The following is a 69,465-nucleotide window of genomic DNA, read 5'->3' on the forward strand; positions in this document are numbered from 1 at the left end:
GGCAGGCAGCCAAAGGACTTACTGAGTCTGCAGGAGATGCAGGCCTAGGGACAGGGATCTGGCAGGTGCCTAAGAGCCCCAGGGTTCACCCTCCCTTGTGCTCCATTCCTGAAACTTTAAAATGTCAGGGCTCTTTGGGAATCTGGATCCTCTGCCGACCTGCTTGCCTGTCTTTTAGTTCAGAACGAGTCCCAACCTCCGGTACCCTCACAGCCCTACCCCACAAGAAAGCAACAAAACCATCTTGGTGAACACATTTACTTAATATGGGGGGTGGGGTATTGCTGTCTCTGTCAGTGTGTACGGAGTGGTAGGGAGACAACCAGAGGGACTTCTGCCCTGGAGTAAGAGGCTGTTCTGGACCCAGGCTGGGGGTGGGTGGGGAGCAGACTGATGGGACAGGGCAAGTATGTAAAGGGTGGAGGGTAGGGTGAAGCTCTGCACACATCCTTGGGACCACAGTCCAGGCCCACCCAGTCACCAAAGCAAGAACCGAATAAATAAAGTGCAACCGTGGGGTTGGGAGAGAGGGAGAGGGAGGGCACTGGGCTCACCCACGCCCACAGCCCACATTCAGTGCTGCCAGGTCCAGCCCACCTCCTGGCCAGACCCTCTTGTCCAATCCCCCCATGTCTGTCCCTCCATGAGCCAGGCAGAGCCCCTGTGCAGCTACTGGAGGTAGCGATAAGCTTTAAAGCAGTGGTTGCCAGCATCGGCCACCACCACGTGTCCATCTGAGGTCAGTGCCAGGCCCTGGGGGCCATACAGTGGCTCTGCAGACGTGTTGATGTAGGACAGGAAGGAACCAGAGCTGTCGAATACCTGGAGAGTGAGTGGACAATGGAAGGAGAGGTGAGATCAGGCAGGTGGGAGGCATTTCCAGGGAGAGGGAGAGGGGTGCACAGAGCACAGCAGGAAGCCTCACCACCCTGCTTCCCAAAGCCTCACCTGGATACGACTGTTGCCCCAGTCAGCCACGATGATGTTCCCGTTGGAGTCCACCGCTACTCCCGTGGGGGCGTTGAACTGCCCATTGCCCTCGCCATGGGAGCCAAACTTGAAGAGGAACTCACCGTCGGCACTGTACACCTGGCAGGGGAAAGGGCTGGGGGCTGGGGAAGTGGCCTCAGGCAGAGGGCAGGGCATTAGAGGGGGCAGGGTGAAGCCCCAGGGCTGAGGACCCCCAGATCTGTAGCTCCAGCCCAGTTCCTCCCAGGCTTCACAGCCATGCTTACCACTGTCTACTGACTATCTCCAGGTATTGTCCCTCGGACAGATCAAATCCAACAGCTCAACTTCCCCCATACTCTCTTTCTCAGTCATTCTCAACTCCACCTTCTCCCCTGCTTGATAACCAGGGAATTCACACAACCTGCTGATTCGATCTCAAATCTGCACCCCACTGTATATATTGCCACTGCAGTGGTCCTCAACATTTCCCATCTCGATTACTACAGAAGACAGACCTCCCTGACACTAGTCTCACCACAGCCAGAGTGATCTTTCTAAGACACAGGACTGCATTGCCCTGCAGCCTGCAAGACTTCAGTGACTCCCCACGGCTCTTGGGAAGAGAACAAGCCCCTTCACAGGCACATGAGACTCATTGGCACTTGAACCACTCCCCTCTTCAAACTCAGTCTGAACTACTTGTGGTTTCTTGAACACACTAAAGTGTTCCTACCAGTTCTTTGCTCCTCCTGTCCCCTTTGCCTGAAGTCCTCTCCTCCTCCTCTCCCTTCTGGAGAATTCCCCTGCTGCTTTAGGGGGTTCTCCATCACACCTGAATCAAATGCTTATGCTATGCCCTCACACAGTTCCCTGCACTTCCCTACCACACAACTGTAACAAAATAATACACTGTGATATGCTACTTCACTTCTTCCCTGCTAGACCATTACCAAGAAGACAGACAGCATATTTGCCTTGTTCATCACTGTATCCCCAGCTTCCAGCATAGTGCCTGGGACAAAGTAGCCATGCCATAAATGTTTATTGTTCAAATGAATGATCTCAAGGTGGTGGCGGGGGAGGTGAGGCAGAGAGGGGTCTTGTAAAAGAGGAAAGGATGTTGGGACAGCAGTCATAGAAGGCAGGAGGACACTGACCTTCACCGAATGGTTATGGAAATCCGTCACTACAATTTCATTCTTGTTGTTCACAGCCACAAAATGGGGCCCTGAAAATACAAAGTGGTTTCTAAGGCAGTGAGCTGGGATACAGAGTGGGATGGAGAAGAGTATCCGGGATGACAAAGCTAGGCTGTTAGAAGAGGGGTGGGGCCTCAAAGGCTGACAGGTGCCTCTGGGATGATGGTACCAGGGTACAGTAAAGGGACAGGGTCCTCTAAGGCCAAAGTATAAGAGGAGGGGTGGTTAAATCTGGGGTAACCAGGATAGCTCTCTGGGGCTGGGATATCAGAATAGATCTCTGAATTGTTCCCCAATACCTGCAAAGTGACGGTCGGTGGCCCCACGGCCCCCAAAACGGCCAACCAGCTTCCCATTGGGCTGGAAGGTAAAGACGCAGCAAGACTTGTTGTCAACCACAATGATATGTCCGTTCCGGTCTACAGCCACGCCTTTGGGGCCCATGAGGCGGCCAGCTCCAATCTTGGTCTGGAAGAAGGGAATACCATTAGGTGCTTTATCCTGCCTTGTGGGGAGAGTAGTCCCAGCCTGACAATAAAGGAGAAGCTTGGGCTGGGGATGGACCATCCCAGACCCTAACCACTAAGCTCACCTCAGCTGGCCACCACTAATGCAGAACACCAAGACCGTAGGCCTCTTACCTTGAATTTGCCCTCAGGGGAGAAGATGCTGACCCAACGGTTGTCATAGTCTGCCACAATAATGTCTCCATTGGTGTCCACTGCCACACCTGTGGGGCGCTGCAGCTGCCCAGGTGAGCGCCCTCGGACCCCAAAGCGGAATTTGAACTGGCCTTCATTGGAGAAAACCTGGAGCAGAGGAGCAAGGGAAGGAGCGGGGAGGAGGGGAGAGACTGTGGGCACAGAGGGAAGGGAGCAAGATCCTGAGGGAGGAGACCCCCCGTAATCATTCAGCCATTCAACAAGCACTTACTGACACCATGCTGAGGGGTACAGAGAAGAATCAGACATAGCTGCAGACCTGAGGTGACATGCAGCACAGGCATGATGAGAGAGACTCTAGGAACATGATGTGAGGGGGGAGGGTGGATGCCAGGAAAGGCCCTGAGAAAGGACTATCTGGGTTCATAGCCTAATAAGGATGCCAAGAGACAAACCATGCTGGCCAGGAAAGGAAGAGGAAAGGCATTTTAAGCAGAGTGAACAGTATGTAAAAGGCACAGTGTCCAGGATGGGCACTGGTTGCCCAGGGTGGCTGGGAGTGCAGGGAGCACTCCCATGAATAGCAGGAGAAGTAGGGTTTTATCGTGGGTGTAGTGAGGATTTACTGAACATTTCTGGGCAGGGGAGTGACAAGATGAGATTCACTTTTGTGGTATAACAAGAAATATACTTGGTCTTTGTCCCCAGTGCCTGGTGCAGAGCTCCTCAAACCCTTTGAATTTTCTGATTAATAGGAGTGTCTTTTGTCATTCACAAGGAGCCCCTTTTGAGTTTATGCTAATGGGGTGACTTAGGATGGGGCCCCTACACAGCTTCAAGATGGGGCTGGTCACCAGAAAGACCAAATCATTAAAGGGTTGGAACTTTCAGCCCTATCCACCAACCTCTGGGAAGAAGAGGGGAAGGCAGAGATTTGATGTGCTCCCAGGTGGGTGCTGGGAGGGTGGCATGCCCCAGTTCTACAGGGACCAGAGTTCCCACACTAGAGACTCTTCTAGACCTCCCCCTATGTACTTCTCCATCTGGCTATTCATCTGTATCCTTTACAGTAAACTGGTAGACATAATTAAATGTTCCTCTGAATTCTATGAGGCACTATAGCAAATTAATTGAACCTGAAGAGGGGGTCGTATGACCCTCCAATTTATAGCTGGTCAGTCAGAAGCATAAGTAACAACTTGGACTTGAGACTGGCATCTGACATGGAGACTGTCTTATGGGAAGTGATACTATCTCTAGGTAGACAGAGTCAAAATCAGTTAAATTTGCAGGACACCTGCTCAGTGTCCACTGAGAGCTGCTTGCTGGTGTTGGAAAAAACACATGGGAACTTTTAAGAAACAGTACTCTGGCTGCAGAGAGGAGTCCAAACTGGGCACTAGCTGGGCAGTCAGAGGTGTTGCACTGGTCCAGGTGAAAAGGGATGATAGTTTGTTGCAGGGCACTTGCTGGAGCAAAGATGGACTCAAGAGATATGGGAGGAAGACAATAAGACTTGGTAGCGGACAAGAAAGGGTGGGGTGGCGAACAAGGATGAGCATATCCAGGCTAAGAGGCTGGCAAGGTAACCTTCTCCTGGACAGAGTGAACCTTCCAACCTTTCCCCCACTCCTACCTCCTCCCTTAGCCGCCCAACATGCTCAGGTCTCCCCATCCTAAGAGCACCTCCTTTAAAGTTCCTTTAAAGCTCCTTCCCTCTACAGCCAAACCTTCTTGTTTCTTCTTCACAGCCAAAACCACCCACTATACAAGCCTCACATGCTTTGCTCTGTTACATGCTCTAGGGACACAAGATGAGTCAGAGCCGGGAGCAGCCTTGGGGAACTCAAGTTCTGGGTCTTGCCCTGCTCTTCCATCTAGACCTGTTCCTTCCTTAGTGGACTAGGCCGCCTGCCCCATCCCCATCTCTTAGACCTGAAGGGATGTTTGAACTGGTCCCACCAGCAAACATCAACTCCTCCTGATGTGGACTTCCAGCATGCCCTCAGCTGGCTGGTCAGCCCAATGGCTGGAATCTGCCCTGGTCCCCTGTGGCAGGCTAGCCCTAGCCAGCATGAGAGGCAGGCACCCTGAGCAGAAGAGCTGATGTCAGAGGGACTAAAAGGACCTGACAGATTAACAGTGAGGCTGTGTGACTGCCCCCTGCTCACCTTCCCCACCAGTCTGAGCAGCTCAGTTTCCAGCTCAACACTGAGGCTTTGTGGTGGCGGGCGGTGGGGCGGGGGTGGGGGGTGTCTAGCTCTTCCCTTCCGCTCTTATCCCACCTCCGACAAATGGTCAACTCCTATTCATCTTGTGATTCTCAGAAATTTCCAGGTCACTTCCTCAGAGAAGTATTTCAGGACCAACTCCAGGCCTTGAATCAATACACACAGGTAAAGGCAGGCCTCCATGACCTACACTTTATAGTTTTCCTGTGAAAGACGGTCACTCCTGCAATGAACTGCTGAGTACCCTTATCTCCTAAGGAGGTAAGCCTCAGGTGAGACAGAGACTGGCTGCCTTTGCCGCTGCATTTGCACTCCTGGCACAGCAATGGGCACATGGAAGGCAGTCAACAAACGCATGAATTCCTTAGCTCGAGCTCACACAGAGCTGGGCATCTCCTCTCAGCTGCTGCACAGCCATCTCATGCTCAACATGTGCAGAAGGGAACTCACCAACTGATAGCCTGGCTTCCTCCTGAATGGCAGCACCTACGACCCATTGCCCCAGGTCCTGCCATTCTTGATCCCCTCTTCTCCCTTGACATCTGAAAGCTCACCAAAACCTGCCATATTTGCTTTCTTAACACCCCTAATCTGCTGGTGTCTTAGTTTGGTCCTTGAGCTATACCATGGTTGCCCTTAGTAACTTCAGGATCTGAGTCTAGTGGGGTGGGGGGAGCAGAGAGACTAAAAAAATAACACAACTAACCAGTGACTCTGATAAAGAATGGAAAGTGCTACAGCAAAGGCTGAGGAAACTCAGAGAAGAATGTGATTAATATTCTGCCTGAAGGAAATGAGGAAGTTTCCACAGAAGAGCTGATAAAAACTTTTTATAAAGACTATTTTTAAAAAGACTAAGACTATTACACAAGGATATAATATATACAAATCAAATTTTTCATTCAAAATCACAAAATGTTTTTTCTCTCCTGCCAGCTGATGCTGATTCGGCAAAACAAAGGGATCTGCCTCAGCTGTCACCATAGACAGTCCAAAGGAGGAAAAGTTCACAAGGTCATCAAACCTCATGAATGGGGAGGGGAGACAACATCTATCTGGGAGCCTAAAAGACCCCAAAATAAGAGAAGCAGAAACTCAGCTCTGGAATCCAAGAGCCCACCTCCTACCAGTTATGAAATTAGGAGGCAGGTGGAGTAGGATCGAGAAGGAGGGCTGCTGTAGGAGCAGCAGGTATCCGGAGAGGAGAGGGGGCTCCCCAAGGCCCTCCCTCTCAATTCCCCAGTCCCTCTTCAGGGAGACAAAGCAGCATACATCTTTGCATGCATGTGAGCACCCGTGTGTGCACACCAGGGACACTTTCCCAAATCTCAGTTTTTGGACCAAAAGCCATCCCTGGCATAAGGAGGAGAAAAGGAGTTGGAAGGTGGAGGGTGGGACTGAGTAGGGCCTCGGCACCACCCCCTTCCACCTGATCCCTCCCTGTCTAGGCTGGACTGAAATGTTTCCATGTGCTGCCCTGCACCTCTCCATTCCTCTGCCCTTAGGAATAGGGTAGGAGTAAAAGCAGACTGGACAGGACCAGGAATATGGCCATGGAAGAGTTCCTGGCACCTTCAGCCTGCTAACATGGAAAGCAGGGGGTGGGAGCAGCTGACATTGAGGTGACAGACCTGTGGCAGGGATACTCAGATAGGGTCAGGAATAATTTTAAATTTATAGGTGTTGTGAAGTAAGGATCTTCAAGAGAAGTTTTGCCACCTGATAAAATGTTTTCAAGAACTGAAGTGCATGGTAGTTAGAAACAATCCAGAACAGGATAAAATCAAAATTCCACAGCATCCTCTCTGAAACTGTTTACAACGTGACCTCAGCTACTCAGCTCCTAATAGTAATCTATGTCCAGCTGCCTGGGATACTTCCAGTTCCCTTAACAACCCCCTCCAGCACTCTCCTACCTTCTGGCTTTTGTTTACAGTCTCCACCTGGACAATGATATTTTTAACAATACCTAACATTAGAAGGTTCACCAGGTGTCAGACACTGTGCATTATGTCATTTTAATGCTCCCAGCAACTCCATGAGGTATTCTTTTCCTAATTTTACAAATGAGTTAACTGAAGCTCAGAGAGATCACGTGACTTGTCAGTAAGTGGTAGAGCTGGGATTCAAGCCCAGGTGTCCGGTTTCAGAGCCTGAGCTTTGAACTGCTGCTGTACCGTCTCCGAAGTGGGTGTCTGTCACTAGGCTCTGGGCTCAATACAAGGAAAAGAGAGAGAAAAACATGCTTCCTGGCTTTAAGGAGCTCAAAGTACAGTGAGGCCATGTGCATTTGTGTTGTGCAGCAGATGCTTTCATCAGGTATGTGAGGGACTGGGAGCACCAGGGACAGGACTACCTGTGAGGCTGCACTATAGTTTAGCCTCTAGAAGACACCTCTTTTCACAAGTTACCCCCATCTGACTGTCTAGCCAACCAGATGTTTGCAGACCAGCAGAGACAAGATACACTCGGGAGCCAAGCTGGTACGATGAAACGAAAGCAGGGAGCCTACATCCAGACCACGTGGTGACAGGGCAGAAAGGAAGCCCCTCAGGTGGAGGATCAAACAGATAGAAGTGTATGAAGAATGAACCAGATCTTTGGGGTCCAGGAGTTCGTGTGGCCTGAGGCCAGGCCTGGGAGGTAGAGGCTGCAAGCAAAGTAAAACCCCGTGCCTAACCATGAAGGGGCAGGATAGTGTTGCGACCGGTGGGAGTGGATAGCAAGTGGAGGGTGGGGGGCTGGTGAGGGATGGTGCTATGATTCACTGCTCTTAAAGTACTGGTACTATCTTCAAGGGCTGGTTCATCTTTCAAGAGGTAACCTGTACACTGTTTTTTCAGGAGGCTGTAGTTTGAGGACCTTTACTGGCATCACGGGAGAAGAGGAAAGGCGCTTACCTGGATACATTGGTTGTTACTGTCTGCTACCACTATCCGGCCGCTGCTAGCTGCCGACACTCCCTGTAAATTGGTGAATTCGCCCTTCTCCCTTCCTCGGCTGCCTGTGGGGAAGGCAGGGAAGGAAAACAAAACAGTTCGCTGAGGTCATTTAGAGTCGCCCTCCCAATCCGCCCTGCCCAATAGACTGAGCCCGCCCCATCTGGCCCCGCCCTCAGCCTTCTGTACCAACACGGAAGACAAGCTCGTCCTCAATGGGGTTGTCCTTCCGTTTGCCGCCCGTGCTGTACATGGAGCTGGGCCGACGCACAGCCTTCTGGCGCACGTGGCTGCCCGGGCCGCCGGGGGACTTGACGCGGCGCTTGACGTCGTCTGGGGAAGGTGGCAGGTCCCCAGGACGCAGGGCACGCACGCGGAAGGGGCTGCCGCGCACCGGCTGTCCGTAGAGCAGCACTGAGAGGAGCAGCTCGCCTTCGGCGCGCGCCGTGTACACTAGCTCGTATGTGCCATTCTTGTGGTCCACCACCGGCACAGGAAGGCGCGTGCCGTCGGGGCCGGTGATCTCGGCGCGCAGCTCCGCGCTGCCTGTGCGCACCAGCCTCCCATCCTTGTCTTTGGTAGTGACGGTGAGCGAGGCGGGCTGGCCCACCAGCGCCTGGCGCAGGCCCTCTCCCGTCGCCACCGTCTCGTGTGCGGTAGCGCTCGTGGTGAGCAGCGCGCCAAGATTGAGCACCGACCGCCGCAGCCCGTCGACCTCGAGGACCAGTTCCAGCTGCGCGTTCTCATGTGGCCGCTCCGGGAAGGCCTGGGCCGCCAATGCTGCCAGCCGCTCTCGCATGTGCTTGCGCACTAGCAACACCTCCGGGGCCGAGCCCAGGCGCAGTGCCTGCTCAGCGAAGCTGCAGCTGCTGCCGATGTGTTCTTGACCCTGGCGCAGTGTGTCTAACTGGGTCTGCAACACCTGAGGAGGGGTTGGGGGAGGGTTGGGTGCGCACACTGGCACCGAAAGGGTCTCTGTGATTCCTCATGACCTTACAGTACTATAGCATGAAAGAAATGCAAGAGGGTGAGTATGGACAAGGAACACAGATCCCGCGGTACCTATGGGGCCAAGTCAGGGAGCAGAAAGTATAGTCTGGGGCAAGGGGTGCCCAGGTATGGAAAGCATGGTGGCAGTAAGGCCATCTCACAACGGATGGTGGTAGGGAAGGGTGAACAGACGCACCTTCTGCTTGGCCCCACAGATGGCCTCCAGGTCGCTAACCAGAGCCTGCTTGCGCTGCTGCAGTGCTTGCTCCAGGTCCTCGAAGGCTGCGCTGATCTGGGCCAGGGCCTCTGCTTTGCGCTCCTGCAGCTGCTGGCTGATGCCCCCCACTAAGGCGATAGCTGCGGACAGCTGCGGCAGTCTAGGGAGGGGAAACATCTCTTAACCGGGGTTGCCTGAGGATGGCTTCACCAAACCATTCCTTCTCAGGGCAGAATCTACTGTGTTGTCCAGGAGATCCCCTCCCCAAGACCTCCCTGCCCTCCAGAACAGTTTTATTTCTAGCATCCCCAGGGTCCCGCAGCCCAGATTCCCCCCCCTCCCCCGCTCCTACCGGCCGCGCACCGCCTCGAGCTGGCGCTGCAGGGCCGCCTTGTGCTGCTCCACCACGTCTCGCAGCAGCACGGTGCCGTGCTCCCGGTGCTCCCCGGCGCGGCACTCGCCACACATGGCAGTTTCGCAGGCCTCACAGTAAAACTCCATCGTCTGGCGGCAAAAACGCTCCAGTCAGGCAATGGCTAGACACCAAACTGCTTTGCCTCCTCCCCTCCCGCTCTGCCCTTCTTGCCCTTCACCTTCCAGGTGTGCTCCCTACCTGGACCACTTATCCAGAGAGTCACCCTCTCACCCACAGCCACTTGGCCCCTCCCGCAACCGCTCCTCACCCTCCACCCCAAGTCCTGGCCTCACTGGGCCTGCTTGGGCCCACCTTGCCTTCATGGTTGGGGCAGGAGAGGGGGCGGCCAGCCACTGCGCTGAGGGGGTGGGGGTCCTCCGGGTCGTGGGCCCCATCAGGTGCCTGCTGCATCGCCTCCATGAGGCTGCTGATGAAGAAGTTGTTCTGCAGTGCTGAGACACCCTGCTCGGGGAGGATGGATGTCTGCCGACACACCGGACATGACAGCGTCAGGCTCTGGGCAGGTATGTAGTTCTGGAGGCATCTGGCCAGGGAGGAGGGGGAGTCAGAGGAAGGAGGAGTGGGCAAAATCAGTGCACCCCTCCTCATGCCTTCCAGGAATGCCAATTCTCCTCACAGATGTATACTTCATTCTGTAATCTCTCTTATTAGCACACACGTCTTGTTCTGCCAACAGGTGTGAAAGGCCTCACCTTTCACTACTGAGTAAAACATATCCCTGATCTCTCTCAGAAGAGCAGACAGATCTGCATTCCTCACACTGCACAAACACAGGCTCACCTTTCACAGGGGTTTACAAACCGGTCTCATAGAAAATGTACAACTAGCTCCTCCTCCCATCAACTCATTAAACATTTACTGACTGCCTACTCTTGCCAAATCTGGGCCAAGCTCTGGCGATAAACAGATAAACCACAGTGCCCATCTCTAAAATATTTCCAAGTTGATAGAGGAAAAAAAGTCACAGGAAGAGTTTATAGAAGTTAATAGTATAATGGTGAGGGCATGGCAACTCACAACTCACATGCCAACTCGCAGCCTGAAATTAGGCTGCTGGGTTCAACTCCTAGGTCGGTCATCTATGAGACCCCTGCTAAATGACATACCTTTTATGAGCCAAGGATCCTTCCTTTGTAAAATGGAGACAGCACAGACTTCACAGGGTACTGGAGGGAGGATTAAATTGAAGTGCTTACATGCCAACTCACAGCACTATGTATTGTAGGGTATTAGTATTATTTATTATTAACAGAATACTGTACATGCAATAATAAGGAAATGTGTAGAAGGGGCATCTGGCCCTGGGAGGGGTTGCTGTGGACAGAAAAGCCAGAAAAGCCTTCAGAGGATTTAAGCTAAATCGTCCTGGATAAGTCAATGTTAGCCTAACAAAAGAAAAGTGCAGGGAGAAGAGGAAGGGTGTCCAAGACCCAGAAGGTGGTGAGAAACTGCATCATGTAAGTAAGGAAGCAGTGTGAGGTGGCTGGAGATCGAGTTCGAGGCAAGAAATGGTAAAAGAAGTCTGGAGAGAGAAGCATAGAAGGTCACATGGGCCACATTAGGAGGTTAGAAATTATCCCAGGGACACCTGAGTGGTTCAGTTGGTTAAGCATCTACCTTCAGCTCAGGTCATGATCCCTGCATCCTGTTATTCTGGGATTGATCCCTACTTTGGGCTACCTGCTCAGAGGGGAGTCTGCTTCTCCCCTTCCCTCTGCCTCTGCCCCTTCCCCTGCTCATGCATACTCTTTATCTCTCACTATAATAAATAAAATATAAAGAAAAAAGAAAAAAAGAAAATATCCCAATAGCAATAGGGAACACCAGGAGCATGGTACAGCCAGGTTTATGTTCTATAATCTTCATTGCCTCTGAGGAGGTTGAATTTGAATGTGATGAGACAGCACACAGCATCATCATCATCGTCATCATCATCCAGTTACTGTTTATTAAGTACTATGTGACAGGTCCTGTGCTTTATGCTTTATGTTTATGTTAATGGACTCAAAAAGGGAAAGCTGTCCAAGGTAACAAAGCCAGTGAGCACTGGAGTCTGGATTCAAATCCAAGGCAAAACATGTGGTTAGCCAAGATACTCTCGCAATAGTCTTGTAAGAGATCTTGCAGTAGATGAGAAAAACCCGGAATTAGGCAGTAGCAATGTAGACTATGAGCTGGAACAAATTTGAGAAGTATTTAAGAAGTATAGAAGTAGGAGGTGTTAGGTCTGAGTAGATATAGGGAGTGAAAGATGAGTCTTGGTTGACTCCCAGATTCCTAGCTTAGATGACTGAGTGGATGGTGCTGACAGTCACTAAGATGAAAAACACAGAAAGAGGAGTGGTTTATAAAGGCATTCAGCTTTGACCTGGCTAAGTTTATTGGAACAGTGGGACATCCAAGTAGTAGGGGCCCAGGAGACAGCTGGGGAAAAGGCAAGGAGAGATGGGGATGGCACTGACATTGAGGTAGCTTCTGTAGCCATGGGAGAGGATGAGATCAGCCCAAAAGACATGTTCAGTGAGAAGAGCAGGATAGAGCAAATATGGAATGAGAGCAAAGAGGAACCAGCAGAGAGGTAGGAGGAGAGACACTGACAAGGCAGTAAAGTGGGTAGTGCGTTTCCTGAAGGAGGGAAGGATCAGTGATCAGTGTCAAAAGTGGCTGAGGAGTCAGGGAAGGTAAGGACTAGAAAAAGGCCCCCTGAATTTCGCCAATGTGAGAGTACTTTTGTTGGTACGGAAAACTGGGGGGCAGGGGGTAGGGAGTACCAGGAAAAGGAAAGCTTGACTGCTGCTGGTTGAAAAGTGAATGGGAGGATGGGAGTTTGAGACAAAAGGGGCTTGAGGGACTGCGTGGCAGCTATCAAGGAACGAGGAGCCTTGAGCACGTTTATCAGTTGCAGAGCCAGGAGAGAAGGAGACATAGAATCAAGAAGAAGCATGGACAGGGCTCTGGGAGGGGGTAATGGCTCTGAATGGCCTGAGGAGGAGAAGTGGACCCCATTCTCTGAGTGGGGAAAGGGGGAAAGAGAGAGCACAGGGGTGAAGTTACAGAGGATCCCTCGGTTGCTTCAGGCAAGATCAGATGCTAAGAGTGAAGGAGAGGTTCAGGAGACTGGTGAGGGCTGGGATTAGTCACTGAAGGGAGGAGGAGAAGAAGCTTTCTAGAAACACACAGCCCCTGGCTGTGTTTGGAGACCACAAATCTATGGAGGGAAGATCTGCATGGTGCACACTTTCCCATATCCCCAGTCTTTTAATGTTCTCTACACCTCTGGATCTGCATTAATTAATTTTTATTTATTTAACAAACACTATGTGCCAGGCACAATTCTAAGTGCTTTATAAATATTAACTTATTTGTGACCTAGTTTTCCCAGCAGTTGTCTCAAGTAGAAAGTGGTCTCATACTCCACATTCCTTAGGTCCAGAAGGTGGGGTTGAGTCCTCCCCACCCACCCTGCAGCTGGAACATTTCTGTTCTTCTTCAGCTCTTTGGAAGCTCATGCCTTCTGTCTATACCACTCTCCTGTTACTATCTTCAGTTGCTATCATGGTTACTTCCCCAGTGGCTGAAGACTTTCTTCTGGCTCACTCTCTTCTGTCACTGCTGACCCCCAACACAGTCCCTCCCCCACGTATACATACACTCCTGCCATCACTCTCAGGGGCTCTGACATCCATGAGGTGATCCATCCAGCATCAAGATCTCAATTCCTTGACCTCCTCAAACCCAGTGATCTCTTCCTCCACTTCACCTCAGCTGTCTCTTCTCATGCTCTGCAGACCTCCCATTTCTCATCGCCAGTCACTGCATCAACCCTGAAATCTGAATTTCAGCCATTAAAATCTGTCCCCCTGCAGTTCTGCCCAGCTCACTGAATCTGGGGTTTCCCCAGCAAAATACCTTCGAACTCATCAAGACCTCATTCCTACGTGTTCAGCACACCTGGCTTCCACTACCTTCCTAACTGGTTTCCTCTTTCCATTCTTGCTCCTCTGTAATCCATTCTCCAACACAGCAGCCAGAGGGAGCTTTAAAATCTAATTTATGTCACGTTAATCCCTTGCCCAAAACAAAAGCAAAAGCCCTCCTCCAATGGTTTCCCATTGCGTTTAGAATAAAATCTAAACAGTTTTCTAAAACCACCAAGTTCCTCCATGAAGTGTCCTGGCGCTTTTAGATTTTACTTCATCCTCCTCAGTCAGCCACACTCATTTCTTTTGATCTCTGAACATGCCCAGACTACCCCTTCCTGAAGGCCTTGGCATGGGTTTTTCCCATTGCCTGGAACAATCAGCAAGTCTGTCTCCTCATCCTCAGGCCTCAGGTCAAATATCACCTCCTCAGGGAAGCCTTCCCTGATGACTCTATGCAGAATAGCCCCTGGCCCAACCACCTCCACTCAATCCTTGCTTATTTCCTACAAAGCACTTAGCACAGGCTACAACTCTCCTGTTCAGTTATTAGCTTGCTTACTGTCAGTCACTCCCCCCACTAAGGCATAAACTCTTAGAGAGCAGGGACCAAGAGATAAATGAGTAGTAGTTAACAGGGAACGCCCTGTAGTCAAAACTGGATCCAGACCTCAGCTGTCTACTTACTGTGGAGCCTCAGAAACAATTCTTACTCACTGACTCTGAAGCCTAGTTTACTCCCCTCTAAAATGGGGATAATAAAGTATCTATTGTGAGGATTAAGGGATTCAGCACATGTCTATCACTTAGCCAGAGCCCCGCAAATAGTAAGCAATGGATACACTGTTGCTACTGGTATCATCATTTCTCAGGCACTGATTTTTTCCAGGACTGCTCAGTGATCTGGGCCTGAGGAGGAGGAGGTGCAGAGATGTCCAATTACAGTTGTGATCCGGGGTTGAGCATCTGCTGCAGGGGTTCAGAAAAGAACAAAGACCTGAGGGAACTGTGGCATGGTCACATAGGTCACAGAGATGGTCAGCCATAGGGCCTGGCACGGGTAGGAAAGGATGGAGCTGGCAGCTGGGAGAAGGAGCAGTTGAGGTGGCGGGACGTCTATATCTAGTCAAAGCTGGTATAGTGGGACTGGGGTAATGGGAGCCAGGAGTGGGATACCAGAGTTTATGACCACAGAGGCGATATTGTTCTGGATGATGGCAAGATCCAGGCATCTGGAAGTGGTATGGAGGATGCTTCTGGAGAAACAGTTGAGAACCAAGAGGCCTAAATGAGAAGTGAAATCACCCAGGTTGATGGAAGAGCCTGGAAGAAGCCAGAAGGCTGGAACTGCTTCCAGTTGATGACAGGGGGAGAGCAGCAGAGCTGACATTTTAAAGAGCAGTGGGGCTGGAAAGGAAGTGTGTCCCTGTGGCAGAGGCAGCTTTCCGTGAAGGCAGAAGGCAGCAAGAAGGCCTGGGTGGAGGCAATGGTGAGAAGACCCCGGGACCAGAGGCTTCCTGGGGCCCTCAGAGTAAAGGCAAAATTCTCTGACAGGTCTACAAAGCCCCCTGTGGTGTGGGCCTCACGTCCCGCTCCAGCTTCACCCCCACCATGTCAGTCACACTGCTCTGCTCCCACCTCACCAGGTTTCCTCCAGGCCCCCTTACCTGACACATTCCCTCAGGCCACATACCTGTCCCATGTTCTTCCTTCTGCGTAGAAGGCTCCTACCACTCCCTTCACTAGTTAAGTCACCAACTTCATTTAGTGCATACTCCAGGTCGCCCCTCAGGGAAGCCTTCCCTCCTTCTCCGAACTGTGACAGACCCTAGCTAAACTCTCATAGCTTAGCACTTTATTTGCAGCCTTATGAAGGGGGTGATATTTATCTATAGTCTGGCTATATGATCATTTGATTACTATCTTTCCCCTTTACCTACACTGAAAGCTCTTTAAGAGCAAGTATTACATCTGTCTGCTTATCATACCCCATGCCTGGGATAGTCTGGCACATAGTAGATGCTCAATAAATAAATACTGGCTAAAAGCCTAAAGGTGGGAAGTGGCTGCCTTTCAACAGTGTCTCAGGACAACCATGAAGACAAGCAGGGAAGGACAGACTGTCAACCATCCTCCCACTGCTGACAAACTCTTCAGGTGCTGCCACTCATGGATGACGTCTCTGTCTGATATCTCTGGCAGTGTTGAAAGCTGCTTGAGGTTTGGGAAGGGGCAGGGACCGTGGCCCAGTGTTAGCAGCTTCTGGTCCTCTCATACATTCTTGCACCAAAAGTTCATCTCCAGCAGGTTGGAGTACATCTGCTGCCCTATATGTGCCTATGTTTCCCTCCCCACCTACAATTTTACATGTGCCACCCCCATCTCAGGCGGGCCTGCAAGGACTTCATACCTCCCCCATACACACACCCCCTCACCTCTCACAAAAGGTATGCAGGCAAGGCAGAACCTTGGGGCATCGGTAGCGATCCAGGCAGATGCTGCACACCAGGAACTGCTTGTCCATTGGCTGGACCTCTGGGCCAGGGCTGTCCTCCCTCTTTGCCATGGTGCCCACAGATGGTTCCCGCCACTCACACCAGCCTGTGTACAGAGAGATGGTCAGTCCCAGGGAGGCCCACACGTCCTCTCCCCACCTGAGCCCCACCACTCAAATCCCCTGCAGAGAACCAACTCCATTTCTTCCCTGCCAGAGGCAGGACGGGCAGTGACCAGAAAGGAACAGGGTGAAGTAGGTGGGCTGAGGGGCTTCTGAGCATGGTGCTCTGGTTAAAACCACAGACGTAGGCTTAGATTGGGTTTCAAACCCAGCTCAGCCTCTAACAAGGTATGTGACCTCAGATAATCCATATAACCTCTCTGAGCCTCAGTTTCCTCATTTGCAATTTCAAACGGATGTTTTGAGAATTTGCAATAGTGTATGTTGAGTGCACAGTACAGGGATGCCCACTTTCAGTGACATACCCATCCTTCACTTCCTCTGCCCTCCCCAAATCCTCCTCCAGGAGACCCTCTTCCTGGAGGATCTCTCCTAACTACCTGTGGCTCTTCTACTTATGCTCCAACCCACCTCCCAGCACACCTGTCTGGGATCATATTCAATCAGAATTCACATCTAGTCAGTATCAGGTCTGGCGGAGTCTGCCTCTGGAATATCTTCTCCCCTTTTCTCCAAGCACATAGCTACTACCCTCAGTTCAGGTTGCCACCAAATCTCTCCTGCTATACATCAGCAGCCTCCTAATTGGTATCCTTGTCTCCTTGCTTGTGCCTCTCATCCAAGCCCCTGGCAGCTGGACTGATGCTCCTAAAACACAGGTTCCACCTTGTCGCCAACCCCTGTTAAAACCCTTCAGTGGTTCTCCACTGTCCAGAAGACAAAGTTCAAACTCCTCAGAGTGGCCAACAAGACTTAGCTTTGTCTGGCCCATACCTCCCTCCACTACCTCATGTCTCATTATTCTGTGATCAGTCACATTGGCTTCTCTTTAGTTCCTGGAAAACTTGTTCCCTTTTGCTTCTGGGAAGTCACATATTCTGTTCTCTTTGCCTGAGATCTTCTTCCAAGTCCCCATTTACCTGGCTGACTCCCACTCATCTTTCAGGTCCCCACATAAATGTCACTTCCTCCAGAAGGTCCTCCCTGATTTCCTGAAGTCTGGGTTAGGTATTCCACTTTTAGGTCCCTCCATACTCTGTAATTCCTCTATTCTAGCCTGGATATGCTATACTGTAATTTTCTCGTTACTTCTCTTCTTCCTTCACTGCAGGCAGAGTTCTTTTTTTTTTTTTAAGCTTTTTTTTTTTTTTTTTTTTTTTTTTTTTTTACAGAGAGAGAGATAAGCAGGCAGAGAGGCAGATAGAGGGAGGGGGGAAGCAGGCTCCCTACCGAGCAGAGAGCCAGATGCAGGGCTCGATCCCAGGACCCTGGGATCATGACCTGAGCCAAAGGCAGAGGCTTATCCCACTGAGCCACCCAGGTGCCCTGAAGGCAGAGTTCTTAAAGGCAGGCATTATATCTTATTTTTTAATTCCTAACACTTAGCATGGAGCCTGACATAAGGACTGATCCATATTTATTGAATTGATTCCATAATTCAACAAATATTTAATTAAGTGTCTACTTTGTGTAGGTGATGGGGATAGAGTGATAAACAAAACAGATATGGTTACTGTCCTTGTGGTGGGGAGTGGTAAGATATATTTTATTTTATTGTTTATTTATTTTTTTAAAGATTTATTTATCTTAGAGAAAGAGCATGTGTACCAGCAGGAGGGACAGAGGCAGACGGAGAGAGAGAATCCCAAGCAGACTCCATTCTGAGTAAGGAGCCAGATGTGGGGCTCGATCCCACAACCATGAGATCATGACCTGAGCTGAAACCAAGTGTCAGACACTTAACTGACTATGCCACCCAGGTGTCCTGACATATATTTTAAAAGCAAATAAACAAATACATACTTATACATTGTGGGGGAGGAGAGTGCTAAAAAGAAGAAAGGCTCCTATGAGAAACAACACTTTTTTGTTTGGGTGATCAGAGAGGGCCTCTCCAACCAGGTAAGTTGAGGTAAGTTTTAAGTTGAGCTCTGAAGAATGGAAGGAAAATGGTAGAGATGAGGGTGGGGGCATCAAGGAGTGAGGTGGGGGAAATCATTCTGGGCTGAAGGAACAGCAGGAATGGAAGTTCTTAGGCAGAAGGCTCACTGAGAACCTGAAAGGACCATGCGGTCAGTGCAAAGTGAATAAAAGGCAAGAGGTGAGTCTGGGAAGGTAGGATAAAATTAGGTCATCAAGAACCTTAATGTTAAGAATTGGGACTTTATACTAATTGGGGGTGGGGGGGGTGGCATGGTGTAATTTACAAAAAAATAAAAATAAATTAAAAAGCTCCTCTGGTAGCTGTGGGGATTAGGAGGAACCAGAGTGGAGGCAGGGAGACCAGTTAGGAAGCTGCCTCAGTTCTTCCTGTCAGATGATCCTGGGTATTAGCAGAGATATAGGCAAAAGGGTAGACTTATTCGAAAAATATTCATGAGGCTGAATCAAAAAGACATCATGATGGATTGGGTGTGAAAAGAAAAAAGGTAATGCCGATCATGACTCCCAGATTCCTCACTTGAGCACGTGGTGGGCCATGCCCAGAGACCATGAAAGGTGAGGAACTGATGTGGGGCATTCTGTTTTCAGCAAGCAAAGTTTGAGGCACTGTATGATATCCAGGTAGAGATGTCAAGCAAGGAATAGAATATAAGCTGGGTAGAATAGAATCTGGCTGGCTACCGATTTGGAAGCATTGGCATATTAATGGCATTAAAGCAATGAGAATGGATGAGTCTGCCTAGGGACAGAGAGTGCAGGGCAAAGGAGAACCCAAAGGGGTGGAAGAAAACCAAGAGACCATGGACCCAAATAAATCCAAGGAAGAGAGTGATTCAAGAAATAAGGGATGATGGAGGCAAATAAAGACAGGAATGCCCACCAGGTCTGGCTGTGGTGGCCCAGCAGGGGCAGCAGCGGGGCTGGAGGGGCTGAGTGATGAATGGAGACCAAGACATTAACAATAGTGGCTGTAGACAGTTCATGAGAGAAATGTGGCCATGAAGGGAGGCAGAAAGACAGCTGGACTCCTTCAAAACAGGCCATGGTTAGAATAACCACTATCTGTGCCCAGCTAGATGCACCATAGGCTCTGTAAAGACAATGAGTGAATGAACGAACAAACGTGTGGGGGCCAGTCCAGAACCCTCACCAGGTTTGGGGAGGAGCAGAAGAAGAGTTGAACTGCATATGTCTTATGTTTGTGTAAGGGTGGGCATGAGTAGAAATAGGATAGGAAGGGCATCCCTGAGAGAATCCTCTCCTGATGCAGGCACTGGCATTCTGAGGTTCTCCAGGTAGACCTAACAGGAGAACAACACAGCAGGAGGAGGACAGACTGAGGGTTGGTGGAAGGAACAGGAGGCGGGAGCTAAGCGGAAGCTCCTATCTGGTGAAGGGGAGGGCTTGGGAGGAAGAGTAGGAGTGGTCTACCGGGCCCTACTGGGGCAGCTGGATACCAGGCTCCGCCTCACTCCAAACCCAAGGGGCTCTCCCAGCTTGTCACACACGGGCGGCGACTGGACTACATCCAAGGACGGACAGCTCCTCCCTCCCTTCCTCTTCCTGCTTCAGTTCCCCACCCAGACTTGCTGGGCATGCAACCATGGAGGCCATCCCCCAGCCTGAATCACTAAGATTCCCTTCTCTTGGGCTCCTACTCCCACCTCTCCCATCCCATCGTGTCCTGGGGATCTGGCCCCAAGGTCCTATAGGTGATGGTTTAGGTGGACTGATTTTCACAGAGCAAATTTGGAAGATCTTGAACTCAGAGCTGAGAGTTCACCCTCCTTCCTCAGGCTGCCCACTGCATCCCTACATCCCTTATCCCACCCATCTTTTATGGCTCAGTTCTAAAGGCACCTCATTTCCACATACAGCATTCACTCAACCCCTCTGCTAGAACGGGGAATACAAGGATAAATAGTCTCAGTGCAGTCTTCATGGGCTATACAATCTAACAGATTACTACAAGGCAATGTGGAAGGGTCTGTGGGGAAGCACGGGTTGCTACAGGAGCAGAGAGCTCACCTAACCTAGAGCTGGGGCAGGGGAGAGGGGTTACTGAAGGTTGGGGGTCAAGAGAGTTCTCCTGAAGAAAGTGTCATTTACACTGAGAGCCCCAGGATGAGTAAGAGTTACAGAGCATGGTACTTTCTACTTCAGGAGCTTGAATCACACACTGACAGAAGAGGGCTAGGAAATGAAATGGAGTGATAGGCAGGAGCTAGATCACACAATGCTTTGTTGGCCTTATTAAGGAGTTTAGACTTACTCTTCCCTGTTTGGGGATTAAGGCTTTATTCAAAGAGCAAGGGAAACTTTGGGGTGGGGGGTGGGAGGGTTGCGGGGGTAGAGAGGGTTAAAGTATGAAGTGATCGAGCCACAAGAGTCACTTTTTGACTGCTGTGTGAAAAACAGTTTAGAAGGGTCACCAGGGGAAAGGTGAGATGCATGATATTCCACAAGAGGGGTGATGATGGCCTTGAGTAGGGGAGTAGCAAAGGGGAGGTAGAGAGAAGTAGATTTCATAGAGCAGAATCAACAGAACTTGATGACTGGTTGGTGGGATGTGAAGAATAGAGAAGAAAGAATTGGAGATGATTCCTTGTGTTCTGGCTTGGAAGAGGAGCAGCTGGATGAAAGGATGAAAAGTTCAGTGTTTTCATAAGATAAATCTGAGGTGCCTATGGGGCATGTGAATGGAGAGGTCCTGCTGCCAACGGGAAATGTAGGCCGGAGCCTGGGAAAGAGGTCAGCCTGGAGACAGGGATTTGGGAGTCACTGGTGTAGAGATGGTGCCTAGAGCCTTGGAATTGGCTGACATGACCCAGGCACTGTAAGGAAAGAAAGGAGAGCCTGTGACTGTGCCTGAGGAACCTCAAAATTTAAGGGATAGGCCCAGGAAACAAAGCTTGCTTGCAAATAAATTGAAAAGGTGTGGCCTGAGAGGCAGGAGAAACCAGGAAGGAGAAATATTGTCAAGACCAAGGGAGAAAAAGCTTCATGAATAAGGGAATAACCTTCATTGTGAAATGCTGCAGAGAGGCCCTAGGATCTAAAGCAGAAGAAAGCTGTCTTTAACTTTAGGGAGCATGGTTTCCAGAGGCTGGAGGAGAGGAAGCCAGATCCAGAGAGCTGAGAAGGAAGTTGATTGTGAGCAAATGAAGAAAGTCAGTGCTGACTCCATTAGATCCTTGCCATCTGCAAAGGATATGTTTCAAGGTTTTTCAGTTTCTCCAAATTCTCACACAGCATCCAGTTTCCCCCAAGACTTCCTCCTACAACCTCATGAGAGTCCCAGGATACATGATTTACACAGCTGTGGCTAGAGGTAGGTGACCAAGGCATTGTTAGAAAATGATGCAAGAGGTCAGTATGGCTCACTTACTTCTTAAAATGACTCAGTCTTGTACACTAACCCCCAAGTGTATTTGATCATTTGAGACCTCAGCAAAATGACAATGACTGCAGGTTACAGTTTCAGGGGTTTCTCTGGAACAGAAAAATCCCTGGAGGAGGTAAAGTCCTGAATGCCAAGGAATCCTTTCAGTCAGATTGACAAGGAAGGAAAGTGATGAAATTCACAGTGCTTTCTCCCCCACCACTGCCAGAGTGAGCAGGTAGATGAACCATCCAATCAGCTGATTAGCCTAGCAAACAATCAGACTGCCCTGGGCATACTCTGGACCAGGCTCTTAACCTGGGAACTGGAGACACAAAGCGGAGACAGATGTACACCATGCCCCTCACAAGTTCTCAGACTAGTGTGGGAAAGAGACATGGAAATATACAACCGTAATGTGGTGTCATGATACTGACATATTCAAACTGTTGTGGCTGAAAAAAGGAGGAAATCTCTAACTCTGAAGGTGGTGGAGGAGAATAAAGAGGGCTTCCAGAGGAAGGGATATATGAGCTGAGTCTTGCAGGAGCTTGACAGGTACAGTGGGAAAACAGTGAGTAAAGGAACAGAAGCATGAAAAATTAAGAAAGATGGACCAGTTGGGGCAAGAGAGCAAGACTCAAAAGGGCAGAGGTTGTACTAGGTGTGTTCATGATTCACTTGCTAGGGGTTCTCCACCTGCCTCTCTGGCCGTGCCTTCACTGCCCATTCCTTAAATGTCTAATTCCCCAGGGCTTTGATCAAGGGCCTCTTCTCTTAGTTTCATATTCTGCCTGGGAAATCTCATCATTTCCCATGGTTTCAGTTACCATCCACTTGACTTGCAAAGCCTTATCTCCTTTGCAGGAAACTTTTTTGAACACCAGGCCCATATATCCAACCATATCTTGGACATCTCTACATGGATGATGCACAGAGATTAGTCTAAAACTGAATTCATCTTCCCTTAACCTACTCTTCCTGCTGGTATTTCTCCTCTCAATAAAACATACCACTACCTACCTGGCCACGTGAGCCAGAACCCTGGGAATCTTCTCAATTCTTCCTGTTCTTTTACCTTTCAGATACTAGCTATGACTATATTCTTGATTCTGACTCTAAAGTGTAACCAAGTAACAGGTCACGAGATTTAGGAGCTAGCCTTGTCTCTGTCACTAATCTCACTACTGCAAGGTAAGACTCTGGGCAAGTTTCTACTCCACCCCTTACTTATATATTGAGATTGGAGGGGGGTCTTTTTGTTCCCCAAATCTGTGATTCCCAAGGTTCTCTTTCCAGCCAAAGGTCCCTACAGACTGTATTATGTGCCATGATTAAATCCCACCTTGGGGATTTGATTGCTGATTTCCACAGTAAGACTAGGTGTGTTAGAGGATGGTTGTAGTTGCCCCTCACCTCCCTTCCAAAACAAATGTTTGCTAAGTTTAGGGCACCCATGACACTCCATTTGGGCACCCTCTACTCTAGCCTTATGGTTTTGCTGTTTTTCTGAACACCGACTGTATTAACACAACTGTGGGCCTTTGCTCAAGCTCTTCTCTCAGCAAGAATGCTATTGTCCCCTAAGTGGCTGAGGCAGCACCTGGCACACAGAGGGTGCTCAGTATATGTTGGTGACAGGAGAGCCATGTTTAAATCACTGCAGTTCCCTCTCGCCAGACAGAGAGGCAAAAGCACAGGCAATAACAAGACAAGTAAACAAAGTTTCAAGGAAAAAGACATCTACTTAACATAAAAAAGCTCTTCCACAGTATAAGGTAGCAAGTGCTCTGTCACCGGAGGCATGCAAGCCAAGAGAGGCAGGGCACCTGTCAGGCCTGCAGCTCTGATTCCAATTCTGCAGCAAATCAGAGCCCTACTTAGGGGATGAATGGGCACTGGTGAGCTGGACGGACAAACAGGGAAAGACCTGTGAAAAAGACCTCTGCACCCACTCCAACCTCGCAGATCTCGTCTTCCTACTGGAGCTAGTTGTGGGTTTATGCTGTCCACATCAGAGACCCCCCCACACCAGGAACAAGCCCAGGGCCTGCCTTCAGTCAGACCGACCTCCCTGGGGTGCAGCCTGCCCCCCCAACCTGCAACCATCTGTCCCTGCAGGTTTGCAGCCCAGGATCTGAAGCCAAGTCCAGAAGGGAGGAGGCTAGAACCAGGGAGGGGCCTGGGGTCCTCCAGGCGGGGCCCAGGCTGAAGGGGAATCAGAGGGGTCCTTTCCTACAACAAGCAGCCTCCGGATGAGGCTTCCTGTCCAGGGAGCAGCGCTAGAGGAGGAAAAGAGTGTCCTCCACCCGGACTGGTGGGCTTCTGGGTGCCTAAGGAGGATGAAGGGGGTGGAGGAGCCAGGGGTGGAAGTGTCTGCACCAGGGAGAAAGGAACCCCTCAGACGAGCTGGGCCACAAGATTGCAGAGTCCCATTCAGCAACCCCACCCGCCACACCACCACCACCCTCGGCCGAAGCGTTCGACACCCTCCGCCAACATACACAAGCTCCCAAACCTCGAGCTCCTCCAAGGAACCATCACCCATCCACCCGCGCCTCCCCCCTCAAACATGGACCTCACGTGAGCAGCCACAGCCCGAAGAATCCCCCCACTGCTCTCACGGACACGGACACGCCTCACGTGGACAGAGACAGACACAGCTTTCGAAAAGCATCTGTGCCCCCACCCACAGACACTTGGACAGACACACCGCCGTTCGACTTGGACCCGGAGCCAGGCAGACAGGGACACAAACGCACCCCTGGGGGCCGCCTGTCGCACTCACCGCGGCGGAGCAGGATGGGAGGACCAAGGCCCAGACTGCGGCCACTCGGAGCGGCCCGCGGCTCTGCCCCCGCTGCCAGCGCCCGTCCGCCCAGCCCTGCCCGCGGCGCCGCCCCACGTCCCGTGCCTCCGCCTGTCCCCGCGCCGGCGCCGCCGCCGGACCCGCCGCACAGGCCGGAGGGAGGGGCCGGGGCGGGGCTGCGGACCAGCCGGGGGAGGGGGTGGCTCGGGTGCTGAAGACCCACCCACGCCCCGCCCGCCGCGGCGGAGGCCCCGCCCGCCTCCACCCCACCCTCCCGGCTCCCTCGAGGCTCCTGCGGGAGCTGCCTCCGCCGGCAGGCTGGGAAGCCGCGTGAACCGGATCCCGGATCCTAATCCGTGCCAGCGGCTTCTGGCTCCCGACCGCTCTGGGGCAGGGCTGCGTAGTAGGTTCGGGGACTGGGCTGAGGCTCCGCCACGATAACGCAACTGGGCAGCAGAGATTTCTGACTCTGGAAGCCGGTCCGGGCCCTCCAGGAGGTGCACTTCCCGTCTTTCTTGGGGAGCACCTTTGGAATATGCTAGTGTGCTCTCTACTGTGCAGGGGGACACAGGGATAGTTGTACCTCGGCACGGATCCCTGGGCGGCGGAAGGGTAGAACACAGAGCGCTAGAAGAAGGGGCGGACGGCGTGAAAGGTGCGGGGACTGGATTTGGCTCTGTATGCCTGACTCTCCCTCAGGAGCCCCCTCGCCAGATTATGGTTCAGACCATCCAGCGATTCCCTTCCACACTCCAAAAACCTGAGCAATTCCTAATCACCGCATTGTGGGAAAGCAGCCCCAGTGGAAAACTGTAACAGTTAACAGGGACTGAGTGCTTATTATGTGCCAAAAACATAACGAATCACTTTACATATATTGTCTCCTTCAGTACTCATAATCTTAATAGGTATCTTCTTTTATTAGCTGTGTTTTACAGGGGAAGAAACTGAGGGCCCTTGGCTCCTCAGACATTAACCTTCATCAGCTAACTCCGCCAGAAAGTGGTGTGTAATCAGGGTTTGAGCTCTGCTTTAGAGCCTGCCTCCAGTTACCTGCAGATTCAGTACCTTTCATGTTGGAAGTCCTCAGTGGCCCACAAAGTGGGGGTTTGTATGTGAAGCACCCAACCTGGTAATCAAGCTCTGGTCAGATGGCTGCAGGCTGACCCAAACCGAGAAAGGCTGCCTGGGAGCTGTAGAATCGGTGGCAAAGAGCAAAATCAGGCTGCACGGATCTCAGCGCTATAAGAACCTGCTGAGTGGGCTGTCGTCTTCCTCCAGCCCTCCAAAGGTAGTGCAGAGTGCTGAAAAATTCTGGAGCTCTCCTTGGTTGAGGTGCACAGAAGTGGTGATACCTGGGCGCTGACTGAATTGAAGTGCTGGGGGCGGGGGGAGAATTCTTGCCTCAAACAAGGTTGATATGGGCTCAACACCTGGATGCACCCTCACCCTTTCATCCACCTGATGAGTTCTGGTGGCCAGTGCTGGTGAATGAGCCTCAGGGTTCATGCTTGCTTTCAGGTTTGGGGCCAGGGTTACTAGACTACCCAATGTGAGGGGCCCAGGGTCTGTATAAACTGTCTCAAGCCTCATGAGGACTACTTCCCTCAATTTTAGATTTCTCTCATGTCATCAAATATGTGCTTGAAAAAGCTTTGCAGCTCCCTTTCTCCTAAAAGCAAAAGTCCTTAATCATAAACCTGAACAGGCCCAGTGTGACCCCCTCACTGCCTCACCTCTGTTGTCCTTCTCTAGCCTTTCCCCTTCCACTTTTCATTCCAAACTGAATTCCTCCCAAGTCCTATGAGGGCCCTCTCATATGCTGGCCTCTCTGCTTAGACTGCTCTCTCTCTGTTCTTTGCCTGTGTCTACTTGCCCTTCAGGTCTTAGTTTTCAAGGTGACAGCCCATATGCACTCCAGTCTCTGCTAGATGCCCCTCCTCTGCACTCCCACAGCTCCTTGAACTTCTGTATCCTAGTACTCATCACTGCATTATAGTTGCCTGGTTACTTGTCTCTACCCCCCCACTAGGCCATAAGCAATGTGGGAAGGGACTGTGTTTTATTCTCTGATGTATCCCCAGGATCTAGAGCAGTGCCTGGCAAATAAAAGCACTCAGTAAATATTTGCTGTATGAATGAATGGCTGATGAAGGTCAGTGGGCCCAACCCCCTCTAGGCCCTGTGCTCTTAAGACCATAGCTATCTCAGTGCTGGCCTAAAGAGCAAATAAAGCTTTGGCTCCAGCTGGGGCTGGGGGTGGAGTGGGCTCTCGACTGTTCCTAAAACCTGTGACTTCCAGCTATCTGGCCTCTGCTCCTCTGGCTTAATAGGATTTTGGTGTACGATCACATTGAGCATTTCTCCACCCAGCCCACCCTCCTAGAGTCCCCCCACAAATTGACCTCACTGGCCTGCTTTTATGAAAGGTTTATTCCTAGTGCTAGGTCCCAATCTTCCAGGGCTCTAAGCACAATTAAACTGGGTGGGAAGGTGAGAGGAAGCCCATTTGGATGCAGGGCCAGAAATGGGGCTCCCCATTATCCCCGCCCCTTTGGTCCCAGTCCCCTTCTCTGCAATGGGGACACATAGAGGAGGGACAAAGGGTACTGGAGGCAACATCATTGGCCCAGGGGAGCCCAAGAAGAGCTGCCATCGGCTGACAGGGCCTTTTGAGGCCCTGCCATTGGTCAGGGGGCACACCCCAGGAGCTGGGGACAGGCCTGAGGAGTAATGCCATTGGCCAGGGAGTGGTTCTGTCATAGCCTTTGGCTGTGGAGTGAAGGAAAAGATCTGGGAATGAAGCCCAGTGGCCAGGAAGATAAAGGACAGGACAGCAGCTGCTGGGCCTGCAAGCCCCCTCCCTACCCACAGCAGTATGGGCAAAACTGGTGTCAGGCCCCAGCCAGGGAAAGGGAACCCAAGCCAGAGGGGAGGTGGCAAGGGATGTCCCATGTCCAATCTCCCCCACCCTGGGACTGCCTCTCCCAATGTCCTTCTTGATAGCCAGGTTTGATTAGGAGCAGCTCACTGCTCCTCTAGCCAGGAGGGCTTCTCAGCTCCTGGAGGCCGCAGCTTGATGTTGAACTGCTGCAGGGTCTGCTCCAGTTGTTTCTGGTTCCCAGCAAAGTAGGCTGACACGGCATTGTGGAAGAGCAGCAGCTGCTTGTGCATCACCTTGATCTGGGGGTCCAGCAGGGTCAGCTAAGACTGGACTCAGAAGCCCTTCTTGAGCCTGAGCCCAGACCAGGGGTACATGGATTCTGCTCTGATGGTGTTTTTAGGGTGGGGGCTGACCTCTACTAAGGGAGTCAAAGGATAAGGGTCAGTCTGATGGGAGAAACCTGACTTGATTTGCTGGGCCTGGGGTTCTGGTACCCCAGCTCAGGGAATGATTTTTCCCAGTTATGTTCCTGGAATCAAGAGCCAAATCCTCCAACAGAAAAGGGCCAGGGACTGGAGGGTCGGTGACTAGAAAGGTCCAGGAGTTGAAGGGGCTGGGGGAAGATCCCACCCCTTGGCCAGGCTGTATTTCCCCCATCCAGTAATGGGGAGGGTCTTGGGGGTAGAAGGTCAGTGTTACAGATGGGAAGGTGGGCTGGGGACAAAGGGGGTGGGGTTGGCACCTTGTTTTCTTCCAGGAACTTGAGCTTGATGGCCACATCTCCCCGCAGCTTCTCATATTTGTCCCGATGGGCCTGGAAAGTGGCCTGGGCACTCTCAAGTCGACCGCGCGTCCCTGCATCCCGGGGGCCTAGGCTCAGCTCCTCTAAGTCTGTTCGGTAGGCATCATATTCCAGCCTGGGGAAGGGGTGATACAGGCTGGTCTCTACCCCCTGTGTCCTCCACACATATTCTCCTATCCTTTCTCAATTCTTATGACCCCAAAGCTCAAACTTCCACCCAGGCCAGTCAATTCCCAAAACCCTGGGCTCTGCTGGTGCCCACACCTGGCAGCCTCATACTGCTTGACAGTCATGAGCGTGTCTTCCATGGTCTTGGTGACCAATGTGTTGATGCTAGAGACAAAGAAGTTCACAGCCCCTAGCAGGGTCTCTCCATTCTTGCACAGCAGCTTCTGTGTCTCTGCATTGTAGCCAAATTCCTCCTGAGGGCAGAAGGGAGGACAGGCCTTGAGCAACAGTTCCTACCTGACTAAAGCTACAGGGCCCTCATTCCCCTCCTCCCCATGGAGGAAACAGCCATGGAAACTGGAACAACCAAGGACTGCCTCCAGCAAGGCTCTCTTAGCCAGAAAGTTAGTGGGGCCACCCCAGGGATGGCTGGGGTAGGAATGTGGGAGTGGGGTTCTCATATAAGTTCACAGGATGAGAACAGGGAAAGCTAGTGCAGCAGGCAAGGGAAAGGCTCTGATTAGGCCGAGCACTGATGCAGAGAAGGGTTACTTGTGAGGCATCTAGTGTGCCGCCTCCCCCACCCCTCCAACTTCTGAACTTCTGTACAAACCCTTAGGCTGCCTCCACAGGTGAGTGCTGCTGGGGGTAGGGCTGGGCCTACCCTGGAGGGGTTCTCCCTCTGGGCTGCAGGAGGGAGGGAGGGAGGGAGGCTGAGGGCTGACTGCCTGGGAGGGCCCGGGCCCAGTCCCCCCACCCTCTTTGGCCTGACCAAGGCACCTGAAGCTCTGGGGACTTCTGGCTGAGGTCAGCAAAGGCGTCACCTAGTGCATGCTGAGTCTGCAGCAGGCTGTAGAGGTGGGCTGTCAATGCCCGGCCCAGCTGCAGGACACTTTCATACTTGCGCTTCGTCTCACGCAGCAACTCAATCTGCAGCTCTAGCTCCAGGTCCACAGTCCGGGAGCCTCGGCCAAATCGCTCTGATAACAGCTGCTTTGTGCACTGATTGGGAAGTGGGGGAATAGGTCAGAGACCCTAGCACCCTGCCCCTCCCCCCAACAGGTCTTGACCCTAGCATCCCCACACTCCTAGTCTCAGCCATAGATGGGATAGTGGAATCTGGAATATGGGGTAAAGGTACCCAGGGAAAGTGTGGGAGAAGGGAAAAGTGCTTAAATCCCACCTTGTATGTGTTGATGCCCCATTTCTTGACGATGTCAAACTTCTCTCCAGCGATGCCCCGAGCCACCTCATCTCCAGGGCCAGCAGGAGTGGTACTGTGAGATGGATGGCGGCCAGACCCTAAAGAACCAAGTTCTCTGACACCAGCCTCTCTCAGATATAACCAGACACTTCTGTGGGTCCACCCATACCTCCCAGCCAGCATTTGAAAATGACTTTACTAAAGTAGCAGAAACTAGAGACAATGAGATTCTCCTACTCAGTAAGAACAGAACTCGTATCTTGTGCCCTGAGACCCAAATTCCAATATACATATGGCCTCCTTCTGAGGTGGTGATGGGGAGTGGGGTGGGGGAAGGGAGTTGCTGGTGTACAGGGGCAGAGAAGATGGAAGAAAATATGCTAAGAATGGGGTGGGAGGTCAAGGATAGTGGGTCCTGATAATAAGAAACCTCACTGACATCCTCATGTGGAATCTGAGTCAGTGTGAGATTCAAGAATATTTGCTTCTCTAAACTTTAGAGTCTAAACCAAAACTCTGAGAAGCGTCAGAGTTCCAAATCAGTCTCAAGCTCCAGAGCAGGGAGAATGTCTGTGAAATAGAGTTCTTAACGTGATTCGGGTAGTTGCAGCAGAGAAAGGAAAAATGGTCACATCTTAGGGGCTAAATGGCAAGTGGGAGCAGCTGGACAACCCTGGGCGCTAGCCTTGGGCTCTAGCTGACAGTCCATAGGTCTCATACTAGCAGAAGTTCCCAGTATCTCCAGACATACTTCAAGCTATCTTAGACATACCCTATACTCCCCAAAACCATTACCCTACCCTCTCTCCAAACAAGCTTCCTGTCCTGTTCTGATCATTCATACCTGTGGGGATGAGTCCATCACCGGAGCCCCCATAGCCACCAGACACAATGCTGGTTTCATTGAGGTTGGGTCCTGACACCATCACCTGCTGGAGGTCCTATAGGCCAGAGAAGAGGGGGGCTTCAGGAACATTGGGGCAGCTGAAGCATTTGGGGGGTGAGAACAAGCTTGGATTGAAGCATCACAGAGAGAGCACACAAGGGAAGTCTGCATGGAATCAGAATGAAAATTTGTAAAAAGATTGGCGGGAATTAGGTAAGTTAGGGGAAAACTAATGGAATGGGGTAAGAGCCCAGGGCTTATGATTTGGGATTCCTAAATTGAAACAATATGGAGAAGAATCAAACAGAAGCACCTGCTCCAGCCCATCATCCTCAGGAAGCTGCCCAGCTTCACCGTTCCCGTGGATGGGGATCTCCATTGTGGCTGCCTTCCCTAGGATCCCGTCCGTCATGGCTAGGGAAGGGACTGGAGTCAAAGTCTCCACCCCAGTGCCCTGCAAAGCCCAACACAGACAGTTCTGGAAACTGGCCAGTACTCCAGAAAGAAAGGTCTCCCCCACCATTTCAGAGATTTTAGAGGTTGTCCCAAGACTGGAGTATTCTAGGGTTGGGCCCCCACTCCTTTCTTCTTATGGATATGTATTTCTTCTCTCCAAGGTGTGTTATCTTTCCACATGCACACCCAGGCCCCAGATGTCTTCTCATGAACCCTCAACCCCACCAGGACTCAGGTGATCATTCATGCATTCAGTCATTCAACAGACATTTGATAAGTGCCTACTATGTGTCATGCATTATTTGAGGTCACAGCAGTGACCAAGAGACATCAGGTCTGTGCTGTCTTGGAACCTACCCCATGCAGCTGTTTCCCCCCACCAGGTTAACCCCTTTCCAAGGCTCAGGAGCTTACTCCTCCCATTCGGGTATGTTCTCCATTGCTTGGCTTTTCACACTCCCTTAGTGTTTCTTCCCCTTTCCCTCAGGTGGTCTCCCCTTCTTCTATCCCTCCTCTATCCCTTCTATCACCTCCTCTTCCTCGCCCCCCCCCCTCCCCGGCCTTAGTTGAATCATTTGGTGTATGTTCTCGGTCTCTGGGAAAAGCCTCTTTTTCCCAGAACATAGTGATCCCTTCCAAAGTCAGTTATGTCCCCCAGGTGTGTTAGTCCCCGCCCCCCCCATACACCTGGGCATCAGGTGTGTCCTCATCCTTCCCCAGGGCTCAGTGGCATCTTCCCTTAGGGCAGGTTCGTGCGTTCAACTTCCCCTCGCCCAGGTGTGTCCTTCTCACCTCCGGCCGGGCCGCTCTTCCCCTCAGGGCGCCAGGTCCGGGCCGCGCGGGGACCTCAGGCTCCAGTTCCCGTCGCGATCCTAGGAGCAGGTCAGGAACTCGGCGGAAGTGACGTCCCCTCCCGGGCAGAAGAAGCCGGCCACGTCGCAGATTATAAGGGCGGAAATGACGTTTAGCGGGGGCATGGCGATCCTTGAGCCAACCCCCTCAGTCCCAGGGGAGCAGGGAGAGATCACTTCCGGGGCGTTACCGAGCGGCTGTAAGGAAGTGACGTATGAGGGCTGGTGGCGCGATGGAGCCACCGCAGCAGCAGCAGCAACTGAGGAACGTGAGTGGGTGCTGAGTCGCTGCAGGGCCATAGGTTCAGCTAGGATCCTTGCCCATTTCGCTGGACTTCGGAGGGCTGGGAACGTCGGGCTGTGGCTCACGGTCCTGGGAAACTCGAGCAACGAGGCCTCGAGGTGCCCCCTCATTGCTGAGTTCTTTGTCCCCTTTTCTCCTAGTTGCGGGACTTCCTGTTGGTCTACAATCGGATGACTGAACTCTGCTTCCAGCGCTGCGTGCCCAGCCTGCACCACCGAGCTTTGGATGCTGAGGAGGTTAGGTGGGGGAACTCTGTAGGGAGGTTCGCGGTAGACTGTTCCCAACCCCGACTTCCCCTGCCTCTGGCTCTGGCCTTTCCACGACCCTTACCCCTAGGCTAGGGATGGGAAGGAAGGAGACCGACCCGACAGGACACCTTTGGCCTCTGCTTCACCCTGTCTTCCATCCAGGAAGCCTGTTTGCACAGCTGTGCTGGGAAGCTGATCCATTCCAACCATCGCCTCATGGCCGCTTATGTGCAGCTCATGCCTGCTCTGGTACAGCGCCGCATCGCAGACTACGAGGCTGCCTCAGCTGGGCCAGGTGTTGCTGCTGAACAGTCCGGAACCTCACCATCAGGCAGCTAGCCCTCTCAACTCCAGGAAGGGAGGCACTGGATGGACCCTCAAGTTGAAGGAGCCAGTGGACCTTGGGCTGGATGCAGCCTGTATATAGAGTGAGGGGTTACCTGAGAGCTGGGTACTATTGCTCCTTTTCCCGAGCCAATAAACCCGCTTTTACTCTCTTTGGTTTATGTCCTGGTCGGGGAAGGTTTGCTCACTTTATTGGCATCATCCTTTATTCTGTTAGCTAGCACATATCGATTGGCTTCAGCCCTGGCAGTGGAGAAATTGCTGTCTGTGTGTAGAAGGAAAACCTCAACATTCCTAGGCACCTGGTTATAGCAAGATCTGTGGGTAAAATTTTAATGTTAGTGACATCAACAGGAAGTTGGTTTCTGCCCAGATGGCAGAGAAAATGAGACCTCTTTCTAGCTCTCCTTCACTTAAACCTGTCTGACTTAAATGGCTCATTTGTGAGCTAGTGTGCAGTCATTCATAATTCTTTTTGTGGACTCTAAGGAATTCTGCTAGATGTAGAGAATGGAGCAGATAACTAAGGACAATAAGTAAGAAATTACAGACAGGGTTTCTAGGCATTGCCTCCCGGAAAGTCAGTAGCTCCAGAACAGAGATGAAACCTGTAAGAATTTTGGGGTGTTCTGGAACTTCAGCCATCATCCCAAGTTGTTACTTTCTTACTATTTTCTGTCTACCCCAGGATGAGTGGTAAAGCCTTTACAAAGAAGATCTGTGTGCTTGTCTTCACGAGAGTCAGAAAGGGGAAACTCGGAGGACCATATTCTGCTATATAGCCAGACCTGAGGGACAGAAGCCCAAGGGAGAAGTAAATGATGGTGGTTATGGGGAAAAAGGGAATAAAACAAATCCTTGGGACTGCTTTATCGTTACCTGCATGTCTATAATTTCAACTCTTCCGTCCTCTACCCTATGTTCCTGCTATCTCTTTTCTGTTATTTCCATGTTGAGCCTCTATTCTTCTCTCATTTATCGTCCTCCTTTTGAAATTTACTTCTGTATTCAGCAGTCTCAATGACCTATCCTCCATCACTGCATTTTCTTGCCTCCCTTGTGTCCTTTTTATATCATTCCAGCTGTTTTATCTTTCCTTTTCCTCCATTGAGACTGCTAGAGAAAAACACAGCTGTGTAACGAGTGGCACTAAATATTCAAGGTCTCCAACTTCAACCAAGCCCTCACTACCAACAAGCAACCCTTTGTGGCTTCCTGGTGTATTTCATCTCCTAATCACCATGGTGATTATTTTACACCTTCACTGTTCTTATCTCCCACTTCACGTTTCACTGTTCCCCATCGGGTGACCATGTGTTTTTTTTTTTTTTTTTTTTTTAAAGATTTTATTTATTTATCTGACAGAAATCACAAGCAGACAGAGAGGCAGGCAGAGAGAGAGAGGGAAGCAGGCTCCCCGCCGAGCAGAGAGCCCGATACGGGACTCGATCCCAGGACCCTGAGATCATGACCCGAGCCGAAGGCAGCGGCCTAACCCACTGAGCCACCCAGGCGCCCCTGTTTTGTTTTTTATAGAGGAAATGGAAGTTCTTAGACATTGGCTCCCACAATAATAACAAAAACTCCTGGGGCACCTGGGTGGCTCAGTGGGTTAAGGCCTCTGCCTTCGGCTCAGGTCATGATCCCAGGGTCCTGGGATCGAGCCCCACATTGGGCTCTCTGCTCAGCAAGGAGCCTGCTTCATCCTCTCTCTCTGCCTGCTTCTCTGCCTACTTGTGATCTCTGTCTGTCCAATGAATAAATAAAATATTAAAAAAAAATAACAAAAACTCCTTAAAACTACCCACAGAGCAGACATTCCTCCCCCCCCACTTTGTGGATCAGGAAGTTGAGATTCTCTAGTAGCAGACCCTTATAGATACAGATCTGACTTTAGAATCCATGTACTCTTTACTACACCAGGCTGCCACTCAAAATATCCGTTGAGCCACCCAATTTGTATGGGTTCTGATACTGATACATGTCCTGCTTTATCTTCATCTTTTTATAGCAAAACTACAAGTAAGAGATATTATCTCCACTTAAAAGATGAGGAAGCAAGAATCCAGAATGTACCAGAACCCTATCTTATACATAGTTAACTCTTGAGAAAAGTGGCTCCAAACAGCTTTTTGCCTCTTTAGCTCCTGTATCTTGAACAAAAGCTTTTGCTAGGAACCTATTAGTTACTGACCAGGAACTTCCCTACTGAGTGGCTTTGTGCATACCAATAAAGTTCTCTCCTTGGTAAGTAACTACAGCTAAAACAGCTTGTGAACTTAACAATTCCAAGATGGGAATGGGGACCTGGAATACTGTGATGCTGGTGGGAGGACTCTTCTATATGGACATTCGTGTGTATCCTTCTAGTAAATTTCCATTGTAAATTGTCTCTGTTTCCATGTCACTTAACTACTACTTGCTGGAGAAGGGCTAAAAACAAGATCTGTCCTGACTCTAGAGGCTATGTTCTCTGAATTTCCAGAGTTTATCTTGCTTGTTTATCTGCACCGAGCCTGTCCCTAGGCTTGGAAAAGCAAGTATCCCTCAGTGTAATCCATTAGTTAATCCCTTAAGTTTTTAACCTCTTCTTTTCTCTTTATAAACATGTTCGGTACTTAGAAGAACCCTACTGTTGTTATCCATCTCCTGTAGTCACTGATGGCCCCTTCAGGTCTTGCCATAAAGTGATATCCATTGGTGTAATGAGAGCAGTGTGACATTTTAAGCACAACACAAGAATAAATGTTAAAGCTCTATCTCTTATCACAAATACATACTGGAGACAGAGTTGGTGTTCTTGCCATTGTGGCTTCAGAACTTAACTGCCTACTCCTTTGCAAAGTCTGATTCCTTTGAGTATATTGAACTATACCACCTTCTCCCATTACTTGTCCTTAGTAACTAATGCTTTCCTTAAAATAGGTAGCCCTTGGTCTTCCTATAACTTGATGCTTTAATGTTACTGGACAGTCCATTCAGTAGTTCAGTTTCTTAGTTCCTCGACTCAGTCTTAGTCTTCCTTGTCTTAGCTAACCACACCCTTAGTTATGTCCTGGCCATTGTCATTACCCCAAACTGCTCCATCTTTAAAACACTATTACCAGCATCTTATTTACTGACTATATTCCTTCTGCTTTGCTTATTGATATGTCCTTTACTATTCTTTGATTTCACTGGAGCATTCAAGCTATTGATTTCTACCTTATTTCCATTAACTTATTTATTTATTTATTTATTTATTTATTTATTTATTTATTTGACAGAGCACAAGTAGGCAGAGGGAGAGGGAGAAGCAGGCTCTCAACTGAGCAGGGAGCCCAATGTGGGGCTTGATCCCAGGACGCTGGGATCATAACCTGAGTCGAAGGCAGCCACTTAACCAACTGAGCCACCCAGGCAGCCTGCATTAATGCCTTTTGTCGTAAGATTCCTGTCCAACTTAAATTCCATTCCTTCTCGGAACAGGCTAAATGTCTTTGTCATCTCTTTATTGGACTCAGATAAAATGAGACATTTGACTGTGTTTGAATTTGGACAGCTAAAAGCCCAAGGAAATCACTACAGAGCAAATTTATAAGACTGAATTCATGGTTACCTGGGTCAAATCAAGACTCAACTCCTATAATCCCACTAGATTTTTCCAGTTTCTGCTGGTCCCTGCAATGACCATTCCAAATCAATATTTTTTTTTAAAGATTTTATTTATTTATTTGACAGAGATCACAAGTAGGCAGAGAGGGAGGAAGCAGGCTCCCCGCTGAGCAGAGAGCCTGATGCGATTCAGGGCTCCATCCCAAGACCCTGGGATCATGACCCGAGCCGAAGGCAGAGGCTTTAACCCACTGAGCCACCCAGGCACCCCCAGATCAATATTCTTAAGCCTCTTACTACCCTCACTATTCCCTTTAGTTTTCTGCAGGTAATTTTTTACTTTTTTTACTTTTTAATTCATAGGTAAAAGTAGAAGCTCTCAGGAGTTCCCACAAAATGTCGCAACAAAACTTGGTCACCCGCTTATATCTGCATCATTCTCTTTCCCTCCATCTAAATAGGACAAGCATGTCTCTTAAAGCCAATGCCTATTCCTGCTCTGAATCCTAGTCCTTCTTTGGGAATCTCTGACTTTTTCCTATTTTGCTATATTCTCACCATTGTTCAAACATGCTAAAGACTGCCCTGTTACAACAAACAAACCACTACCTTATTTCCCTTCCAACTACTATCCTATTGTTTTCCACTTTACAGCTTAACTTCCTGAAACAGTAGGATACTGTGGCTGTCTGCATTCCCATTCCTCCACCACATCTGTTTTGACTTCTACAATCTTTACTGTGTTGAAATTCTTGATGAGGTCACCTTGGCCCACCAAATGACTCATATCCCTGAATTCAGTGATGATTTTCCAGTCCTCATTTTACTTCACTTCTCAGTAGCATCTGGTACTATTGACTGGTCCCCATCATGTTACTCAGTAGCATCTGGTACTATTGACTAGTGTTTGTGATTCCATTCGTGGTTCTACTGCTACTTTCACCACAGCTTTATAGCCTCCTTTGAGGTTCACCTGCTTCCAGCCTTTACATCTAAATGTTTCTCTAGGGCCTCTTTTTTCTCAGACATTTTTCTAGGATTGTGTCCCCACTCAGCTTCAGTTACTGGTGCCTTCCAGATCTCTCTTCTGAGCTACTTAATAGACATTCCCACTTGGGTGTCTCAAAAACACCCCAACTCAGCATGTTTTCCTCATCAGCTTTCCTTCTATACCTAGTACTCCTCCAGTTGCAGGAAGTTGAAACCTCACTCAGTAGCCAAATCCCATCTGTTTAAGTTTTACACTTGTAAATATCCCTTGATTCTGTCTGTTTCTTCCCATTTTTATAGTCTTCCAACAGGGTTACTGCAATTGCTACTTTACCTCATACCCACTTCTGCATCCCTCCACTCTTCTCTATTAATAGTCCAGAAAACACAAATTTAGGCTTAAAAATCTCACAATAGCTTTCCATTCTTAGGATAAAAATTCATTCTACATGTGACCTCTGAGACCCTGCATGATCCAGTCCCTTGCCCACCTCAGCTTTATCTTATTGTCTGTCAAACACTGGACTATCATTACTGTTTGTTCAACTGAATTGAGCCGCACCTCACTTGCTCCCTCTCTGTGCTCTCACCACATTGACAACTTCATTCTAACCTGCCAGGCAGGTCCCCTTCCAAGTCAGGGCCTTTGCACCTGTTTCCTGCTTTCCCTTCACTTTACCTACTTAACTTGAGTACTTAATTTGAATGCTATTTCCTCAAATAACTCTTCCCAGACTCCAGCTCCCATAATTCCTCATGTTTGCGACATAACAGTTGGTAATTACTTACCTCATGAGGGCACAGTCCATGGCTGTATTGCTCACCTTTGTACCCTTATCACAGTGCCTAGCATCTAATATGTGCTTAGTAAATATTTGTTGAATGAACATCTTTCAGTTTCCTCCCAGCTCAGTCCCCTATTTACATAGGAAGAGAAAGGCTTAATATCAGAAGAGACACAAATGAGTCTGCATTTAACTTTTGACATTTTGCTGATGATTTAGAGGTGTTTTTTCATGCCTAATCTCACTGGTTGGTACCTTCTGCCCTTAATATTCACAGATCAGTCAATACGAGAAAGCTTCCATCTGGAGCAGATCAGTCATTCTAGTTTCTACTCAATTTCTAAGCATTATAATTCTGCTTAAATATTTCTTGAACCCTTTCTTTTCTGTCCATATTCTTTGTCACTACTTTGATCTAGCTTTCAATCAGCTCTTGTATAATTACCGCAGCAGTCACCTAATAGCTTCTTCCTTGAGCCTATACCCCTTTCATTAGTTAGCATTTAGCTAAGGTATATGTAACAGAGACTAAAAATGACAGTGACTCCAAACTTCTTTTTCAAGTAAAAATCTAATCCAAGACTGGTGTGACATCACAGTCATCTAAGAACCAAGCTACTCTTCAGCTTGCTGCTTGTATCAAAAGTATGATTCTCAATCATGTGACCCAGGATGGAGCTTTACTTTAGACACAAACATTCCAAGGGCCAGAATGGAGCAGGGAGTGGGTGAGCGGGTATATCCTCCTCCCTTTAAGACACATCCGAAAAGTTGCACATGAGGAATTTGTCATGTGGTCAGACCTTGTTACAAGAGAGGCTGGGAAATATCACTTTATTTTCACCAGTCATTTTTTATGCAGTTAAAAATTGGAAATTCTGTTACTAAGGAAGAGGAGGAGAATGGCTGGTAGGAGACACCTATCAATCCATTTTCCATACTGGTCGAGAGTGATTCTTGCAAAATACAAAAATAATAGTACTTATCTGCCCAACACCTTCCGTCACCTTCAGACTCTTCAGTATCACAACTGAGGTTTTCTGTGATCAGGTTCCAGAAGATGTCTCTGGCCTCATTTTCAACCCCCTTTCCTCAGTTTTTGATTCTCTTACCCTTGGTTGTAAAAGGATCAATTTATTTGTGGTACTGAGACATGCTAATTCCAGACTCTGTTTTTCCTTTTCTGGGTATGCCCCCACTTCTGTCCATATATTCAGTGCTTCACAAATACCTAAGTGAGTGTATTTACCAACATTGTTAAGCCCTGCAGATGCAGGGGTGAAGGAAAGAGATGCAATCCTTTTTTCTGTTGGAACTTGACACAGGTGTGGTGAAGGGGAATATAGAACAAATAATCACAACTATGGTGAATGTTATAAAGAAGAAATATGCATTGTAATGGAACACGTAGTAGTACTAACTTACCTGTGTAGGGGATGAAGGAGAGCTTTCCAGAGGAGTGATTTGGAGCCTGAGAGCTGAAGGATGAAATAGAATTAACCAAGCAAAAGACAGGGGGAGGGGCTACCCTCCTTCATGTCTTTGCTAGATGTCTCCTTTTTATTAAGGCTTAGTCCAATTATGCTATTTAAAATTGCAACCTATCCTCCCCTCAGAAACTCCTGATCTTCTTTATTCTGCTCTATTTTCCATAGCACTGTCATTTCTCACATACCATATATATATATATATATATATATATATATATATATACTCATTTTGTTTTTTCTTTTTGTTTCTGGATCAAGATTCTAATAAAATTTGTTCTATATACTACCATGATTATACAAAACTATTTATATTGGCATTGTCCCCTGCAGTGTTTTACACACATTACTGTATTTTTTTTTTCCTACAAGACTATATTTTATAGACTGTTAACCACCCATAAACACTAAATAGTGTGAACTTTTGGAATAGGTTTGTTTTACCATCTAATCTAAACAGGAACTACGTTAGGGTGGAAACCTTTGTAGGGCTTTTGCAGGTAATTTCTCTTCCTTCAGATTCAAAGTATTATTTTCTTTCCCAAGACTAGTGATATAAATTCTCTAAATGTGATTCTCCTGAAGAGGGTGAAGATTAAGACCAGTAATATTTCTATGGAAATTGAGACTTTTAAATCATATCCTATCTGTTGGCCAGTCCTGTGATTCATAATTATATTCTGACTAGGTTCTATTTATTTTTATTTACCTTTTGGTCCCCTTCATCCATTGGTGAAATGGGTAAAGGGGCTTATTTTGTTTATTATTTATTACTTGTACCTCCCACTAGAATTTACATTCTCTAAGTCATAAATCAGGAATTTTGTCAATGTTACCTCTTTGTACACTGATGTAACGAAACACCTAAAATAGTACCCAGCATAGTTGATGCTCAATAAATATTTGTTAAGTAAGTGGAGGCAGGAGAGAGTTTCAGAGCACAGGTCTAGGGCTTGGTTTTGGAGAGAGGAGAAACATCTCTGATTGGTAACAGAAAGCATAGAGGAATGGGTAAAGCAGATCTAAGTTTTTTTTTTTTTTATTTATTGGTACTAAGAGATTGAGTTTCTTTTAAATATCATGTGTGATGGTTAGTGTTATGTGTCAAATTGGCTAGGTTACTATACCGTTATTTAATCAAACACTAATCTAGATGTTGCTGTGAAGGTTATTTGATAGATGTGGTTAATATCTACAATTATTTAACTTTAAGTAACAAAACTATTCTTAATAGTGAGGGTGGGCTTCATTCAATCAGTCAGAGACCATAAGAGCAGAAAGTGAGATTTCTTAAAGAAGAAATTCTGCCTCAAGACTGAGGATTAATTCCTGCCTGAGTTTCCAGCATGCTGACCTATCCTACAGAGTTTGGACTTGCTAATCCCCACAATCATGTAGCCAGTTCTTTAAAATAAATCTATCTACCTACCTACCTACTTACCTACCTATCTGTTTATAAATGTGTGTATCCTCTTGTTTCTGTTTCACCTATTTTTTTTTAAATAGGAGGTGAAGTTATCATTGGAGAGTAAAACAAAAAAGGAAGATGAGAATACAGGTTTGAAATTGTATTTGCACAGAATGGAAGAGTGGACTGATGCAAAAAAAAAAAATTATTTGATTTTTGGGTGATGTTGAGGGTTCAATAGAGGCCCCTGAACAGGATTCCCTTCTGTTCTTGTCTGTCTGGAGAACTGTTATTTTAGGGCCATAAACGTCAAGACCTGCTGTGACTCTTTGCCCTTTCCAGGAAGGGCTGCCCTTATTCCTGCCCTTACTGAACACTACTATGTCTTGTTCACTTTTATGTAAACAACACTTGGTAGGGTGCCACAAGCAGCAGAAACACATAGCTTACACAAATCAACTATATCAAACGTATTATTATCAGGCTCTATTCTAAACATTTTATATGCATTAACTCATTTAATATTTACAGCAACCCTGCAAGGTAGATACTATTACTTTCATTTTACTAAAAGAAAGAGTGAAAGGAAGGGAAGGGAAGAAGGAAAGAAGGAAAGGAAGAAGAAAGGAAGGGAGGGAGGGAGGGAAACTGAGGCAAAATACCCTACAACTAATGAGTGGTGGAGTCAGGTTTTTAATCCGGACAGTCTGACTCCAGAGGTGATCCCCTTTCTCATCAATGAATATTGCTATACATTTATGCATTTGTTCCAAAAATATTTTCTGATCATCTACACTTGGTGCCAGCACTAGGGGATGGGGATAGAGCAGAGAGCAATCAGAATCTCTGCCACCATGGAGCTTCTGTTTCTAGTCAGGTGAAATAGACAATAAGCAATTAAGTATTTACACGAGATGATATTAAGTGCTGTGGAGTAAACAATGCAGGGTAGGAAGGAGAAGAAAAGTGGGAACAGTGTTGTTATTTTAATGCTGGGTAGTCAGATAAGTCGTTTATGAGGTCTCTGAGCAGAGACTTCAAATGAGGGAATAAGGCTTGTGGACATCTGGAAGAAGAGTGTTCGCTGTGGTATAAGCCTGTTGTTGTCCCTCAGTATCCATTGTTCCCTTCTTCCTTTACTGATAGAATCCCTTGCTTTTATCCGGAACATGGCCACTGAAAATAAAGATTTGACTTTGCAGCTCTCCTTGCAGCTAGATATGAATATGTGATTGAGTGATGTGTGCATTACCAGATTGTGCCCTTAAGAGTAAGGGTGGGCCTCCCCCTCCTTCCTCCATGGCTGGGATGGGACCCAGCAGACATGGTGGTGAACTCTCTTGGACCTTGAAAAGAGGGGCCATTTCCTCAGAGAAGGCAGAACAACTAAAAGGCTGCCATATTAGCTCTCAAGTATTTCTACTTGGACAGATGTAAGAGCGGGGGGGGCGGGGAACTTCTATCAGGTTCGAATGACTGTATTTTGGGATCCTTTTGTTATTACAACATATGTGGTGGGCAGAATTTTAAGATGGTCCTGAATTTCTCATTCCCTGTGTGGATATCCTACATAATCCCTAGGACTATGGGTATGATAGATTTTACTTCTGTGATCAGGTTATATATATGGCATACCTGACTGTAAGAAAGGGATATTATCTGGGTGGGTCCAACCTTTCCACGTGAGCTTTTTTTTAAAAATAACATACAATTTATTATTTGTTTCAGGGGTGCAGGTCTGTGATTGATCAGTCTTACACAATTCATAGCACTCACCATAGCACATACCCTCCCCAATGTCCATCACCCAGCCACCCCATCTCTCCCATCCCACTCCCCTCCAGCCACCTTCAGTTTGTTTCCTGAGATTACAGTCTCTTATGGTTTGTCTCCCTCTCTGGTTTCATCTTGTTTTATTTTTCCCTCCCTTCCCCTGTGATCCTCTGTCTTGTTTCTCAAATTCCTCATATCAGTGAGATCATATGATAATTGTCTTTCTCTAATTGACTTATTTCCCTTAGCATAATACCCTCTAGTTCCATCCATATCACTGCAAATGGCAAGATTTTTTTGATGGCTGCATTAATATTCCTGTGTGTGTTGATAAGTTCTTTATAGATTTTGGATACTAGCCCTTTATCTGATATTTCATTTGTGAATATCTCTCCCATTCTGTCAATTGTCTTTTGGGTTTGTTGGCTATTTCCTTTGCTGTGCAAAAGCTTTTGATCTTGATGAAGTCCCAATAGTTCATTTTTGGCCTTGCTTCCCTTGCCTTTGGCGATGTATCTAAGTAGAAGTTGCTGTGGTTCTGGTCGAAGAGGTTGCTACCTGTGTTCTCCTCAAGGATTTTGATGGATTCCTGTCTCACATTGAGGTCTCTCATCCATTTTGAGTCTATTTTTGTGTGTGGTGTAAGGAAATAGTCCAATTTCATCCTTCTGCATGTGGCTGTCCAATTTTCCCAACTCCATTTGTTGAAGAGACTGTCTTTTTTCCATTGGACCTTCTTTCCTGCTTTGTCAAAGATTAGTTGACCATACAGTTGAGGGTCCATTTCTGGGCTCTCTATTCTGTTCTATTAATCTACATGGCCTTTTTAAAAGCAAGGAGATTTCTCTGGCTGGATACAGAAAGATTCCAAGCTTTAGAAGGGCTTTAGGCACTGTTGCTGGCCTTAAGATGAATAGGCCATATGGCAAAGAAGGTGGGTATCTTCTAGAACCTGAGTATGGCCCCAGCTGATGACCAGGAAGGGAACCAGGACCTAGTCCTACAACAGCAATGATCTGAATCCTGTCAACAAGAATGAGCTTGGGGGTGCCTGGGTGGCTCAGTGGGTTAAACCTCTGCCTTCGGCTCGGGTCATGGTCTCAGGGTCCTGGGATCGATCCCCACGTCAGGCTCTCTGCTCAGCGGGGAGCCTGCTTCCCTTCCTCTCTCTCTCTGCCTGCCTCTCTGCCTACTTGTGATCTCTGTCTGTCAAATAAATAAATAAAATCTTAAAAAAAAAAAAAAAGAATGAGCTTGGAAGGGGATTTCTCCCCAGAGCCTCCAGATGAGAGCTCCACTCAGCCAACATCTTTTTTTTTTTAATTTCACAGTTTCTTTCTTTCTTTTTTTCTTTATTAACATATAATGTATTATTAGCCCCAGGGGTATGGTCTGTGAATCGCCAGGTTTACACACTTCACAGCACTCACCATAGCACATATGGTGCTGCTCCCCAATGTCCATAACACCACCACTCTCTCCCTACCCCCCCCACCTGGCAACCCTCAGTTTGTTTTGTGAGATTAAGAATCTCTTATGGTTTGTCTCCCTCCAATCCCATCTTGTTTCATTTATTCTTTTCCTACCCCCCAAACCCCCCACGTTGCATCTCCATTTCCTCATATCAGGGGGATTATATGATAGTTGTCTTTCTCTGATTGACTTATTTCGCTAAGCATAATACTACATCTAGTTCCATCCACATAGTTGCAAATGGCAAGATTTCATTACTTTTATGGCTGCATAGTATTCCATTGTATATATACCACATCTTCTTTATCCATTCATCTGTTGATGGACATCTAGGTTCTTTCCATAGTTTGGCTATTGTGGACATTGCTGCTATAAACATTCAGGTGCATGTGCCCCTTCAGATCACTACATTTGTATCTTTAGGGTAAATACCCAGTAGTGCAATTGCTGGGTTATAGGATAGCTCTATTTTCAACTTTTTGAGGAACCTCCATGCTGTTTTCCAGAGTGGTTGCACCAGCTTGCATTCCCACCAAGAGTGTAGGAGTGTTCCCCTCTCTCCACATCCTTGCCAGCATCTGTCATTTCCCAATTTGTTAATTTTAGCCATTCTGACCAGTGTAAGGTGGTATCTCATTGTGGTTTTGATTTGTATTTCCCTGATGTCAAGTGATGTGGAGCACTTTTTCATGTGTCTGTTGGCCATCTGGATGTCTTTGCAGAAATGTCTGTTCATGTCCTCTGCCCACTTCTTGATTGGATTATTTGTTCTTTGGGTGTTGAATTTGATAAGTTCTTTATAGATTTTGGATACTAGCCCTTTATCTGATATGTCATTTTCAAATATCTTCTCCCATTCTGTCAGTTGTCTTTTGGTTTTGTTAACTGTTTCCTTTGCTGTGCAAAAGCTTTTTATCTTGATGAAGTCCCAATAGTTCATTTTTGCCCTTGCTTCCCTTGCCTTTATCAGCTCAGCCAACATCTTGATTTCAGGTTTATGGTACCCTGAGCAGAGAACCCAACCAAGCCATGCTGGAGATCGACCTACAGAACTGTGACATACTAAATGGGTGTTTGTCTTTAAGCTGCTTAGTTTATGGTAATTTGTTACACAGGCACAGAAGACTTGTACATGTCCTAATTGGTACACAGTGGAGATGTACATAGGCTCTGGGGTGGGAGCATGCTTGGTGTGATCCAAGCACAGCTTCAGTGGCATGAATAATGAGAGAGTAGAAGAGAAGGTCCCAAAGGTAACCAGGAGCTCAACAGAAATGTGGAGACCATGGAGGGCTTTGGCTTTCACCTCAGGGAATGCAATGGTAAGGCATTAGAGGAGTGACAAGAGCTGCCTGTATTTGAAAAAAGTCACTGGCTGCTCTGGAAAAAAAACCAAAACAAAACAAAACAAGAAACCCAGATAGTAGGGGTAAGGGTGGAAGGAGGGAGTCCAGGGGCGTCTGGGTGGCTCAGTGGGTTAAAGCCTCTGCCTTTGGCTCAGGTCATGATCCCAGAGTCCTGGGATTGAGTCCCGCATCAGGCTCTCTGCTCAGCAGGGAACCTGCTTCCCTCTCTCTCTCTCTGCCTGCCTCTCTGCCTACTTGTGATCTGTCTCTCTATCAAATAAATAAATAAAATCTTTAAAAAAAAAAAAGGAAGGAGGGAGTCCAGCTAAGAAGGCTATAGAATAATCCAAGTAAGAAGAGATAGTGACATAGGCTAAGGTTGTAGCACTTAAGGTGGTGAGAAATAGTTGGATTCTGGATAGATTTTGAAGCTATAGCCAGTAGAATTTGCTAGAGGATTCAACAAGACATGTAGAGTGAAGTGGGAAGGGACGGAGGGAGAGAGAAAATCAAAGGCGACTTCAAGGTTTTGACCCAAGTAACTGGAAAAAATGGGCTTATTATTTTGGGGAAGGCAGTGAAAGCAGATTTATTTTGCCCTGGCGAGAGGGGTGATAGTTAGGAGGCTGGTTTGGACATTTTAAGATTTTAGGTTTGAGATATTTATCAGATTTCCAAGTAGAGCCTATAACGGCAGATGGATGTACAAATCTGGATTGCAAAGCAGAGGTGAGGCTCTATCATACACTGAATTTCATTCTTTTCCTTTAGTTCTTCCTTCCTTCCTTTCCTTCTTTCTTTCTCTTTCATCATTCAGACCTTCCCACCCTTGATTTTGGGCTTCCTATGATCAAAGGTTTTGTCTTATAATGGGTTTTCTTGAGGGGGTCGGTGAGGTGAGGTTGGTGGATATGTGGATGGTGTTTGGGTAGGGTCCCAATGACACAGCTTCTTGGTACCTGGCGCTAGCTTAGATGCTCAGTGAATAGATAGATAGGCACATGGATTACACCTTCCCACGATGCCCTCGGGGTTGCTACTTCCCCAAATCAAGCGTGTCACTCATTTTCATACCCAGCCAGACTGATCGGCTATCCCCAAGCTATGTGGGCAGCCGGCATGTTAGACCTGGGCTGAAAGAAGCCTTTCCCAGCCTTCCTCCTAGCTACTCACCCCGCCCTGTGCCACCCTGGCGCAACACGGATGCTGACTCCTCCCCTTTCCGGCTCCTCGGCTGTTCCACGGGTGTTCTGGGGGGTGGGGGCGGTGGCTCGGGCCTCTTGGGACCATGTAACCGTTCTAACAGCTGGAAAGGGATGAGCTGCGGTTAAGTCCACAGCTTGCAAACCACTTTCCTTTGCCCTCAGACCATCCTCGACACTGCCTCCAGAAAGGTCCCGTCTTCTCACATTCCCATGGGCCTTCTCTGTACCTCCCCCACTCCCGCCTCTCTTCCTCCCCTTCCCTTTCTCCCTCCTCTTTTTCCTCCTCCCATTCCTCCCACTCTTCCTCCTCATCCTCCTCCTCCTCCCAGCTTGGTCCTTTGCCATTTTTCCCTCTCCACACTACCCCCCAACCTCATCCCGACCAAGTAGTTCTCTGTGCTTTCTGCCCCACAGCCCATGGGCAGGTAGGACTGGGGCTTTGCTGCCTCTGAGTGACGACCTGTCTCTCCCTTTTAGGCCATTGCCAGATTCCACTTCCAGTGGCAGTTCCTTGCTCTTACTAAGGTTCTCTGAGTGAGCCCTCTACAGGTGTGTGTCAGCTTGTCTCTTCGAGTGATCACTCCTATGTGTGCCAGTCTCTCTGTGTGGGCAGCTGTGAGTAGTGTGAGCCTGTGCATGGGACCCAAGTCCCGGTTCACCAATTTCTCCAACAGGCAATTGGAATGGAACCTCACCAGCACATCAGTTTCTCTTCCCTTCCATTGCTTCCTGTACCCCTTGGGCCAGGTGAGGGGGACTGTATCCTGGGTGCTGGGAAGGAATTTTTGTGCAAAGAGGGCCCCTGCCTATGTCTTGGGCCTGTTTCTTACCAGAGGCTTTGGGGAAGCTGTAGGGAGAGTTGTCTTCTGCTATTCTGGCTCTGCCTGCAGCTCCATCCATTTCCCTGTCCTCACTCCCTCCCTTCCCCCTTCCTCCAGCCCCCTTAGACTCTGACCATCTGTGGCCCAGAGCCTAAGCCCTTTCTCTTGCTCCTCTCCTGGGCTGGGCCAAGCAGGTGAGATCCAGCAGCCAGGAGCCTGGAACTGGCAATCAGAGCCTGATCAGTGGGCGAGGTCAGTCCGACAGCAGTTGAATGCCCAGCTCCTCTTGGTCTCAGAGCAGAAGGCAGGTCCGTCTCCTGAAGACTCATCATCTGAGGACCTTGAATCTCAGCACTCCATCTGTGTTCCAGAGGCAGAAGAGCAGCCCCAGGACTATCACAGGAAACAGAGGCAGTTCCTGAAGGCAGTGACCCAGTCACAGCACCCCACAGCGCTGGAGCTCTTGGTCGCAGAGCTCCAAGCTTTGTTCTCAGCTGTGCTGCAGGATGGCAGCCCTGCAGCTTGGCGCTACCTGCATGCTGTGCTACGTCTGCTACCCCCATATCGTGCACTATTTGTTGGTCGCCTTGATTTACTGCCCTTCCTCGAGCAGCTGTCCAACTGGGCCCCCTGGGTCCAATCCCAGTTCCAGCTGGACCTGCTAGATGCCATAGAGCAGGCCTTTCCCCCAGATACCTCTTTGTTAGAGGGTACCTCCCATGTCAAGTGCTGTCCCCAGAAGCAGAAGTTCCACCATGGGCCGCCACACCTAGCCTGCCCTTTTGTGCAAGCCCGGTGGGGTGGACAGCAGGTAGGGGAGGAGTTGGCTACATGGCTGCGGCCACTGACACTTCCTGAGCTACAGCACAGCCTGGGCATTGTTGGTGCTCATGTGGCCCTGAAAGAGGCCTGGTGGCTAGATGGCCTTTGCCTCCTGCCCTTGGCACTGGCGACAGACATCCCTGTACAATATGAAAGCAGGGGCACTGACGACGCAGCGGAGGAACCTGTTGGAAGAAAAGAGACTAAGTAAGTGAGGGGCCCAGATTGGGGCTTTGAGCAGAGGAGAGAAAGAAGCCAGTTTACAGGTGCCTCTAGGGTCACTTGGATGTCTAGAGCCAGATCCCTATTGATTATAGGCATTAGCCAGACCCCAAGCAATGCTGGTCAAAGCTGCTTCTCTCTTCCTTTTTGTCTGCAAATAAATTGAGTGGTCTTAGTGTTCATCCACATTGGGCAATGCAGAAATCCACGAAAATCAAAAGTCAGCTATAAGGAAGCCAAAGCTTCAGAAAACAGCTTGAGTTTCCAGAGTATCCATTCTATCTCAGATAGTGCTAGAAGTTTCCTTAGTTCTTTTTCTCACTCATTCGCAATCTCTGAGCCTTGCCTCTGGGCCTCCCCAGAACTGGGTGCCAGATGTCAGGCACAGGTCCTTCCCTCAGGGTGCTCCTAGGGGGCAGTGTGTGTGAGGAGCCTTCCCACTCCTGTCTATGTGAGCTAAGCCAGCCCCAGAGCAGATTAGAATTGGCAGCACTGCCAAATGGGACTTTAATTCTTCCATAGTCTCTTCCTGCCCTGCCAGTTTGGATATCCTGACCACTTGAGGGCTGATTGTTTTCCCAGTCTGGCTCTCATTGCTCCTTTCAGGAGGTTGGTGAGAATGGTTTATTTCAAGGGAGTTTTGTGAGGAGGAAGCCAGATTTTAGTGCATTCAAGAGCAAATAGGAGATAAGAAAGTAGAAATCACATTTTACTATTCTTTCATGAAGTCTTGGTCTGATAGGTGTCTGGATAGGACTCTTACGAAGATGGAGAGATCTTGAGCAGTGGGCATTTAATAAATATTTGTACAGTGAATGACTAAATATGGGCTAATGGTAAGAAAAGGAAGAGACTGAAACACAAAGAAGCAGTCAAGGGTCCACAGCACAAATGAAGAAACTAGTCTTGCAGGGAAGAAAGGACATTGCTTCCTCTCAGGTTGATTAGGATGGGACTAGGATGGGAGTCTGTGCAGATAAACGTGTGAGAAGGCTGCTGAACTAGAGGAAGTTACTTCATAGCCAAGAGCCCCAGTTTTCTCTGGGCAGAGAAAAAGGCAGAGAAGGGGATGGGACAGGGATCTGGCAGGGGTAGGCATGGGGGTAGGTGGAGGCCTGTGGAATAGCAGCTGAGGAGTCTGAAAGAGGGAGCTGCCTGAGAACTTATGTGAAGATATCAGAGCAGGGTGAGCCCACAGTTGAGATCAGATACCAGGAATCCATAGAGGAGCTAATATTTCTGGTTCTGCAATCTTCTGAACCAATTTAGATCATATAGGACTTTAATTATTGAGGAAATGAAGCTTTAATAGCTGCTACACCATTAAGATGTTCTGATCCAACATCAAAGTTACAAACCCTATTCTTTTTTTTTTTAAGATTTTGTTTATTTATTTGAGAGAGAGTAAGAGAGAGCATGAGAGGGGAGAAGGTCAGAGGGAGAAGCAGACTCCTCATGGAGCTGGGAGCCCGATGCAGGACTTGATCCGGGACTCCAGGATCATGACCTGAGCGGGAGGCAGTCACTTAACCAGCTGAGTCACGCAGGTGCCCACAAACCCTATTCTTGATATGAAACTTTAGAATAGGATTGCACTGTTATCCCTAGGGTAACTTGTGATGTTGATCTAGGTTTGGGTCAGTTAATGAGGTTAGTATACTTGGCAGATTAAGTCTAAGTTTAATTATTCAGATTTTTTGTGTTAGTCTCATGTTCTGAGGTCACTCCAGCCAAAATTATTAGTCCAAGTGATCAGTTTTTGGTGTCTTGGATAATTAATTTCATATCAATTTTGTTGGCTGGTGTTCTGGAAAGGTGAGAAGATTGAGAACACGAATGCGGGCTTGAAGGGGTTGAAGGATGCACTATTGGATCCTGGCCGGAAATGAGAGGCTGTGAAACTAGAAGTGGGTGGTGATGGGGAAAGAGCAAGAATCGCAGGCAAGGAGATCATGCCGAGTTGGAAACAGCATGATGCGGGCAGAGATAGATCTAGAAGCTTAGGAAGGTTGCCATGGAGGAGAAATCCAGGACTGTGGGCTTGCAAGTTGATGAGTTGGGAAAACAAAGTATTCCCATTACTTTTATTATGTAATACTGACTTCATAATAATCACAGTAGGTCCAGAATGATTATTCATGCATCAAAAAGGGAGGGGTTGTTCATACATAAGCCTGTGTGAATGTAGCTGTTTGACTATATTTGCTCAGTATGTGAACACCTTTGGGTTTGGATGGTAGAAAGGCTCCAGCAGTACCACTTCACCTCCTCGTAGGCACCTGATCCAGCGCCTTCTTTCACTGCCTAACAGGGGCAACCTGACCTCCTGCTCTGTCTCTTTTCTCCTTTTTTTTTTTTTTTTATTGTATAGGCCTCAGCTTGGTTCAGAAGTTCCTGGTAAGAAGACTAGATTCTCACCTCAGACCTCCCTCCTGGGTAGCCAGGTGATGAACATTCTGAAGACAGAGAGATACCTGAAGAAGATCCACTTCCTCTACCTAAATGTAGCTCCCAGCCGGTACTTCAGGTAAGAGCCTATATGCTGACCCCTTCTACTCTGTCCAACTCCCTGGTTTCTGCCCGTGCTGTCTTCCCCCAGCTCCTCTCCATACCCACTCTTCTCCTGTCCTTCGTCCTCTCTCGCTGCTTCTACTCCGTCTTCCAGTTTCCCTCCCTCTTTGATTCTCAGCCTCCTCCTTTCCATTCTGCACCTCTCTTTTTTTTCCCCTTTGCTCTCACAGCCATTGGTCTTAGTTGTCCTCTTCTACTTTTGGTTCTATCTTCTTTATTCTGCCCTAAGATAATAGAAACATTTGATCACAGCCTCAGAAGGGAATTTAATGGTCATCCCTTTCAACTCCAGTGCAGGAATCAGGCATTTGAATCTTTACAGTGAGTGGAAGCTTTGAGTTTGCCAAGGTATCCCATTCCTTAGACTGAAGCAAAATCTGCTTTTTTAAAAAATTCTACCTTCTGGTCCTAATTTTATCCCTGGGGCTATAAAAACAAGTCTCCTCCTTCCACAAGACTCAGGAGGTGTTCATTTTCCTCTATTACCTCTAAAATTTACATATTTTTAAAAGCCTGATTCCCAAGTCCCATCTCTTCCCAGAAATAATAATTACCATTAATTAAGTTTTTCCAGGCATTGTGCTAATAAACACATGATGTATGTTATTTATCCTTCACCTACCAGGTGGGTACTATTATTATTTCCTTATATGAGATAAGTGCCCTGGTGCATAAACAGGTTAAGTAATTTGTCACATAGTAAGTGGTAGAAACAAACAAACCTAGGTCTGTCTTAACTCAAAAGTCCATGCTCTTCAGTCGTATGTCACATATCCTCCCAGAAAGCGTTATTTCCTGCATACACTGCTGTCCTTCTCCTGAGCTTATGTAGCACTAATGATCTGTGTCATCCATACATTCATTGATCAGTTCATTAACACGTTTCACTGAGAGCATTGTGCCAGTTGCTAAGCAATTGTCTTTTGGCTCTAAATTTCCTCTCCTCTCTCTGCTTTGAGATACTGGGGCTGAGACTCTGCAAACTCCTCCTTTTTCAGCTGGCCACCTGTTAGGTTTGATTAATAGGGGTTCTAGAAGGAGACTGGATAGCAAGATCCAGCAAGACTGGATACGGGTATTTCTCTTTCCCTCACTTGCTCTTTCTGTCAGTATTGGTCCTTCACCCTGGCAGCAGCAGGAACCTTCTAAATTGGCTTCTTCATGATTCTCAGTTGGGGGACACCTTCCCATCAGAGTTCTGCATCTTGACTACATGGCCCCTCCTCCAGACTCCTTCGGTACCACCTTCCCTTTGTTCCTCTAGTTCTAGGGCTGGTATCCATTCCTGTGGTTATTGTATCTGTGCTATCTTAGTGTTCCCTTTCTGCTTTTCATTTCTTTGACACCTTTTTTTAAAAAAACATGCTCTCTATTAAATTCACTTTGTTGAAATGTCCAGTATGGTTCTGTTTCCCTGATTGGACCCTTACTGATCTCATGAAAGGAAATGAGCCTCATATATGGGATTCTGGGATTGGTTTCTTAATGTCCTTGGCCTTGAACAGTACTGAACTCCGTGCTAATGGGATATAGGATACTAGTAATCCATGACATGTAGTGGCATCATGATTAACTAAATTATCACTTGTGGCTGTGATGAACTGATGGCCACCACACTTGACAGACTGAAGGTAATGGTAGTGACGACGACAGTGTGGGATGGGGTGCTTACTGGCTGTGGTGGAGAGCTTACACAAAAGAAAATTATAGGCTTAGAACATTAAACTATCAGCTCCATCATAATCAGAGAAGCAGCACAATCAAAGATAATTAGACACAGAGAGAGACAAGAAACCATGAGCAAGAGAACTAAAGAGAACTAAAAAGGCAGTGGATAATTATAGGACCAACATCTGCCAAAGAAGGAATCCCAGTGAATTGACTTTATCATTTGGTGATGCTTTTCCCTAATGAGAGATGCCTGTCAATTCCAGTATCAGCAATTTTCTGTCAGCTTTACTATCTGTTGCTGAAAGACTGAAAATGGGAGCTGAGCTTTGGACAGGCGCAGACAGCCAAAGATCAGAGATTGCAGCTTGGGGCCCATATCCAGGAGGGACGTGTTTTCTGCTTCAACCTATAATGTCACCAGGGTCCCAACCCAGAGCCCAGGGCCTTTAGCGTCGAGTTCTCTGTTGTGTTCATACAGATGATTTTAATATTTTATCCACGTATTTTGCCTTTTTCTAGTTGTTCTCAAGTGAGAGTGTTAGTTCCAAATTTCTAGTTGCACCATCAGTAAAAGTAGAACCTTGGCATTCATTGTTTCATTTTATTTGTCACGTAACAGGATTTTTTTCAATGTGTTTGAATTTGTCCAATTTTTCTTGTATTTGTCCTAGATTTTTTATTACATTTTAAAATTTTAATTTTTATATACATACATACATTTATTATATACATACGTACATGTATGTATGTATATAATATAATCTTTAAGTATGTGTGTGTGTGTATATATATACATATATATATATATATATATATATATATATATATTTGACAGAGAGAGAGAGAGTACAAACGGAGGGGCAGAGGGAGAGGGAGAAGCAGGCTGCCTGCTGAGCTCCATCCTCCCTCCTGGGTTGGAGCCCGATTCAGGGCTCCATCCCAGGACCCTGAGATCATGACCTGAGCTGAGGGCATACACTTAGCTGACTGAGCCACCCCCGGCCTCCTAATTCCAATATATTTAAGATACAACGTTATGTTGGTATTTGTCCTAGATGTTGATTCATACTCAGAAAGGACTTTATTCCTTTACTTTCTTAGAGCCTTCACTCAACTGTCATATCTTTAGCCTCCGCCCTCCACTGGCACTGCCAACTTCCTTTGCCTGTGCTTTTTTTGCCCTCTCATTTATTATATTTATCATTTTTCCTCTCCAGTATAATGAGAGCTCTTTCAGGGCAGGGATTTTTGTTTGTTGTGTTTAACAATGTATCCTGAGGGTTTAGAACAGTTTGGCTTAGAGACGAGACTCAGTAACATTTGTTGAATGAATGAATGAATGAATGATCCATATTTAGAGGCAGTAAATGATGAGTTCAGTATAGAACTTGCTGTGTTTCATTAAGGCATAGAGTTTGAGATTTTTTGGAAGCAGATGAATACTCTCTAGCATCACTTAATACTCTAACTGATCTGAGCCCTTTGAGAACAAGGACTAAGTAGTAGTTATTTCTATGTCCTCAGCTCCAATCACAGTACTTAGACAGAAGGGAAACTTGATAAATGGTTTAACTAACTCTGTAAAATCATAAATAAAAAGAAGAGGAAAGGGGCGCCTGGGTGGCTCAGTGGGTTAAGCCGCTGCCTTCGGCTCAGGTCATGATCCCAGGTCCTGGGTTCGAGCCCCACATCGGGCTTTCTGCTCAGCAGGGAGCCTGCTTCCTCCTCTCTCTCTGCCTGCCTCTCTGCCTACTTGTGATTTCTCTCTGTCAAATAAATAAAAAAAATCTTTAAAAAAAAAAGAAGAGAAAAAAAACTTTAAAAAAGGAAAAAAGAAAGAGTAGTGTTCATTAAGAAGGTCATAGAGGGGGGAGCCTGGGTGGCTCAGTGGGTTGAGCCTCTGTCTTCGGCTCAGGACATGATCTCAGGGTCCTGGATTGAGCCCAGCAACAGGCTCTCTGCTCAGCGGGGAACCTGCTTCCCCCTCTTTCTCTGTCTGCTGCTCTGCCTGCTTGTGATCTCTTTCTCTGTCAGATAAATAAATAAAATCTTAAAAAAAAAAAGAGAGAGATCTTTACAATTAAAAAAAAAAAAAAGGTCATAGGGGAAGGATCCCTTGGGAAAGCCTGGGATCAGTTGTGATAGGAGGCTATACTGTGGGAAGCTAAGCAGCCCAGTGGTTAAGAGGGGTGGCTTGAGTCAGGTAGATTTGGTTTTAAGTCCTGTATTTTTCCCTGAACTACCTTGGACAAAGTTATAACTCCTCTTTGCTTCAGAAGAAATAGTTTGGGGGAAAGAGTACTTGGGAAAATCTAGTCACTTTGTCAGAAAGGAAACAAAGCTTTTATATGACTTGATTAGGTGAGTTTATTCTGGTATCTATCTAAGCGCTCTTTTTTTTTTTTTAAAGATTATATTTATTTATTTTGAGAGAGAGAGAGCATACAAGGGAGCATGAGCTTGAGGAGGGGCAAGGGAGAGGGAAAGAATCCTCAGGTGGACTCCATGCTAAGCTGGGAGCCTGACGCAGGGCTCAATCTCACAACTTGAGATCATGACCTGAGTCAAAATCAAGAGTTGTGACACTTAACTGACTGAGCCACCCGGGCTCCTCTGACTCTAAATTCTCTTAAGTCATTTACTTAATAATGTATTCTAAAAGGCTAAGAGAAGAGAGAGAGGAGGGCCGTTTTATCTCGTAGGCATGATAGGCATAAGACTTGAGACATAATAACTTTTAAAGGACTCTGAAATACACTTAATGCTTAAAAATATTATTGGTTCCAAGTTATGAAGATAAAACTGCAAAATAAAAATTGATAAATGCTTTATTGAATGTGCGGAAACATAGCAGTATGCTAATGAGTCTCCTGCAACTAGATACAACTATTGTATAGCTGCATATAAATGCCACTTAGTGTGGGATGTAGGTGCATTACACTGAAGTAAGAGAACTGAGTAGGATGTTAAGATGGCTCTGGAGGTACTTGTCTGGTCTCTAGGGTGAAGTTGTCCTCTTGATTTGTGTGTGTCTAGTCTTCTAGTTGCCCCGGTTTTCCCCATTCTCAGTTACTTCAAACAGCACCCTCTAGTGATCTCTGCATGTTATTTCAGTATCTAGAGATACATATTTTACCATTTCTAATATGTACTTTTTTTCACATTTTAACATATCTGAAATTGTGATGCATCTTACAGATTGGTGGAGTATCATGCTGGCAGCATTTTAAATTTCAGTGTTTCATTAAAAAAGAATGCTGCATCTTACAACTGATGGCATCTTAGATTTGATAAGATATAAAGTATCTGGATCTAGTGATACGAACTCCTTAGAACTGGCTAGGTGCCCTTTTTTCTCCTCTATCTTTGGCTTCCATTTATTCTTTTTTTAAAAAGATTTATTTATTTATTTGAGAGAGAGATAAAGAGAAAGGGTGCACACATGTGTGATTGCCTGGGGGTGGGGCAGAGGGAGGGAGAGAGAAACTCAAGCAGACCACACTGAGCAAGAAGCCCACACTAGGGCTCAACATTGGGGCTCAACACCGGGGCTCAGCATTGGGGCTCAGTGTCATGACCCAGAGATCATGACCTGAGCTAAAACCAAGAATCGGGCACTTAACCAACTGTGCCATCCAGGTGCCCCTAATATTTGTTTCCTTAAGTGGCTCAGTCAGTCAGTTAAGTGGCTCAGTCAGTCAGTTAAATGTCTGCTTTCAGCTCAGGTCATTACCGCAGGACCGAGCCCCGTGTTGGGGTCCTTGCTCAATGGGGAATCTGCTGCACCCTCTGCCTCTCTGCCTGCTCATCCTCTCTCTCTTGTGTACTCTCTCTCTTTCAAATAAATAAAATAAAATCTTTTAAAAATATGTGTTTCCTTTTTTTAGTTTGAACGTCATTCTACTCCCTTTCCCCTCTTCTGACTCTCCTCTGTCTTTATCCCTGCCTCCATGCTTCCCCTCTCCATCCTTCTTTGGTCCCTTCCTGAAACCTGCACAAGTTCCCAGGGCTCTTGCTGATCAGAGCTCTTTTTTTAAAGGCCCTATAACCTGATGGTGGTGCCACCAAAGAAGGTGAACCCTGAGCACTATATCTTCTCTCCCTTTGGTGTCCTGCACGTACATCCGGTAGAGGGCAGTGAGACAATGACACTGGGGACCTGGCACCGCCACTCTGTCCTCTGGCAGCAGCTTCAGTTCATTCCATTCTTCAAATATTGCCTCTTATACAAGGCCTTGGCCCGGTAGGTGATGCTGGTATGGGATGTGGGGACAAGGGTTGCAGGGAGCTATAGCACGTCACTGCCCTCTGATCTGTAGTTGGAAGAAGAGTGTGACATTACAGCGGCTGCATCGGTGCCGTACTTTCCTCGGGAAGCATCTACTCTTGGCTGTGCCCCACTTTGGAGCTGGGCTTCTGCATATTAGCAGGTATGGTCTTCAAAATACACTGTCAATGGATGTCTTAAAATTATTTTTACAAAAAGTGTTAACATGTCCCTTGTAGAAATTTTGGAAAATACAAAAAAGCACGAAGTAAAAAAAAAGCCTTTGATCTTAATCACATAACTAACCACATAACTAACCACAGCAGACATTTTGTTGCAAATCCTGCTAATCTTTTTTTCTATCATCTATACAAATGTGGTCATACTTGACATATTAAGTAACTAGGTTTTTTTCTGAGTAATGTATTCTGAGCATATCTTCATGTAATTGTATATTCCTACATCACGTTGCCCAGATTACACAAGTATTAACTACCGGATCTGGGGATGTACCTTAGGTGTTTGAATGCAAATTCTCTGCTCTTTCCATGGTATCTTTTGGATTCTTTTTTTTGAGGGGGTTATCTTCTGGATTATTTTTTTGGGGGGGAGACTTATTCCCAGTACTTTTTTTTTTTTTCACTTTTCCTGCACTCCTTGGCCACTTCTAATTATCTTCTGTGATAGAAGTTGCGAACTCAGATGTCTACAGGGGCTGAGCAGGAGCTATGGAAGAAATGCAGTGGGTTAGGTGCAAGACATTAGGGAATGTGGGGAATGCAATCTAGAGACTACATCTAAATAGGACAGTCACTACTCAATTCCAGCTGACTGTTAACACTGGAAAGATGGGTACAGCATGCCAACTGCCTTATTTTTTTTTTTCAGGATTTCCTGGAAATATACATTTTGTTTAAAAGTGTTGTAATTTTACCTATTTACCTGGAATTTTTATTTAAACAGTGGGCTGGCCAACTCTTAGTGGAACATATGAAAACATTTTCAGTCTGAATTTGACCCACAGCCTACCAGTTTGCAACCTTTGCTCTGGGGTCCTCCAGTCTGGCCTATAATTATGTTTTAATTAATGGGTATAATTAAAAATATGAGGGCTTAGAGGCTGGACAGATCTGAATTTAAATCCTGAATACCGACTTTCCCCTTTGAGCCTCATTTCCTGATATGAAAACTAGGGATGAAGATTTCTATTACACAGCTATAGTGAGAATTAAGTGAGATTGTAAATATAAAATACCATGTTCAATGCCTCTTAATAGGTACCGAATAGGTACCGAATAAAATGACACCCATTATGATCATCCTCTGCTTGTTGGGGGTCTTTCTTCTTCTTCAGGTATTTTTAGAGATGTAGAGTTCTCGGGGTGTGGGGGAGGGTAGTGGATAGTGGAGGTAAATTTTCTTAGGGATAGTCAGCCCATGGAGAAGTTGGAAGTTTGTCACCTTTGATTCTAAAACTCATCTGTTCATCTAGACATTTAGGGCCCTTAGCTTTCCCTATTCCAAGGAAGAAGCCTCTGTAGTCTCTCCTCCTAAATCATACCTTGGGATCATTTGACCGTCTCCTAGCAGAAAGGTCGCTTAGTATAAACATTTGCACACACCCCAGGCCTTTCCCAAAGAATTCCCCAGCCAGCAACTTCCTTAGCTTGAATTCTTCCAAAGAGCTCTCTAGAGGAAGCTGTCCCTGGAGGTCACCAGGAATAGTATAATCTTTCTAGACCTTTGCTTATTCTGAGGTGAACTGGGCTAGAAAGAGGTCAAAGGTGTTCAAGGGAAGAGAGTCAAGATGCCGGCTCTGACCAGTTTAGCCCTTGATCCCAGGCTTCTGCAGGAGCTGCGCTCTGTACCCTGGCTCCCCCAAGACCAAGATCGATGCTACGAGCTGCTGGACCTGCAACGGGCTCTAGCCAAGGAGAACCACAAGGCTCTGCGGCTGCTTCGTCGCTGCCTGCACCTCTGCACATCCATCCTGCAACTGGTAAGAGGCTCCAGCTTATCATGAGCCTTTTCTCGAAGGCGGCTTGCCAGAGTTCCAGGGTCCTCCTGGCTTAAGCTTCTCCTGGGTTCCCCCATATGGCCTGGATGCTGCAGTTGGCTCACAGCCAGGGTCCTGTGCAGCAACAGCAGTCTCTGTTGTGGGGCAAGTGGATTGATTATAGATGGGCAGAGGCTTGGACTCAACCTTTTCCCTAAGGGTTGGTCATGGCCTTGAGCAGGGAGGAGAAGGAACATAACAATAATTGTTCTTCAGTTGTTTGTGTCAGGGTCATTAGGGAACTTGAAAGTTGGAATCTGGATCTCTTATGCGGCTGGTCTTATCTTAGAAACTATCTTGAACCTTTGGCAGGCCCCTGAGGCTGGTAGAAGCATCTAGTGTCCTTCCTGATTTTGCCTACTCTGCATCTGTGGTACATGCCCCCTGCTTGGGTTCCTGGAGGCCCTGCTGTGTGATTCTGTCACTATAGTTTGTTGTCTGTCAGGTGGGGCTGGATATTTACACAGTTCTCTGGCTGATCACCGTCTGCAGGTTGTCTAGTTCTGACAGAAGGGACCCACCCAAATTTTGTGAACTTGAGAAATAATGTAGAAGAGGCCCCTTGGGACTTCCTACAGGGAAATGGCCTTCAGCCCTAGATAGTAACAGTTGGACCTGCCATTGCTCTGAGCTAAACAGGGCAGAAGGTGGGGGTGAGCTCTTCCCCAGCCTTCCTCTACCTCCTAGTTCCTAAGTCGCACCTTTGTTTTAATGTTACAAAACTCATTATAATTTTTTAATAGTTAGCAGCTTATTTTGTTAATTAAGGTATAATTTACATGCAGTAAGCAAATTTTAAGTGTGCAGTTTGTTGAAATATTTGCATATATATAGATCCATGTAACCACCATCACTCAGATCAAGATATAGAACATTTCCAATATCTCAGCAAGCTCCCTGGTACCTCTACTGTCAGTTCCCCACAAAAGTAACCACTACTCTGATTGCTGTCACTATAGATTCATTTAGTCTGATTTTGAATTTCATATAAATGGAATCAGCATGTCTGACTTGTTTTTTTTTCCCACTCAACATAATCTTAGTGAGATTTATACATAATCTAAGTAGCGGTGGTTCACTTTCTTGTGTGTTATGTAGTATTTCCCTCTATGGATGTACCACAATTTATTTATTCTTCTATTGATGGACATTTGAGTTTGTTACAGTTTTTGCTATGATGATTAATGCTGATTCTTGTACATATCTTTTGGTGGACATAATCACTCATTTGTTTGGAGTATGTGTTCCAGGAGTGAAATTGCTAGAATAGGGTATATGTATGTTTTGCAGTGCGAAACAGTTTTCCAGAGTGGTTGTGCCAGGTTTATATTCTCCCAGCAATGTAGGAGATTTCCAGTTGCCCTATGTTCTCACTAACACTTGGTATTGTTAGGGTTTTTAATTTTAGCCAAACTGGTATACAGTGGTACCTCATTATCATTTTAATTTGTGTTTCTATGATCACCAAGGTTGTTGAGCATCTTTTCGTATGTTTATTGGCTGTTTTGGTAACTTCTTCTGTGAAATGTCTTAATAACTCTTGCTCAATTTTAACTGGGTTGTTTGTTTTTTTCCTATTAATACGTAGCAGTTCTTTATACGTTCTAGATATGAGTCCTATATCAAATATATGTGTTATAGATATATTCTCCTAGTCTGTGGCTTACCCTTTTACTATTTTAATGGTGTCTTTTGATTAACAGCTCTTAATTTTCTTGAAGTTCATTTTATCAATCTTCTTTGGTTGGTGCCTTTTGAGTCCTAGTTTAAGAAACCTTTGCCTACCCCAAAGTCATGTAGATATTTTCTGGTGTTCTTCTAGAACTTTTATTACCTTTTCTTTCATATTCAGGTCTATGGTACATTTCAAATTAATTTTTATGTATGGTGTATTTTTCCTATTTATTGAAGAAACTATCCTTTCCTCCACTTAATTGCATGGTGTCTTTTTCTTAAATCAGATGACTGTATATGTGTGAGCCTGTTTCTGGACTCTTTTCTGTCCCATTAATCTATTTATCTGTCTTTAAAAAATTTTTTTACTTAAATTCAATGTAGTTAACATATACTGTATTATTAGTTTCAGGGGTAGAATTTAGCTATTCATCAGTTGCATGTAATACCCAGTGTTAATTACATTATGTGCCCTCCTTAATGCCCATCACCCAGTTGCCCCACTCCTCTACCCATCTCCCCTCCAGCAATCCTCAGCTTGTTTCCTAGAGTTAAGAGTCTCTTATGGTTTGCCTCCCTCCCTGTCTTTTTTTTTTTTTTAGATTTTTATTTATTTATTTTACACAGAGAGAGACACACACAGCGAGAGAGGGAATACAAGCAAGGGGAGGGTGGGAGAGGGAGAAGCAGGCTTCCTATCAAGCAGGGAGCCTGATGCCGCCCAGGACCCTGGGATCATAACCCGACCTGAGCAGCAGATGCTTAACAACCTAGCCACCTAGGCACTTCTTCCCTCTCTGTTTTCATCTTATTTTATTTTTCCTTCCCTTCCCCTATGTTTATCTATTTTGTTTCCTAAATTCCACATATAAGTGAAGTCAAATGGTATTTGTCTTTCTCTGACTGACTTATTTTGCATAGCATAATACATTCTAGTTCCATCCATATTGTTGCAAATATATTTTGTCAGTGTTACACAATCTTAATTATTGCAGCTTTATGATATGTCTTGGTATATGGTACTATAAGCCCTATAACTTTTTATTATATAAATTTTTATTATACATTTATTATACAACCTATGCTAGGTTCTTTGCATTTCCATATAAGATTTAGAGTCAGCTTATTAATTTCCACAAATAATTTTACTGGGATTTTTTTTATTGGCTTGTTTTAAATTTGTAGATCAATTTGAAGGAGATTGATATCTTAATAATATTTCACTTTCATCTTTTTCTTTTTAATTTTTTAATTTTTTATTTCTTTTCAGTGTAACAGTATTCATTGTTTTTGTACCGCACCCAGTGCTCCATGCAATCTGTGCCCTCTCTAATACCCACCACCTGGTTCCCCCAATCTCCCACCCCCTCCCCGCCCCTTCAAAACCCTCAGATTGTTTTTCAGAGTCCATAGTCTCTCGTGGTTCACCTCCCCTTCCAATTTCCCTCAACTCCCTTTTCCTCTCCATCTCCCCTTGTCCTCCATGCTATTTGTTATGCTCCACAAATAAGTGAAACCATATGATAATTGACTCTCTCTGCTTGACTTATTTCACTCAGCATAATCTCTTCTAATCCCGTCCATGTTGCTACAAAAGTTGGGTATTCATCCTTTCTGATGGAGGCATAATACTCCATAGTGTATATGGCCCACATCTTCCTTATCCATTCGTCCGTTGAAGGGCATCTTGGTTCTTTCCACAGTTTGGCGACCGTGGCCATTGCTGCTATAAACATTGGGGTACAGATGGCCCTTCTTTTCACTACATCTGTATCTTTGGGGTAAATACCCAGTGGTGCAATGGCAGGGTCATAGGGAAGCTCTCTTTTTAATTTCTTGAGGAATCTCCACACTGTTCTCCAAAGTGGCTGCACCAACTTGCATTCCCACCAACAGTGTAAGAGGGTTCCCCTTTCTCCACATCCTCTCCAACACATGTTGTTTCCTGTCTTGCTAATTTTTCCCATTCTAACTGGTGTAAGGTGGTATCTCAATGTGGTTTTAATTTGAATCTCCCTGATGGCTAGTGATGATGAACATTTTTTCATGTGTCTGATAGCCATTTGTATGTCTTCATTGGAGAAGTGTCTGTTCATATCTTCTGCCCATTTTTTGACATGATTATCTGTTTTGTGTGTGTTGAGTTTGAGGACTTCTTTATAGATCCTGGATATCAACCTTTTGTCTGTACTGTCATTTGCAAATATCTTCTCCCATTCCCTGGGTTGCCTCTTTGTTTTGTTGACTGTTTCCTTTGCTGTGCAGAAGCTTTTGATCTTGATGAAGTCCCAAAAGTTCATTTTCGCTTTTGTTTCCTTTGCCTTTGGAGACATATCTTGAAAGAAGTTGCTGTGGCTGATATCGAAGAGATTACTGCCTATGTTCTCCTCTAGGATTCTGATGGATTCCTGTCTCACGTTGAGGTCTTTATCCATTTTGAGTTTATCTTTGTGTATGGTGTAAGAGAATGGTCGAGTTTCATTCTTCTACATATAGCTGCCCAGTTTTCCCAGCACCATTTATTGAAGAGACTGTCTTTTTTCCATTGTATCTTTTTCCCTGTTTTGTCGAAGATTATTTGACCATAGAGTTGAGGGTCCATATCTGGGCTCTCTACTCTGTTCCACTGGTCTATGTGTCTGTTTTTATGCCAGTACCATGCTGTCTTGGTGATCACAGCTTTGTAGTAAAGCTTGAAATCAGGTAACGTGATGCCCCCAGTTTATTTTTGTTTTTCAACATTTCCTTAGTGATTCGGGGTCTCTTCTGATTCCATCCAAATTTTAGGATTATTTGCTCCAGCTCTTTGAAAAATACCCAGTGGTATTTTGATCGGAATGGCATTAAAAGTATGGATTGCTCTAGGCAGTATAGACATTTTAACAATGTTTATTCTTCCGATCCAAGAGCATGGATCCAAGAGTCTTCCATCTTTTTGTGTCTTCTTCAACTTCTTTCATGAGTGTTCTGTAGTTCCTTGAGTACAGTTCCTTTACCTCTTTGGTTAGGTTGATTCCCAGGTATCTTATGGTTCTTGGTGCTATAGTAAATGGAATCGATTCTCTAATTTCCCTTTCTATATTTTCATTGTTAGTGTATAAGAAAGCCACTGATTTCTGTACATTGACTTTGTATCCTGCCACGTTGCTGAATTGCTGTATGAGTTCTAGTAATTTGGGGGTGGAGTCTTTTGGGTTTTCCATATAAAGAATCATGTCATCTGCGAAGAGAGAGAGTTTGACTTCTTCATTGCCAATTTGGATACCTTTTATTTCTCTTTGTTGTCTGATTGCTGTTGTTAGGACTTCTAATACTATGTTGAATAAGAGTGGTGAGAGTGGGCATCCTTGTCGTGTTCCTGATCTCAACAGGAAGGCTGCAAGCTTTTTCCCATGGAGGATGATATTTGCTGTGGGTCTTTCATAGATAGATTTTATGAAGTTCAAGAATAATATTTCACTTTCTTATTCATAAACATGGGTCTCTTCATTTATTTTGATTTCTTTAATTTCTCCTACTAAGGTTTTATAGGTTTCCTATAGAGGTCTTGAATATATTTCATTAGATTTATTACTAGAGATTTGAAATTTTTGTTGCTATCATAAATGGTATTTTTAAATGTTATTGTTTTCTAATAGTTGCTATACCCTATACAAAAATTAGTTCATGATTGATGAAAGATGTAAAAGAAGATGGATAAAAGATGTGAAAAGAAAATCCAAAAAGCTTCCAGAAGACAATGTAACATTTTTATTATCTTGGGATTTCTTAAACAAAATTTAAAAAAAATGTAAACCATAAAAAAATCAAGACATTTATTTATATTACAATCAACTTTTTAAAAAGCACCACAGAGTGAAAAGACAAGCAAAGGCAACATGTAGGTAGAGCCCCTTTCCGTGCTGTTGTGTGGGCTCGAATGGAACTTGTCCCTGCTGGCAGTCACCCCAGAAGTGGGGGGTAATGTAGAGGAAGGGGAGGATGGTCATCATCCCACCAGTAACTGAACTGTTACAGAACCAAGCTTGTCTCTGTGCTCAATAAAAGCATGCTGCTCCCCATTAAATTGTAGCATTACTAAATAACTAAAATAGATTTGAAATATTAAATAAATAATGATATAAAACATGAGAGTTTGGTAGGTAACCTTTACTAATTTTTAAGGATTTTCCATCAATTCTTAATTTGCTTGAGAGGTTTTATCATGAATGAAAGTTGAAATTTGTCCAGTGATTTTTTTTCTGCTTCAATTTAAATGATTACGGGGAATTTTTCTTTTACTCTAATATGGTGAACTGTCGGTGTTAGACCACTTTTGTATTACTGGGATAAACCCATTTTGTTTCTTTTTTGTATGACTTTTTATTTTGATATAAGTTCAGATTTATTAGGAGAGTTGCAAGGTTAGTATAATAAACTCTCATCTACCTTTTACTAAGTAGTTTGTTTTTCTCACTTATCATTCGTGCTTATTCTTTCTCTATGTATGTGTACATTATTTTCCTGAACCATTTGAGAGTTTTAAGTTGCAGATGTTAAGTTCCTTTACCCTTAAATATGCCAGTGTGTTTCTCCTAAGAACAGGGACATTTTCTTCCATAACTCTAGTATAATTATCAAAAATTAGAAAATTTCATTTTGATACAATTCTGCTATCTAACAGTCCTGATTAAAAATTTGCAAGTTACTCTAAGAATGTCCTTTATTTTTATGTTTTTTTCTTGTTTCAGGATCCAGCCCAGAATCCTGCATTGCCTTTAGTGGTCACTTCTCCTTATTCTCTTTCCTATATCACAGTTCCCCTGCCTTCTTTCGGTTCCTTGTCTCATCATGGGACAGCTCTACAGTAGGGTCTTCATTCCAAAGCCGCCTCTCTCACCACATGAGACCAAGAACAGCCTTAGCTGTGCTCTTGGCAATTTCCCCTTTCCTGTTTTGCTTCCTGCTCTCCCTTTGAAGCTTGCTTCCTGAAGACCATTCCGTCAATAAATCACATTTCCCCACATTTGTGGGGAACCCAGTCTAAGAAAATTATATTAGATCAAGTTCATTCATTGTTTTATGCAAATATTCTACAGCCACAAAAACTTAAAATTTTTTTTTATCTTTTTTTAAAATTTAAATTCAATTAACATATAATGTATTATTTGTTTCAGGGGTACAGGTCTATGATTCATTAGTGTTACACAATTCACAGCACTCACCATAGCACATACCCTCCCCAGTGTCCATCACCCAGCCCCCCCATCCCTCCTACACCCCTCCACTCCAGCAACCCTCACTTTGTTTCCTGAGATTAAGAGTCTGTTATGGTTTGTCTCCCTCTCTGGTTTTGTCTTGTTTTTTTTTTTTTTTTTTTTTTTTTTTTTTCTCTCTTCTCCTTTGATAACTTTTCTCATCCACTTTATCTTTCAGTTTCTGAGAGATATATGTTGAAAAAGCCCCTCTTTTAACTATAGATTTATTAATTCTCCTTGATGTTCTTTCATTTTGCAATATGTATTTAAAAATTGTGTGTGCGTACAGGTTCATAACAGTGTTTCTTGGTGACTTTGCTATGAAAAGGTCTTCATTCTTGTTACTACTTTTCTACTAGAGTTTTACTTTGTTTGATGTTAACAGCATCAAGCATTTGCTCCATCTCTTTTCCTGTTTGTTGTCAACTTTCCTTTGTTATTTTGTTTCCTGAAAAACATTAAGTCTGAGAGTCTATGTCTTGCAATAGGTTTATCTCAGTTATTATGATTACTGATAGGTTTGGATTTGTTTTTCCCATCTCACATTGGTGTTATTTACTTCTTATGATTTCTGGTTGATTCTTCCTTGGGTTCCTTGTCTTTTGTTGGATTGTTTACATTTTGGTTGCCATTATTGTCCTCTAATGGTTTGGATGTTAGACATTTTTATTGCTCTCATGGTTGCCCAGGAAACCCTCAGTGCCTATTCATCCTTCTTAGTTTTAGAATCTTCACTTTATTTCTTTTCATAGACTTGCAGCTGGAGGAAGCCATGTAATTCAGTTCTGGGCAATGAAACATAAGTGAAAGTCACTGTGAAAAGTTTTTATAAGAGGCAGATCCAACTGGAATGTCTTTTGGGCGTTTACTCTTATCTTATTGCCTGATCATTGGATGAAATTCTGGTGATAGAGAAGCTATTGCACCATGAAAGGGTGAAAGTCATATTAAAGATGGAGGAGGACCATAAAAAGAGCTTTCTTCTGATTGATACTGTTGGGCCGATATGCCATCCAGGGATTTCTTATTTAATTAGTAAATAAACCTTTTACTTGCTTGAACCACACTTTTTCTAGTTTTCTCTCACTTGAAGCTGAGTGCATATGTAAGACATTTATACATTTATACCTGCTCAACAGGTATAGCTGTTTCACTTACATTTTTATAGCAATGTCTCATTCATCTCTTTTTCTAAGAGCCCTTAATTGCAAACCCACACTATCACCAGCATCCCTGAGCTCTTTCCCTACTCTGTGTGTGTGTGTGTTTTGCATAGCCCTTATCACCTTTTTACACATAATATAAATTACTTATTATGTTTATTGTATTTCTCACTCGCCTTCAAAAGGGTAGGAATTATTATTTGTTTCCATCACCGCTATACCTTGTGCTCATTATAGGTTATGCAACAGAGTAGCAGGTGCTCAATGAGTGCTGAGTGAATGAATGTTAAGTGTGGATTTGTATCCACGTCTTTCTCCCAAGCACAGTAAGAACCTCAGTGCTCTTCAGGTTTCCTTTCTCACCTCTCTTCCTCTCTTCACCCTCCACTCTTCCTGGTATGCTTATGTTGAGATTTCCTGGAATTTAATTCTGGATTGTGGTGAGCATTCTTGTTTTACAGCCTTCTCATTAAGACTTGACAATATGTTTTACAAATGTCTTTGCTCATCAAAGCTTCTTATAGCTCTTGTACTCATTTTCCTCTCTCAGAAATATACCGTTGTTTATGTTTTTCAGAGAGAATCTGTGGATGGTACATTTCTGGACTCTTTGTATATCTAAAAATGTCTTTACTCTTTCCCAAACTTTCAGTGATACTGTGGCTAGTTACAGAATTCCAGGCTTAAAAAATATTGCCTCAGAACTTTGAAGTTATTGAAGATCTTGCCCCTTAGTGGTGAGGTTTTAAAAACGAATACTGATTATGATCTGGTGTAGTAATTATTGTTGTTGTTGTTTGTGTGGTTTTATCCTAATTGGCGCTCAATAGGCCCTTTCAGTGTCAGTGATACATTTTTTTTTATAAACAGTTACTTTGGAAGTAGCTGTGCCAGGCACTGTGTTAAACAAAGAGACATGAAATAAGATGTGACTGAGGCCTCTTCCTCGAAGAATTTACAGTGAAGTGGATGAATCACCTGAGGAACTAGAGAGTGATGACGCACTGGACTAAGGGCTGTGCAGTGGGAAGCACTCAGTATGGAGGGTATTTCTAGAGCCTGGAAGAGAACATCTCGCCGAGTCAGAGGGCATGTTTGTGCATGATGTGTAGCTTAGTCAAGTGCCTTATGTCTGGGTCTCCGAAGACTGGGATCTGAACTCAAGGGTGAGTAGAATACAATCCACACACACCAGTTAGTTCTAATCACAGGCTCTACCAAACATCAGAAAGGACAGGAGAGCATCAGGGACAGTAGGTCCAACTGGCCAGGCATATCTTGCTGGTGTCTCCCCTCTGTCCAAAGAAGTGGCAACTGTCAGCAGCCTGTGTAGGCCAAGGAAACTCCCAGATGTGAGAAGGGCCCACAAAGAGGCTCTTTGACTTTTATCGCACATTCCCCATCCCCAGGGGAAAGTCTCTACTACTTCTACTACTCGGTGGACAGCTTCCACTGTCATATAAGGAGAATTATGCTACTCAACAGGCCACACCTCCCAGGCCTAGTGATTGAAATCCATGTCCTGGAATTATTGCTGAGCCTTACTTATCCAGTCTTTCTCTTTCTCTGTGTAATCTGTGTGCTGTGAAACTCTCTGTTTACACGTGCACAAATTTTCTATTTGAGGTCTACCCTGGGGGCTTTTAATAGACCTGCCTGGTCTATCAAATTAGCAATGTGACCTATTAATATATGTTCTGCATTTTGCATCTTTTCTGGTCACTGAAAGATTTCAGGGGCTAACCTCTACTAAGAAGCAGCCTCCCTGTGTATATGTAGATGCTCGGTTTCAGACTCTGAGACCTGAGAGTTTTGCAGAGGCCAATGTGTGGCCAGTTTGTCTTCCCTCCTCCTTCAGTTAGTTGTCTGCTCTCTGTGCTGACAGGTTCACGAGGATACGTATCAAATGCAACAAGGCCTGCAGGAGCGAGTGAAAAACTGCAAGAGGATCAGGACGGACCAATGCTCTGTCTACCTTCAGAGGGTACAGTGCCAACAGCTGGAGCAGAAGCTGAAGCAGGCAGAGGCCTGGTTGCTGCGGCTGGGACAGTTGGCCCGCCTCATACACTACATGATTTGCCAGAGCCTTGTGTCTATCGTAGAGGAGGAGATAACCTCCTTTGTGGCCAACATCCTACAAGTGAGGTGGTGGGTGGCATGTGTGGAGGTGGGCAGGCAGTCAAGGCCAGATGGCAGGCAGCAGGCACTGACATGTAGCCCCTGACCTCTCCTGACCCTTCTCTACAGTCCCCAAGGAAGAAACCCTTTCTCTCAGCCCAGCTGGTCTTTGACAGTTGTGGCCAGCTATCTCCTGAGCCGTGTATTGAAACTATGATCCAGATTCTAAATGTGGGCTTGGAGTCTGTCAAGGCCTCTGTCCTGAAGGTATTCTGGA

The 69,465-nt window shown here is 46.4% G+C and overlaps 4 protein-coding genes across 8 annotated transcripts in view; 2 read left to right on the forward strand and 2 right to left on the reverse strand.

The window, feature by feature from the left end:
- Nucleotides 1–243: 243 nt before the first annotated feature.
- TRIM3 (tripartite motif containing 3) lies at nt 244–24,505 on the reverse strand. Of its 3 annotated transcripts, none has more exons than XM_047692493.1 (12): nt 24,337–24,503; nt 15,981–16,146; nt 9,917–10,148; nt 9,542–9,693; nt 9,169–9,349; nt 8,172–8,904; nt 7,944–8,047; nt 2,792–2,959; nt 2,450–2,618; nt 2,109–2,179; nt 949–1,089; nt 244–822 (listed from the first exon to the last, which is right to left on the reverse strand). In XM_047692493.1, the coding sequence occupies exons 2-12, from the start codon at nt 16,109–16,111 to the stop codon at nt 670–672; spliced, it is 2,235 nt and encodes a 744-aa protein (XP_047548449.1). In that variant the 5' UTR covers nt 16,112–16,146; nt 24,337–24,503; the 3' UTR covers nt 244–669. The 3 variants fall into 3 exon arrangements, with proteins under 3 accessions (XP_047548449.1, XP_047548450.1, XP_047548451.1); XM_047692494.1 differs by having other exon boundaries at nt 24,311–24,503; XM_047692495.1 differs by lacking the exons at nt 244–822; nt 949–1,089 and adding an exon at nt 1,096–1,343 and having other exon boundaries at nt 24,337–24,505.
- A 2,266-nt stretch (nt 24,506–26,771) lies between these two features.
- ARFIP2 (ADP ribosylation factor interacting protein 2) lies at nt 26,772–31,667 on the reverse strand. 3 transcript variants are annotated; one of them, XM_047693206.1, is made up of 8 exons: nt 31,550–31,667; nt 30,615–30,755; nt 30,260–30,356; nt 29,395–29,513; nt 28,992–29,213; nt 28,308–28,465; nt 27,984–28,158; nt 26,772–27,540 (listed from the first exon to the last, which is right to left on the reverse strand). In XM_047693206.1, exons 2-8 carry the CDS (start codon nt 30,711–30,713, stop codon nt 27,385–27,387), a joined length of 1,026 nt encoding a protein of 341 aa, XP_047549162.1. In that variant the 5' UTR covers nt 30,714–30,755; nt 31,550–31,667; the 3' UTR covers nt 26,772–27,384. The 3 variants fall into 3 exon arrangements, with proteins under 3 accessions (XP_047549162.1, XP_047549165.1, XP_047549164.1); XM_047693209.1 differs by lacking the exon at nt 28,992–29,213; XM_047693208.1 differs by lacking the exon at nt 30,615–30,755 and having other exon boundaries at nt 31,550–31,659.
- Nucleotides 31,668–31,788: 121 nt separating this feature from the next.
- On the forward strand, nt 31,789–32,657 carry TIMM10B (translocase of inner mitochondrial membrane 10B). The gene is made up of 3 exons (XM_047692927.1): nt 31,789–31,877; nt 32,053–32,148; nt 32,323–32,657. Exons 1-3 carry the CDS (start codon nt 31,824–31,826, stop codon nt 32,497–32,499), a joined length of 327 nt encoding a protein of 108 aa, XP_047548883.1. The 5' UTR covers nt 31,789–31,823; the 3' UTR covers nt 32,500–32,657.
- A 14,386-nt stretch (nt 32,658–47,043) lies between these two features.
- The window catches only part of DNHD1 (dynein heavy chain domain 1), a 78,102-nt gene continuing 55,680 nt past the window's right edge, over nt 47,044–69,465 (forward strand). Inside the window, 9 exon segments of the mRNA XM_047690478.1 lie at nt 47,044–47,115; nt 47,241–47,313; nt 47,582–48,416; nt 50,803–50,958; nt 56,713–56,916; nt 56,993–57,103; nt 58,783–58,939; nt 68,956–69,210; nt 69,318–69,455. Coding sequence (XP_047546434.1) covers nt 47,250–47,313; nt 47,582–48,416; nt 50,803–50,958; nt 56,713–56,916; nt 56,993–57,103; nt 58,783–58,939; nt 68,956–69,210; nt 69,318–69,455 — 1,920 coding nt within the window. The 5' untranslated portion in view covers nt 47,044–47,115; nt 47,241–47,249.

This window comes from Lutra lutra, chromosome 10 (assembly GCF_902655055.1).
Source record: "Lutra lutra chromosome 10, mLutLut1.2, whole genome shotgun sequence".
Classification (NCBI taxonomy): domain Eukaryota; kingdom Metazoa; phylum Chordata; class Mammalia; order Carnivora; family Mustelidae; genus Lutra; species Lutra lutra.

Bases quoted from the DNA above. Each gene is read 5' to 3' on its own strand.
- TRIM3 (XM_047692493.1), bottom strand. From the start codon at position 16,111: ATGGCAAAGAGGGAGGACAGCCCTGGCCCAGAGGTCCAGCCAATGGAC. The intron at 9,350-9,541 runs GTAGGAGCGGGG...TCCCCTCCCTAG, and splicing joins CTCGAGGCGGTGCGCGGCCG to ACTGCCGCAGCTGTCCGCAG. The intron at 8,048-8,171 runs GTACAGAAGGCT...CCTTCCCCACAG, and splicing joins CGAGCTTGTCTTCCGTGTTG to GCAGCCGAGGAAGGGAGAAG.
- ARFIP2 (XM_047693206.1), bottom strand. From the start codon at position 30,713: ATGACGGACGGGATCCTAGGGAAGGCAGCCACAATGGAGATCCCCATC. The intron at 30,357-30,614 runs GTGCTTCTGTTT...TCTGGCCTATAG, and splicing joins AGGATGATGGGCTGGAGCAG to GACCTCCAGCAGGTGATGGT. The intron at 29,514-30,259 runs GTATGAATGATC...TTGGTTCTTTAG, and splicing joins TGATGGACTCATCCCCACAG to GGTCTGGCCGCCATCCATCT.
- TIMM10B (XM_047692927.1), top strand. From the start codon at position 31,824: ATGAGGGCTGGTGGCGCGATGGAGCCACCGCAGCAGCAGCAGCAACTG. The intron at 31,878-32,052 runs GTGAGTGGGTGC...CTTTTCTCCTAG, and splicing joins AGCAGCAGCAACTGAGGAAC to TTGCGGGACTTCCTGTTGGT. The intron at 32,149-32,322 runs GTTAGGTGGGGG...TCTTCCATCCAG, and splicing joins GAGCTTTGGATGCTGAGGAG to GAAGCCTGTTTGCACAGCTG.